Source organism: Aythya ferina (assembly GCF_964211825.1).
Source record: "Aythya ferina genome assembly, chromosome: Z".
In the NCBI taxonomy this organism is placed as follows: Eukaryota; Metazoa; Chordata; class Aves; order Anseriformes; family Anatidae; genus Aythya; species Aythya ferina.
Window position 1 is genome coordinate 62,750,336 of NC_140299.1, and position 72,089 is coordinate 62,822,424.

The 72,089-nt window shown below is 39.5% G+C and overlaps 1 protein-coding gene across 4 annotated transcripts; it reads right to left on the minus strand.

Annotated features, from left to right (window-relative positions):
- Nucleotides 1-2,203: 2,203 nt before the first annotated feature.
- Nucleotides 2,204-42,769, minus strand: GRAMD2B (GRAM domain containing 2B). Of its 4 annotated transcripts, none has more exons than XM_084503576.1 (14): nucleotides 42,512-42,769; nucleotides 20,663-20,785; nucleotides 18,248-18,335; nucleotides 17,887-17,953; nucleotides 16,806-16,909; nucleotides 12,843-12,938; nucleotides 11,760-11,831; nucleotides 11,557-11,637; nucleotides 10,771-10,882; nucleotides 8,957-9,079; nucleotides 8,732-8,819; nucleotides 8,160-8,261; nucleotides 6,125-6,218; nucleotides 2,204-2,460 (listed from the first exon to the last, which is right to left on the minus strand). In XM_084503576.1, the coding sequence occupies exons 1-14, from the start codon at nucleotides 42,637-42,639 to the stop codon at nucleotides 2,419-2,421; spliced, it is 1,320 nt and encodes a 439-aa protein (XP_084359702.1). In that variant the 5' UTR covers nucleotides 42,640-42,769; the 3' UTR covers nucleotides 2,204-2,418. The 4 variants fall into 4 exon arrangements, with proteins under 4 accessions (XP_084359702.1, XP_084359701.1, XP_084359704.1 ...); XM_084503575.1 differs by having other exon boundaries at nucleotides 8,732-8,822; nucleotides 42,512-42,758; XM_084503578.1 differs by lacking the exon at nucleotides 42,512-42,769 and adding an exon at nucleotides 32,617-32,782.
- Nucleotides 42,770-72,089: the final 29,320 nt, after the last annotated feature.

The following is a 72,089-nucleotide window of genomic DNA, read 5'->3' on the forward strand; positions in this document are numbered from 1 at the left end:
CTCCCTGGAGCGCAGTTGCCTTCTCCCTCATGTGAGGCACTGCCACACCTCTGTCCAGGCTCACCTCCCCTGGCACGCTGCCACGCAGGCTAAAGGGCACTCGTCCACCTCTGACTGGTTACTCATTCGCTCCTATAATTATTCTGTTCGCTCATGGCTAGCGATAAGCCTGCCCAAGGGCTTAGCCGGCCTGCTTTTCATAAGGTAAATGTCAAATATTACCTGTCTCCCTGATGTTTTCCTAGAGCAAGGCACATCCTTGCTGATGTAATGGAGTAAAAGGCTAATTCAGCTCAGCTGATGGATGTGATCAAGTTTCCGTGAAGTTCCTTTGACAAGGTGACTCGTGGCTTCGTTTTAAAGCCCCATAAATGGAGCTACAGCCTTGTTACTCAAACTGACTTTACAGGTAAGTAAGCAGAGAAGGGAAAGAGGTAAGAGTCCAAGATATTGCATAAGCTGCAGAACTGTGGAGAAGAGGAGGGGGCAGGGAAAAAGGAGGAGAAGAAAAGAAAATAAAACTGAAAAATAAAACCCTTTTACAACAGTTCCCTCATGAAAACAAGTTTTACAATAAGCCCACGTTGACTAAGGAAGGAAAGGCAGAGGTTGCAACAGGCAGAACAGTCAAATCTCACAGATTTCTGACCAAGCATACTCAGATGTAAACTTGAGCCAGGCAGGCACAATTACAGATTACATAACACTGTCAGCTGCCTCCGCATTACATTATTCATCTGTCATCCCTCAACAAGGAACCACTTGAGAAAATTATTAATGTTTCCTTACAAGAGGTAACTGAAATGTGAGAGGTTCCATTTGAACAACAGAAGTTCTTTACTGCTCAGGTGACAGCACCAGTATAGGCTGCCCACAGATGTTGTGGTCTTCCTCCTTGGAGATATTTAAAAGCCACCTGGACGTGGTCCTGGGCAACCTGCTTGAGCATGGAGATGACCTCCAGAGGTCCATGCCAACCACTCTATGCTACTGCAATTCCTACACATGCTGGGGGGGCAATTTTCTTCTACTTGTTTTGTCTTCCCACACGGGGAAGACCTTCGGTAAGACTGAGTAAGTGGAAGCACACAGGCAGGATACAATTCCTTGGTACTTGGTACTACATTCTGCATGAACTTTGTGTGGTGAGGTATGAGCCTACTCAGATCATAAGCCTCGTGTTTGACTAAAACTGATGGATGGAATTGGGATGATCCAAATTATAGTACTGAGGCGTTTGTTTTTTTAAAAATTTATTTAAACAAAGTAAGGTACATTTCACAGAAATGGTCATAAAATGCATAGCATATATAAACAATACTGTTACTTTACATATACTAGTTGTTATTATTTTAAGTATTGCTTTTTTAAAACCAACCAGCCTGCTTGATGAATCAGAAAGCTAAAAAAAGTTATCCCCACTTCAGGACACTGGATAAAATAATGATATGACAAAGCAGATGTTCACTTCTTCATTCAGTCTACTGGAATTATTTTTATTGCTGCTTTACTAATTTGTCAGTTTCTGTTATGTGGAAACATGGCATCCCTGGAGTCACATACCAAGACAAGACTTCTGTCAACTGGAAGATGAATTGCACTTGCTCAGACAACCAAGACTCCATGCAACCACAAGGAAAGGTGACTGAGGTCTTCACGTTGATTAACTTAATGGACAGAGACTTTATGTGTGGACAGAAAAATCATCATTTTTTCGAAGTTGTGCAGACTTGTCACACCCATACTGCTGTTCATAAGCAACTTGATTGTAAGTTGGCAAGTCCATACATATTTCAAGCTTTACTTTGATGTAAAATTAATGCCCGGTAGAAACAGACCTTACCCTCAGCATTAATGCAATGTGGAATTGAGCCTATTTACAGCACCTTAGAGCCTGAGCACACATAAAACATTCAGAACTTCATAAAATCAAATCCAGAGGTGTCTGTTTTTTGATCTTTGGGATGCAAGGGCAGAAAAAAAAACAGCACTGATTCATTACACAGCTGCATGTCAGATACCAACTCATTCACACAACACTTCAGAATATGAATTATAACTGAAATTCTTCCCATTCATACTTACATGACAATAGACAGAAAATAAATGCTGAGGTAACAGGAGTTGCACCGGGTTTGCACTGGTATAAGGAAGTCTAAAATCAAACAAGCTGTAAAATTCATTAATTGCTTCACACAGAATAGAGAAGGAAAAAACCTCTTATTTTCAAAACATACAGATACATGTATTTGCTCAAGAATAGAACGACTTTCTGTATTGTGACATAAGCTTTACAGTAGTTTAACCTTGGCTTGGACTGAAAACAAAGAAGTTTGAACTCTGGCCAGCGGAGCTCCTTTAGAACTGTTTGTCAAGTGAAACAAATGAAGGCTCAGGCAGTCCAAGAACATCAACATTTTATTCACCGTCTTCAAGTAGTTTTTGTAAGTTGTTCTGTATCTAAAAAAGACAAAAATTAACTGGGCAACAAGAAGTGTTATACTGCATTTTTAATAAAAATCTAGACATTCTTCAATATACTTTCTGTGTGCCTGTTAATTCTGCCACAGCTATTTATACCACTGGTATTCATGTTAAGTGTTTCTGCACTAGTCAGAGGAACATCTAGATATGATCAGCCAGCAGCAAACCTAGCTGACCAACTGAAATCAGGCTGATAAAACTATCTCCTCCTCCCATGGATTCTCTTCTTCATTAGGTCTGAGAAAACAACAGAACAAAACCAGAGCTAGAAAGAATGGACAAGAAATGCAATTATTTTGAACTTGATCAAAATCTACTAAAAGCCTCAGACTTACAAGTCGCAGCTTCTAGGTTTCAGTGGGTAATTGAAAGAGCTTTATAACAGCTTCAGCTATATAGACTGCTGATGTGCACAGAAAAATAAAGTTTTCCAAACAAAAGCAGTCATGTCCCATGTTCCAGATTTAGTGTACTGATTGTGGGATACATTCTGTCAATTACACTGAAGGCAATTCAAGTCAGTCACATCCTCAAGATTACTTATGCAGATCAATTTTACACAGCCTATTTATCTACCTTCCATCTCACTGTCTTTAAAAGCAGCAAAGGGGGAATACACTGGGACACACCCTATCCACACACGTCCTATACATCTTAGTAGTCACCGGCCAGATTTAGTCACAGCTACTTTCAGACTTCAATTTGAGGATCAGTTTGAGGAGACATTGTACTTCCTGTTCTAGATACCACTTCTTAATCCTACCTCGTGATCTTCTGGCCCAGAAGCACACCTTTTCCAAGAACAGTAAGAAGCAGGTAGTTTTATAAGAGCCTTACACATGAATTTCCATTCATCAAGCTACATTAGAATAAGGGAACGAGTAACATCAGGACGCATTTTCCCTTCCCTTCTATCCTAACAGACATGGTGCATTTTTTAACAACTTGTTAAAAACATTAAAAAACAAAACAAAACAAAAAACAAAGCAAACTTCCACTAGGCCATGGAAATTTTGTGACTCCAAGTATGAAGTGGAACTGGTAAAAATCACAGGGTTGCATTGAAAAAGTCATTGCAACATACTTTTGTGCTTAACATTTGCTAACTGAAGAGTAATTTTTAGATTTTAACCTAGTTTCTGCAATGTATCTTACAATGCTGCAGTCCCACAGGAAGGGAGGGGAAGAGATGAGAATTTGCACAGAAATTTTTATGCTAGTTTTGCTTCTGAAGCCAGCTGCAGTCAATTACTAGCACTTTTCACCAAGACATAAAACAAACAAGCGAACAAACAAACCCCAGTTGAACAGCTACAGAAACTTTGCTAGGAGGACATGGAGCTATTAGACTTCCACCAGTTTTGCAGTACATGAGTAGGGTCAAACACTGTTCTAACAACTGCTGATCTGGGTTAGGGACGTGGTGATATGCAGCTGCAGGCAACGCTCAGCTTGTATGAGAAGCAAGTAATAGTGTCTTGAGTATTTTGCAAAGACAAAGTAAAGCTTCAATTCTGCAGGCACTAACTGAAAAAAGCACATGACTTAAGACTCTAATTCAGGACAGAGGGTCACTTCTCCGGGAATAGCTGAATGCTCTGACCACCCGGCTGCCTTTTACCATGGCTCCTAGCTCAGACTATATAAGGGACTGTGAAAGTGCCTAGGCCTGCTACAAAAGACTGGCTGGCTTCCCACTGAAATGAAATGAGGTCTCCCATGAACCATCTCGCCAGCTGAAAGCCTGCCCCGGACAGCTGGAAGGCAGTAACCTCTAAAATGGCCTAATATGGCTAAAGATTGTAACTAGTAATCATCTGGTAAGCATTTTTCTCTTGTATTCATAATGCCATCATCCAGAGCATACAAAGGGGTTATGCTGGTATTACTCTAGATTTCTACAGACAAGGGGGTGGCCGTGTATGGGGGAAAATCTGATTTTGGCAGAGGCTCTATGAATCCTATGCCACACAGGTAACAGTGATATTATATAAACGTAGCTTTAAGCTATTTGGGAAACCTACTTTGGGGATAAAAAGGCACTGAAAGACTTTGGCAAACACCCAGTTTTAGAACAGAGGCAAAAGTATTCCATGTGACTTAAGCATGTAGGAATTTCAGAAAGTTTTGTTTTCACTAATCATTTTTTTCTGTGTTCGGTGAGTGATACTGACTTCTTCCCAATATACATGTTTCATATGCTTATACTAGGCATAGGTGTCAAGATTTTGGTGGTGGTAGTGTGTACTGCAGGGTGACCTCTGTGAAGAGAGGCTGCGGCTGTCCCACGTTAAATGCAGCCATTCCAGCTGACTCCAGTGGACCCACCTCAGGACACTGCTGAGCCGAGCCCAGCAGAAAAGTTGTTTGCACCTCTGGGCAAGTACATTTAATACATGGCAAAGGCACCAGACAGAGAGAGTAGGAAAGAAAGAGTCCGAAACAACACAGGGAACATCAAGGCTGGAGGAGGGGGTGGAGGAGGGAAAGGAGAAGAGGAAGGGTGGAGGTGCCCCAGTGGCAGAGCAGATATCCACACTGCAGCTCGTGGAGAGCCCATGGCAGAGCAAGTAGGTATTTCCTGAAGGTACTGCTGCCCTTGGACGAGCCTACTCTGGAGCAGGGGGAAAATGAAACAAAGGAGTGGCAGAGACAAAACTGCCTATGCACCAACTGTAACCCCCCACTGATCCCCAAGAACAGCTCGGGGCAGGGAGGGAGGAGTCAGGACTGAAGATGAGCCTGGGATAGAGGGGTTAAAAAGTGATGTTCTAGCATTTGTCTTGGTTTCTTGCTACCCAAATCTATTTTAAACAGCAATAACTTACTCTGATTTTCCACAAGTTGAGTCTTTTTTGCCTGCAGTAGTAGTCTGTTTCGCGATTTCCCTGTCTTTATTTTGACCCACAGACTTTCTCATCCTATTTTCTTCCCCAGTCCTGCTGAGGAGGGGGAGTGAGAGAGCAGCTGAAATGAGGGGTCTGACTGCTGCCCAAAGTTAACCCACCACAACACCTAAAGTGGAAATAAGGCCTCCCCACCCACTCTTGTTTTGCATAGGATTCCAATTTCAGCAAGGGCATTTAGTCTTGCAATTAGAGAATGGTAAAGTGTAAAGGTCATGTACAGGGAATTACACAGCTGGTGAAGCAGCATTTGTGTTACTGAAGAGAAACAGGCAGATTCTAGCCATTCTGTATAAGGAGGATGACTATTTGTGAATGCCAGCATGTTTTTTGTTTGTTTTTTTAAATCAAAAATACAAAAATGCAAACAAAAGCTACAGAAAAGGATCTCCTATTAAAGAAATTGCCTGCTAATTTTGAACAAATCCTTAGCCCCAGTGGACAAAGGAAAAAAAAATCAAGATCCATATATGTAATAATCACCTCCTGAAGTGTCTGGTTTACTAGTGTTCTTTATCGTGGGTCTCAACTCTAGACAAAACACTTTATATATACTAACGCATGTACTTGGGCTAACTTATGATAGAGAAAACCTCAGACTTTTGTCTACTAAACATGCCAGTTCTGTGTACCAAACCTGGGAGTGACTTGACATTTTGAAAATAACAGACTATAGAAATTCAGCAAGAACCTGATTAATATATCAGCATTTGCATCACATCGTATGAATTTACCTTTTCCAACTTTATAAGATTGGCAGTTAATTCATCACAGAGGGCATCAGCATTGATTTGCAGATGAGATCCCAAACCTTGGCGCACTGGATGGCTGTCAAACAGAATGAAGAATTCAGTATAATGGAAGTGAAAAAGTAGAAAACAGAACTGAAAGACACATAGATAGAAATACTTTGAATGGTAACATTGTGAACTGTACTTGTTTACAGAAGCAAAGGCCTAAGCCACTTTTGTACTCTTGACTGCATTCTTTGTATTGTCTCATTCCTCAGAAGCTTGGATGAAAACTTTACAGCTATTTCCACTAGAAGTTAGAGTTGCATAAGTTCTGTGCCTTGTGACTTAGAGGAAACCAAAAAGCCCAGCCTATTGACATGGTTGAAGTGCACATTAGGTCATCCTGTATCTTGTACTGTTTTATATCAGAATGACAGAAAACAGGACCTTCCTGTTTAAGAGTGCTTCTGAAGAGGGGAAAGTATCCTGCTAATCAAAATGTGCCAGAAGTGGGAAAATGTTTTTTAACATTGCCTACTATTTGGTAAATTTACCCTTCTCCTTGTATTATTGGTGAAATACAGATTCACAGCCTTTTTATAGGATAAAGCCTTTTTAATACAGCCAAATACAGCCTTTTTAAGATAAAGAACCACTTCCTTTATATTCCTTTTTTTCAAGGACATAAATCAATCTTCTAGCACAAGCATGCCTGTCATGGTGTTTTCCACAGAACACACATGAAAGCAGCTGGATCCTAAGCATAAGCGTCATCGTTCAGCATGACCAAGATTGCATTGTCAGTGACATATTTGTCATGGAGGGGTTGTCAAAGAAAGCTGAGTTAACAAGCAACCACACTCAAGGATTTGCTACAAGTCTGAAACACTTTGCAGACAGTTCCATCCAGCCTGGTACAGCTGTCTTGAATTTTATTTTCTTCTGTTTTTCAGGTGGTGCTTCTCTAGTTGTCAGCGTTCCTAACTGTGTGTCACTGCAGGCTTTGCAGTGAGATTTACAAATGACTTTAAGTCATGTTTCTCAGAGAAGCTCAGAAAAAAAAATCCATTGTAAGCAGGGGAGAAGTTAATGCAAAATAAGCTCATAGCATTCTTAGCGTACAGCTGAACTGCCTTCTGTCCTAAGAGAAGAATCGGAAACTACAATGACATACTGCCATGGTGCATGCCCCTGAACTGCCTGTCCATTTGTTGTTTACAGATTTCCTGTGCATGCAACATGGATAAAAAAATAACATCAGGGGTAGATCACATTCATGACTTTGGTTCTTCCATAGCTATGGAATAAAATTACTGAAGAATTGCTAGGAGAATTCTAATAAAAGATCAGCAGTCCTGCACTAGTCCTTCCCTAAACTTATCATGCAATAACAGCACGTTTTCTATTTTTATATAGTTTGAGTATTTTTTACATGCTACCAGGAAACATGATTTGATGACTATCTTTCTACTTTATATAGAGAGCAGTCCTTGAACCCTTTTCCTATGGCATATCTTTTTGCCATTCCTCTTCAAATAAACAAAGAATGCTTCCTGGTTGCAGTTTTTACTATTATTACTATTATTTATTTTAGCAGGACAGGACATCAGTTTCTAAAGAGGATCTGGGCAGCCCAAAGCTTTGGAAAACATCCTACAAACAAATCAGATGTATTAGTCCAAACACTATGAAATACCTTCTGTCATCTTAGGCTAATACTATGACATTAAGACTGAAGTCATAGCTTTTTAAGAGAATCATCAATCCGGAAAGAATTTCTCTTTAGCCGTTTACACTTAAGTTACTCACAGCTATCTGAAACATGCTGAAAGTAATATTACTTAATGCAAGTGTAATATGTCATGATAACCCTTGAACAGAAACCTGTGAGATGAGGTTTGTGCAGATACAAGAACTACAGTACACAAAGAATCCCAAGGGCACTGCAATATCACAGGAGTTTCAGAAGAAAACAGATTGAAGCACTGGAAAAAAAATATTTTTTAAATTAAAGTAGCTACAGAGTGTATCTTACTCTTTAACATGTGAATCAAAGGATGTGATGGAAATAAGACGTTCCTCCAGGACGTTGATTTTGTATCTCATGTAGAAGGTAGAAAATATTAAAACACAGACACTGTAAGAGAGAAAAATAAGGTACATTAGTTAAGTTTGTATGAACATGGAAACTTCAGAAGTACCTGAAAAAATTAATATTAAAAGGCAATTAAATCATTATTTGTACATGTTGAATAATAATGGCATCTTTTAAAAATCTTTTAAGTTTCTAAAACTCAGGAATACCCAACCAATGGCACTCAGACAGATCTGAAAGTCTATTCCTTTAGTATGGCTTTGATAAATGCCCCATAAAATGAACTTGCAAGTTGTTAAACTCCAGCGTTTCCTGAACCAAAACATCCTTTACTTTTATAAGTAAAAGGCACATTAAATAGGTCTGCCCTGGCATTTCTATTTCTGAGAAAGATAAAGGCCAAAATTCACAACAATTTCCTCCTTTTCAAGCAAAGCTTAGAAGATACTAATCTATGTATGCATAAGAAAATCCAAGTATTTTGACAATCTTTATATTAATTGTTTACGTACAGAACTGCATAAAATATAAGTATGTGGTTCAGCGATAAGAGCTTCTGGGACTTCATTTTGTGGAAGAATCTGAAAGCTTCAGAGTGACCTGCTAGGAAAAGAACAAAGCATTATTTTGATCAAAACACAGCAGGGTACACAAATGGTGTTCTGAAGCATGCAACAGACAATATAAGTTACATAACTTAACTAACTCCAACTGAAGATCTGCCCTTAATTCCTTACCATTTCGAAGGCTGTTTCTGGCTTTTCCATCAGGTACGTGTTTACTGTGTGCATCTGAACGGGCAGACTTTGCTTCGGTCTTTGAAACTTTCAAGTGAGTCTGTGTCTCGACGACATGATAATCTGTCAAAAGCAATATTTTGAATAAAGCCAAAATATGAAGTCAAAGGAAACTATTAGTATCTTAGGTTTATCAAGAAACAGGAGGATTTTAACAAGCATTTCTGGACATGGATAGAAAGCAGCAGTTGGTTTACTGTCCTTAAAACAGTTTGCATAATAATTAACATAATGACAAAACAGAAAGAAGCAACTGGACAGGAAGAAGATTGTATATGGTAAATTTACATTTCCAGATCCTTTGAGAGATCGCAGCCCATGCAAGCTCCACAGATGATCAATGAATTTCCAGTCAGAAGATTAAACAGACCCAGAAGTAATCTCTCAAAAGGACTGAATATACTGTAGTGATGATTCCAAATTACTTTAATAGCAATTTCAAATGGAGATAAAACATTGTTACTTTAAAAGGGAAGACTATAGCTCCCTTTCCTGCCTTTTTTTTTTTTTTTTTTTTTTTTTTCTCTAATTGCAGATGATATCTTGAGTGAGATAGGACAGAAAAATCATGTCTCACACAGATTTGCTCATGTTTTAATTGTACATTCTGGACTGATCTAATGATACCAAGAAACAGAATCACAAGGGCCCCTCAAACGATTTTCCTTTAATTCCTGGTGATTCTTTAACTGGATATTGCTTTTTTTCTGCTGTGTAAAAGAAAATTGAAAGGTTTGAAGTAGTTATCAGCTTTAAGGAAGAAAGACAGCAAGTTAGATCATTATTCAGAATCATTCACACTGCAAGTAATGACACTAAAATTTCTGCTCCACAAACACCAAATAATTAAAAATACACACACACTAAATACGAAAGCAAATAACCTCAAATTGTACTACTGAACAAAACTGACATCGGAAGAAAGAAAAGTTAAATAAAACTAACCCAACTGAAAACTGCTATTAAAAATATGTATTTATAATGTTTCATTTCAAAGTAAAGGTAAAAATTTCTAATTATACAAATTCACTGAAGTCCAGATGGAACCAGGAATAAAAATTGAACAAAACCACATTAATATGTGGTTATAATATGTGGATATAATATTAATTACTATTAATATAGTAATTGCATAGCAGACTAATACCCTAGATTTTGCTGTTAATAACATGCAGCATGTGCCACATTAAATGAATTCTGCAATATTTATGAACTTATGTTCATAAAACTATAAAACTAGGGTTTAAAAAAAAGGAAAACTATTTCAAAAATAATTTTTTTTTTGTTGACCAAAAGCCTGTGAATGACAGAGCACATAATCTTTATTCGTATAATTATACACGTAAGACATTACTGTGTAACCTGAACAACTTCAAAATAGTTCACTAAAAAAAAAAAAGAAAAAAAAGAAGAAAAAAACAACAAAAGAGAAGAATAAAGGACAAACATCTCCCAAGTTGTAGGTCTGGTAGCATAACTGATAGGGGGTATAGGGAGTAGACAATGCATGCAACTGGAGGCAGTAGTGATAAATCAAGTCTGATGCTTACAAAGTCATTTCTTAACTCATGGGATGACAACAGGATATAATAATGGAAACCCAGTTATTGTGACTTGGAGGAAGACCTTAGATAAAAAGGACTCCACAGGACTGTGAAGAACATAGATACACCTCCACATGGGAAGGGGATTGCAGAAGCAAAACTGAGAGCTAAGCTCTATCCATTTTCTTGGGGCCCCACAATCCCACTCACCTTGAAAGCACTCAAGCTCTGGGGTCTGTGAGCCTGTGCTACTGGACTCCTCCATCTCTTGTCTTCGTTGCTGCACTATTCTATCCAGATCAGAATAGTCCTCATTGAAATCCTGATGGAAAAAGAATCACAGCAACATTCAGCCCTGTTCTAAGTCTAATTGGTCTTACTTCCTCTGACCTCCCTTTAGAAACCGAATAAGCAATTACAGACTTAAAACTGTCTGACCAGGAACAATTTTTGATACCAAGATGTTAAGATCAATGTCAGCAAAATAAGCCCCTTATCACCAGAATTTAAGCCTCATTTCCTGCCTTTGTTTAAGTGAAGTGATTAAGCCTGTCAGCAAAAGAAATGCTATTAGACAAATACTGAAGTCTAGAACAGGCATTACTAGTTAGAATCTGGTCATCGCATGTGGCTAACACAAACCTTTCAGTTGTCTGAGCTGGTTCAACAAAGGAAGAATTGCAACAAGAAACACTTCAAAAATAGTTAATGGCAGAGGGAGTGGCAACTCTACGTTAGTACTGAGAGTTGTGAAATCTGTCAGCTAGAGAGAAATATATAGGGCATATGCACCTAATCAGATCAAACTGCACCTTTGCTAATCATTTCCATCACTTCTTAATGTTAAATTAAGAATGTTAAATAATGTTTCTGAAGCTTAGAAGCCTCAGAAACAGATGTCACAAATTCCTTTGGTTTCCTTCCCTCAGAATTTATAAGTAGGACTTGCAGTGAACAGTGCCATGCAACAAAAGAACAAACACTGAAGCTGTTTACCAGGGTCAGAGTTGTAGGACGATCAGCCCTGAAGCTGTTTTCAGCAGAAGATGGATTGGAACTGTTGCCCATACTTGTATCCTGAAAAAAAAGCAGCAGTTTTAACAAGGAACACATTTAGCAACTGCCTAGCATTTAAAAGCAGTAAAGCAGTAATAATGAACACAAAGCTACATACTGTTTTCATTCCCATTAGTACTTACCCCAAGATGTCTACAGATAGATTTTAATAGCTTGTAGGTGGTATCTCTGGAGAGTAAGGACACAAACATGTACTGAAAAACAAAATTTCCAAAACTGTTTGAGAAAAGACACACAGTACAAGCTTCCTTTCATCTAACTAAAAATGGTAGGTGGTTTTGTTGATCACATAACTATTTTAAAGAACCTTCATATAGCAGGGAAAATGTCTGCACTTTCTAAACCTATGAACTGAGGTTAATCACATCGAACACAGAACAGGCACAGAAAATTCACCATGTTCTGCTGCAGGAACCAGAGTATAGCCCAGATCTATTATTCAAAACAAATTTTCTTCTTTGTTTTAAAGACTTTGCATACTGTGTTATCCCTAAATAAAAAAAAAAAAAAAAAGAGAAAAAAAAAGCTCATTCTTTGTACATTCTCCCCTGATGTCCACAAAACTATTCTGTGGTGAAAATGGGTCATTTCTAAAGCTGCTGATAGGACGGATAATCACATTTTCTACTGATTGATGCAATTACTACAGAGAATTACTGGGAGAAACTGTATTTTGTTGCAGCTAGGGTGTTGCTGATCAGATGAGTCACCCTAATAAATGTAGGAATACTGTAAAGAGCTGCCAACAAGGTAGATAACCCTCCCTGCATGCACATTCTGACCCAATTGTTTTAGTTCCCCCAGTGCCACTACAGAGCAGTCTCAGAGAATGAGGAATGACAGATTACAAGCAACAAGTTGCAACTAGAGATTCCCTTTCTCTTCTCCTCATCAAGCTAAATATAACTTTGTTTGCTGCAGGTCCAAAGAAAAAAGACAGGAAGTTAGCAGGAGGGAAAAGATTGTCTTTGCCTGTCAACAGAGAGGAGGCAGAAGCTCAAATTATCCCCTAAGAAACCAGATCCTCCAGGGTCAAAACTCTAAATGATGACAGTTTACCAATTCTTCTAGCTGTTTAAATGACCTGGCACCTTCAAGAATCCCTCATGGTATTACTGCCTGTAAATAGTGAGGGCAAGAAAGCAAGAAAAACATGAAAAGGAAAGCAGTGGGGTATGAGAGTGTTGTTCTCTACCAGTACTTACTCTATCTGTGACTGTTGCTATGATCAGAGCATTTGGCACAAGAAGGGCAGTTTTGGTTTTCTTCAGAAGTGTCACTGAGAGCACAGGTATGCTAATCTGAAACAAGACCATTGTAGTGTTAGTCCCAATACATGCACACAAATCTGCATACACAAGGAGACAGTCTACCAATTGCAATAAATCAGATCTTCAGTGCTCTACACATAAAGATTTATCTGCTACATCCCTGATTATTAACAACTCATTTGGGCAGGTATGGTTTCAGAACAACGCTATTTCTTAACTATTTCTATTTTGATCAGATGCTAGTCCAGGCTTTTGCTCCTGTTTTCTTTTTCTTATTCCTTCCAGCTCTTAAAAGACTACAGGTTTAGTTCACTGTAGATCTGCAGAACAAACTAGTCTTAAAGTTAGTCTTCCTGTTTAGGAAAAAAACCAAACAAACACATTTCAGAACACATCAAACAAGAGCCTTGTTGAAGAATGAACCTATAACTCTTCACCACTTACTTTACAGACCCCTTAATTTGCAACAAGCAACTGAGTAAACAGCTTGTCCTTCGGTATCACTGAAAAATTCAATACCCACATACCTACTGTCTCATTTAAATTGATTCTTGTGTGTACCATCCGAACTTCAACGTTTATGTTGAACAGTTCTCAATTTTGCCTCATTTGCATTTATATCCAACTGCATTAGTGATATGCCTGCTAAGTTTCAGAGTATTTCGATTCGGATATTCTTTATGGGGTCTTGTAAACCTCATGTAACACAGGACTGAATAACTGGTTTGAATTGCTGTTGAAAAGCCTAGAGTTTAGGGAGTTAGACAAATATACCAATCCAGGATACACAAGAATAGACTACTCTTTCTGTTAAGAATTCCTTTCCTTCAACTACCTGAGAAATTCAGAATTAAAATTGTCCAAAGATTGATTAAGGAGTGATCAGAACACCAAAATGAAAACATCAGTTCAGGAGAATTAAGTTAACTCTGTGCAGTTTCATAAAACCTTGTTAGCTTTTTTTCAGAATAACAAATGCAAAGCAACATCAAGTCGTGAAATGAAAAATTATCATTTGTTTCAGATAAAAAAAATGCCCTTGTGTACATTTATCTGGATGCAAGATTTCCAGACAGTGTTTAAGCACAGCTAATCACTTCCATGATTGTCATCTAACGGCCAGAAGGTCACTCAATTACTCAGTAATTTAGTTTCATTTAAAAAATCTGTGCTAGAGGGGAAGGGGTAAGGGGGTAAGACTACCAAAACAAAACCCAATTTCTGTAATTTCATATTTTTAGGCCTAGGCCCATAAGTCTGGACACCATTTTTCTATCAGTTCTTGATATGTCAAGTCTATTTGCCCTGCTTCAGAGGTCAAGTCTTTTGAAAAGCAGTTATTAAGCAGGTACTCCACTATACTCTTTCTTGAAGTGGATATTTTCTTGTTCCACAAAGTTTTTGTAACACTTTCATTCCAAAAACTCTTTTTCTGGGTGGAAAGAAGGGAGTAGCTATGATGCGTGTTTGACTGGAAAAAAAACAACTGCCACGTAGTCAGAAAAGAATTTGCATCACTTTTAAAAAGCAAACAAAGCCAAACTAAACAAAATCCAAAAACAATACAGATTTTCCAGCAGTAATTCTGCTAACAGTAATAATAAAAAAAATGCGTTTTAGAAGTTTTTGAATTGGTTCAGTCCACCTCAAAGATCTTTAAATAAGAGATGTTAATGGCATTCTGCTGCATGCAATTTTGATGGATAATGTTACTGTAATCAAGACTAAAGAGTACTTAAGTGGGATTAAGTACTTGCTTACTGCACTCTTACTTCAGCATTAGATTAAAATGGGAAAATCACTGCAAAGTATTTTATTTCTGTCTGGAGCAATAATTCTTTCATGAAACAAAGTTTTCCTGCAGGCATCTTGGAAAGCAACTAAAACACTATGATGATGCTTAGCTCCAGGAAAGACCGCAGGCCCATACATATAGGCAAAACAGAATGACGTGGAAAGAGCGAAGTCTTTCAATGCCTATTAAGTCCTGCGGAAGGAATCTGTTTTTCAAACATGCGAAGTGTTTGTATTGCAGATTCAAGTCTCCTGACCTGCATAGCTATTTTACCCACCAAAGATTTTAACAAAGATTCTGTAGGTAGAAAACTCATGTTGAAAAATTAAATAGAACATGTAGACCTGCTACTTCTCAAAACAGATGGGTTCTGAATAAGTTTAGATGGTTCCAAGCAATAGAGATCTTGCATCTTGGCAACTGTGTCAGTATGTGTGACTGCTATGAAGGTGGTTCTTCCTGTCAGGCTTGATTTCCTCCTCCCTTTTTTACATTATTCTTCATTATATCCCTGATTTCCCTGTTGTTTTGTTGGTGGTATTACTAAAAGTCAGTGCATGCTCTACGTGACTGAACCTAGCTTTAAAGTGTGTGTGTTGCGGGGGCTGAGGAAGACAGACGGAAGTGAATGATCAGGCCCATCTCTTTCACTCTTCATTTTTTCCCCTCAATATTTTCTAAAAAATATTCTACAAACATTATTTTCTAGTACTACATGATTATCATTTTGCACCTTTTTAAAGGTCTTCCAATTCTACCTGGCAGACTCTTACTAGGTTTTAGTCATATACATTTAGCTTAGCTTGAATTTTAGAAAGCTGTCCCTCAGCTTGGAATAGACCCATGCACATTTCATTTGTGCTGAGCAGGAGATTACTTACACAGTGACTTTAATTTTAATGACAGGACAGGTGCTACTAACTATGAATGAAAAGAGTAAATGATGAGCTAGTGCCCAACCCTTTGTTAATTTTGATTTCCTTGTAGTGCTACACAGCTTTCACTAACATGCACACTATCCACATTAACATACTACCTATAACTAATACATCAACTAGGGAACAACCATAGCTCAGTTCTTGGGCCAAGCAGTAATATGCAATAAGCCATGAAGTCACTCTCAGCAGTGTGTTGTTAATCATTTTAATCATTTTGTAAACCTATTCTACCGTCATAAAAGCCATTTCAAAGACATACTGTGTTCCATCACAACATTTGACAGAAGAGAAATAAGATATTGCAACTACTAAACTGGTTTCAGCACCTAAATTCACTGAGAAGGGGCTGGATCTGAACAGGAAATCATTCAAGGAAGTACTTGAGAAAGAAGGAAGCAAAAATCAAGCTGTTTCCCAATAAAAGCTCAAAGACAGAGCAGAGATTACATAAACAAAGAAAAAGACCCCCAAACCTCCAAACCAATAAAAACAGAACACACTTCCTCTTGGACACAGTTTTTGATCTGTATAAATAACATTTGCCACAGGGGCCATCCTAAAACCTTATGTGGGTCATATCTATATCGAGGAAGGAGTAAATAATGAACTAGTAAATTAGGATCTTCCCAATTGTTCATGTCCTATTTCTGTTCTTCACATTAGACTCACAAGTAAAAACCTTGCAGGCTGTTTTTTCTTTCCTACTCGTCTGTTCATGCAAAACCAGAAGGATCAGCTAGAAGAGCCCCTTTGCCACTCCACTCTGAAGACAGGTTTAGTTTCTTCTTTAATTGTCTGTTATTGAGCATGCTTGATCCTTCCCTTCATTTCCCCAATGTAGTCCTTAAACTTTTCAACCTTGCCTCCTCCTCCTCTTTTTCAAGTGTTTTCAAACCCAAAAGACACATTTTTATACAGTTTTTGTTAAGTCAGCTTGGCATCATTACATTTCATATCCTTTCCTTTCTTCTTTTTTTTTTTTTTTTTTCTGTACAGGAAATACTTGACAGACACTCATTGCTAGAGTGATTTTTGGGCTTAGATTCTGAACAGTCCATGTATCCAGTCTGTGTTTTCTAGCCTTACATAATAGATTGAATTTCTAGTGATGACCAAATTCCTAAGGAACAGCATTACTATTTCATACATAATGATTTTACAAACCTTAGTGTCTTTACCAAAAACCTTGGAATGGAAGCAAATCCAGTTTTCAGAAAGGAATAGCTTTCCTTGGTACAGAATTTCTTTCTGCAGAGCACAGGTAAAACCTAAAACACAAAGATATTCTATAACATTTAAGGTAGCCACAACCCACACTAAAACTCTGGCATCTTTTTTTTTCTCTCTTTTTTTTTTTTTTCAAGCCATAATTTGTTTGGCTATATGTCTTTTGATAAACATTGTCAAACCCTGAAATATTCAAAAAGTTTTAAGAATATAAAGAAGCTCAGAAGATTTCACAAACCTAAATTTAATTCAAAACATCTGAAAGAAGACTGAAATGCGTAACTTGGCTCCCATAAGCCAAGAATCTTTTCTGAAAGAGTACCAGCTAGGCTCCTACAAAATTTTAGACTAGCTTTCTGTAACTGTATTATGTAAATATAAAAAGCATAAATTAAATGTTTTAACTTTAAAATCTTGTAGGTCGTCAGCAGTTGTCTGGACCAGATGACCAACAGAGGTAGAACACATGAAAATAATCCTGCTTTTACTTCACAGCCACTGAGCAAAGCAATTCTCATTCATGAACTGCTATCCTTGTATTCCTTTCAAGAAACATTTGCTCTTCATCTCTATGTAGAATTCTCTTGTTAAAACTATCACAGGAAACAGCAGAATCTTTTAAGTCTTCCTCCTAACAGTGCTTTTAAATTTCAGAGCACCATCAACGAGAAAGGCCCAAGCACCTGACTGGTGCTGTCTCAATTAGGCAGTGCCTTTAGTGAGGGAGCTTCAGTACTAAAAAATGTTGCACTAGGTTACTCTGTGAAGAAGTGCAAAGTAAACTACAACTCCAAAACATGCCCAACACCTGAAGAATAAAGAAATTATGTTTTGCAAACACCCACTGCATTATGTTTTGGAAACGCCCACTGCATGCAGGTGAAGGCCTCGAAGCTACAGGCAGCTGTAGTTTAAGGATTTTAAAATGTAGGTAGTGCCTTTTATATGCTGCCACAGTTGGCAGGTAACAAGAGTATTTTGGTCCACAGCCGGCAGTGACAAGGGTCTTAATACTTACTTTGTTTCAGTGGCTCATCAATGGGAACATCCAGAAACAGCTTATGAAAGTGTGCATTTGCCTTCAGCTAAAAAACAAAAAGCCCCACCACCAAAGATACATGCCTTATTAGATATTCTTATGATCAAGTGACCCATTCCACTGCATATTCTCCCAGTACCTTCTCATTTTGCCCATTTGCTTTTAGTAAATCCTCACTTTCGCTATGTGGTTATAAAATCATTACCCTACACAGATGAATAAAGGAAGCTGTATTCTTATACAACTGTGAACTATAATACTAGTAAACAAGGGTGCTCTTGTGGCAGTTATGCATTTATTCTTACTAGTCATAAACAAAGAAGTCCATCCTCTGCCCTACCTGATTTGAGGCACGTTTTTTCCTTTCAATCTTGGAATCATTCTTGATATCTGTTGTCAGGACTGGACTATCCGAACTGCTTTTTGTCCTGAAAAAAAAAAGAAGGCATGTGAGATACTTGATTTCATTTCATGTGTCTTTGTAAGTTATCAACAGGACATGCTTGTCTACAAAACACATTAATCCTCCAGTAACAATTATCCAATTCTTCAAGGACTGTACAGCAATGAAGAGGAGTCTGTCTTAGTCTTAAACCATGACAGTCCTCACTGAAGGTCTTTTTTTAATTTGGAAGGAATATTCTAAATTACTAACTGTAACAAAAAAAAAAAAAAGAAAAAGGCATTTTTACAAACTTAATCAGAGTGTATAGCTCCACATTTGTTTGTTTCTGGTCAACACATAAAATACTAAGCATGTTACTTAGTAATGTAAGAAAAATAAGGCAAAACATAGTAGTAGAGCATGCAAGGCTAGAACTGAGGTCTCCAATAAATGGAGTTATGATTGACAGTTGGATACAAAATTGTTCCTGTACACCTTTAGCCACCCACACTGGAAAAAGAGAAAACAACTATTTCTGAGTTGTTGGGTTTTTAGAATGAATATAGAGGAAAATCTCCGAGGATGAATGTGAAAATACGTTCTGTTTGTTTTAAACAGGAGAAATTAATTACATGAACCGTTTAGAAAAACAAAACTAGAGGTGGGATAACACTGCAGAAATGAGAAAGAGAACATTATCCCTGAGCTACACTGCATGCAGAAGTGCATAAACAGGCTATAAAAGAAGTTAGATCTTTTTAGAGGCCTTCAGATGCAGACTGGTGAAGATCAGCAGGAAGGATAAAACACAATACAGCAACTTTGCTGAATGACTGGAAGAATGTGTTGTGCTGAGCAATGCTAATACCATCGGGAAAAAAAGGTGCTACAAGTTTCCACTACTGCACTGCATCTTGCATGGTAAATCTTCCATCTTCACTATTTCCTAAACCTGTGAGGTTCAGGGTTTCCAGTCAAAACTGTAAGGCTTTCTCCTGAAAAGGAGAGAATCCCCATAGGTACTAGAGGTATAGCTAGGTTTAGGAAAGATTACACAGCAGGACTGATTTAGTCAGCAGGAAAACTGGCTGCATTTATCAGCTGGTCCCTTACAGCAGAAACCTCCAACACACACGGATAGCCCCATACATGTTTCCATGCAATGTACCAGCCAAACTGAACAGCCAGCCTTACCCAAAAGCTGTGCCAGCCCCTCTGCAGCACACAGTTAAACTGAATGAGAGAGAGAAAACTAAGGAAGGTTTACATAACCAAGTAATCGTTAATTTCTTTGTAGGACTTCATATACCTTCTCCTTAAAGATGCTTGAGGAAATTAAGTGATGCTTTGTAACTATCTGACTTGTGACCAGAACCACAGTGTCAGCTTGATTGCTGGCTTTTGCACTGGCTGCTCAGTTGAGAGTGAAAGGGATGCAAAATCTGTATTTAAGTCCACCGTGTGGTGGACTTCTGCTTGTCAAACTGACTGTGAAAGTGATGTAACCAGCAGAGGCACTGAAGAATGCAATGTATTTGTTGTGGTTTAACCCGGCCGGCAGCTAAACACCACACAGCCATTCGCTCACCATCCCCCCTCGCTCTCTGGGATGGGGGAGAGAAATTGGAAAGTGAAGCCCGTGAATTGAGGTGAAGACAGTTTATTAAGACAGAAAAAAATAATAATAATAACAATAATAACAATAAAGATGATAATAGTACTACTTCTAATAATGTGTACAAACAAGTGATGCACAATGCAATTGCTCACCACCCATTGACTGATGCCCAGTCTAACACCGAGCAGTCCGGCCCTCCCACCCTGGCTATCCACCCCTATATATTGTTCATCATGACCCCATAAGGTATGGAATACTCCTTTGGCCAGTTTGGGTCAGCTGTCCAGGGTCTGTCCCCTCCCAGCTCCTGCTGCACCCCCAGCCTGCCCGTTGGCAGGACAGAGCAAGAAGCTGAAACGTCCTTGGCTTGGTGTAAGCACTGCTCTGCAACACTTAAAACATTGGGGTGTTATCAGCACTCTTCTCATCCTAAGCCAAAACGTAGCACTCTACCAGCTACTAGGAAGAAAGTTAACTCTGTCCTAACTGAAACCAGGACAGTATTTTTCCCTAGAACAGGAAAACTGAGACACAGCCCAAAAGTTCATATTCCCACTCTTCTGGCTGCTTCTGGGGAATGACGTATCAGACCCTGGACGTAGGCTCTGATCCCTGTTTACTCACGTCGTGTGCAAGGTAACCCACAACCGAGATGTCTGATGAATCTCGCCGTTCAGTTTAGCTTCTTGAATAGATGGTAAACATTCCGATTATCTCACTAGCAGAAACCTGACAATGCTCCTGACCATTACCTAGCAACATCAACTTTCTTCCGGTCATCAAAATGCTCCACTTCACCAGTAGGAGTCTGAAGCAACAGAGTAGGTGATTTTCCTGGCTTTCTTCTTTCATCTGTTCCATTTTCTCCATCTGAACTGCAGAGGGGGAAAAAAAAAGAAAGCAATGTGTTTTGCAGGATTCATAACAATGTCAAATGCCACTTCAACATGTTGACATTATTGCATATACTAAAGAACAAAATTATGACATATTTTGCACTGAGGTCCTGGAAAGTGTTCATCTACTGACTTGACAGTATTATACATCTGAACAGGTATGAGCTCCCGTACTGGAATTTCAGCAATGAGTAGAGACTCAAAAAACTGAAATACTGCCAAGGATATTTCAGTGCTTATAACATTTGCAGCTCTAGCTTCCTTTCCAAAGATAACGTGCCGTTTTGGAAAAATGCATTCCATGTTCAGTACTTAGAGTCAATGACTAATGGAAATTGATTTGATTGGCACTTTGGGAGAAAAACATCCTGCATAACAATACGCAGTGCTTAACAGAGAATTGGTGGTTCCATGTTCCAAGAGGAAGCTGGATCCTATTTTGCCTCTTTACCTTTTCCATGAGAATTGACTGGCATGGTTTTCACAAATGAAGGGTCCTCTCAAAGTGTCAAAAGCACTGACTTTACCAAGGCAAAACTTCTGTCACAGTGTGCTGTCCTTTCAGGGCACATGGCACTGCCTCACAAACACAGACTAAGCAACGAGAGTAAGTGCTAACAGATGTGTCATCAAAACACATCAAAGCACTTTCTCAGAATCCCCTTTTAATCATTTTCAAATACAATTTTTCCTCTAGATTTTCTTGAAATAAACATCATTAATAGCAGAGTATGAAGAACGGCAATACTTTAAAATAAGACATCACATGTATGGACATACAGACACACACACCCTCTTTTGGCAGATGAATGCCTCAGCAAGATTATAGGATGATATCCACATTAAAGACAGACAAACTATGTTGCCCATTAACTAAATGCCTGGTCTGAATGAGCCCATTTACAGAAGTCTTCCATTGCAGTTTTTAATTTCTGCAATTTTACAGCAACAACACAGCCACTGCCATTAAGGGACAATATCGTGACAACAAACAATTTATTCTTCCTACTAAGACAAAAGTTTTGCTGACACAGGTTTCCAGAGTAATTTAATTTGCTTTTAATAAGGGCATAATAAAATCCATTGCTTAGATTATACTTTGGTAAAAAAAAAAAAGATCAGAAGACACTCCTCGCATGGTCTTAGTGGAGATCTAGTGAGTTCAGTAGTATCTTACTTCACAGCTACACTGGGGTTAAAGCAACAGGACCAAAGCCAGGCAAATTTTGCCTTGCTGGTCCCGGGATTTGTTCTCAAGGGGTCTTAAACTTACATACAGCAATTATTCCCCTTCCTAATCCTTCCCCACCACTTACCCCTCCCCACAACAGGGGCACTGAATTGACACACACTAAGTCACATTTTTATATACTTGAAAAGGTTACAGCACTAATAAAAATCTATGAGGAAAAAAAGAAATAGTTTCCCTGTTGCTTCACTCCTGGATTGGCCCTGCCTGATCACCAGGCACCAGCTTTAGTCTCAGCCAATATAAACTAGAATTAAATGGGGTGATTTTAAGTGGAATGCAGTCTTTGGCCTGAAAAACCCAAATAAAGAGATTTTACATCATTTGAGATTTTAAATGGATGGACCTGTCAAGCCTACACAGCAAAAACTTGCAAATCCTACAAAATGTCTTAGCTAAGGTCTCGCTATCTGTTATTTTTCTGTTCCCCAAATTTGTAGGATTCAAGGAAGGCCAGAGAATACCAGTCATTAGTGCTACGAGGAACAAGGTGAGGCAAATTTGTCGGGTTCAATCCCACCTGTGTTTGAGAAGAGCAGTGCAGCATGGAAAATCCCATGTGAATAAGGCTATGACACAGTGATATTCTTAAGAGGTAGCTGCTTGAGCCTAGAGCCTGACCAGCATCCTTCATCACTGCCAAGGACAGCTGGCCTTTCTGACCTGGCAATGCTCCTGGCAGGTCAGAGCAGCCTGTGTCACACCCACAGTTGCCTCCAAAACATCTCGAAGGTGAGGAGACTCAACCTCCTAAACACATGTGGCTGGTAGTAGCAATTGGGTACATTCCTACCAGCCGACAGTCTTGCTGTATCAATCCTTCACCCCTCTCCCGTGTGCCCACTTCAAAAACTACGTAAGGATTTGTCCTCATATTTCTGATATTTGTAGCTCCACAAAGCAGCTGATTCCCTAATAGCTATTTTTAAAAGATCAGAAGAATCTTATTTTAGTTGACCTTCTGGAGAAGGCAAGATCATAGGTATGACCTAAAAACCAGCACACTATCTTTCGTCAAGTCACAAGCAAATTAAAGCACTCCTTACATTTTTCACGTCTAAGTCTGGATTCATAAATGCTCGCTGAAAAGACCATGGAAGTCAGCAATCCGTGCAAAAATGAAGATCAAGGGCACTTAAGAAATCATATGGTGCTTAATACAACTGTTGTTGTAAATGAATACATGCAAATATCAGAGCAAAGCATGTAAACTTTGAAACCCTGGACTTTGCTGATATGAAAATAAACATTTTTCAAATTGAACTTGTATCGTAGACTTGATACTACTACTAAACCTATTTAAAATAACAGCCGAAAGAAAAAAGTTGTCTCCAGCGTAAAGGAAGTTTGTCACAGGGAGTATTTTCAAACCCCAGGGCTTGTGCTTACTATGGGATCATAACTTTGCTTAGATATGAGGATAAAATAAACACTAGTTATAAGCAGTGTAGTTAAACTCCTTGTAAAAATGTCTCTTTTAAAAACATACACCAGTAACTGACATAGGTAGTTTAAGATTAAATCACATAAAAGGGAAAACGGGAAGAAATAAATTAACCAAGGCAAACAAAGTTTCATTCTACTGAAGCGCTCAGAGGTACGCTATCAGTCACTGTATTTCAAAAGTCAGAGGAACTTCACCTCGTCTGCTTTGAATTGTTTCTGTGAAACAAAAGCTTTCTGACAGACTGGTGTATCAAGCTCTTGGCACTACAGGAAGCTTTCTGAACTTCAAGTGCTTTTCTTGCTTGGAGCTAATCTTCCACAGCACCTGGAAAATTCAGAACTCCTACGAAAATGTGCTGTGTCCCATTAATTCAGTGGGAATTTTTCAAGAAATCAAGAATTAAAGATAGAATGTATTTTTTTCCCTGTTCTTTTCAAAACTCGTTAGAACAAGAAACACTCAACAGAGTAATATAAGAGATGTGGTAATAGGCCACAGTTTGGAAAGCAAGCCTTAAGGAATAACCCAGAACAATTGCTGTTTTTAAAAGCCAGATACAGTCTTACCAAACACTCCTCAGACATATGTAAAAGACCTCAAAAACTTGAGGACTGTTTAGTGGTTACTGTCTTCCAAATGCCCACATCCACACACACGTGTGCACAAAGCTTCCTCAGATCTGTCACAAAGACAACCCTGGGCTACTTGGTCTGTGTGATAACAGGTCTCAAAGAAGTTTGAAAGCCATGGAAAGTTATTACAAACCAGTCCCTCAGTCCACAGGTTACGCAGCAGCTATGGAAAAGAAAAAGGCCTCTTGAATACCCGGGGGTTGCAATTTCGATTGTCTGCAAAACCACAGACAAAACAGTATTTTCCTAGGGTTTAAGAGGAGTCAGTCAGCATTGCTCAACCTTGCCTCTGTGGACGAGGCATACATATTGGATTGTCATGTCACCCTGTTACCCTTCTCCATCTCTTTTATATGAAAAGGGTTAATTTTGTAGCAGCAGCTAGACTGCTGCATTGTTGCAAAAGGTCGACCAAAAGAGCATGGAGCAACTTCACCTCTATTGTCCGTGGCCAGGCTTGGTACAACATACGTGGAAATATTTACCATGAATACAAAGATATTCTGTATATTTCAGCTCATTTAGGTAGCTACTGGATTTACTGGGTAGATGTTAACAGATCAAAGGGACTTGGGACTTGTCAAAGAAATTGAAGCTGTGCAAAAGGCCAAAATAATAACAGTAGTGTTACCTAAGCCATTCTTACTGGCAGACATGAGTCTGTTCAGACAAAGGAACTGCTTATTCTTTCCGAAACTAAAAATTAAAGGGAGAGGCTAAAAATGTCCCAGCAACCTGCTTCAAGCAGAGGTGACTGCAAGTGGGCATGACAAAGCATGCTGATGTCTGGAAGGACACTGCTAAGCACGTCGCAGGCTGCCACCACTGCCTCAGCACAGACATCCCCGAAGGAGCAATCATCGCAGCCTTCCCTTCACCAGGCCTAACCATGCTGGGGTCTTAAATCTTCCTTCAGAAGCTATGTTCACTAAACATCTTTTCTACCCCAAGCAAGCCTGAACAAACCTTTTTTGGTCATGTAATCAGACGCTGGAGTGCTTCATCTGGTAAGTCTGCATTCACACCTTTTATAGTTGAATTATTTCACCCCTGGACAGAAGAAAATACCTTTTTTTTTTCTTTCTTTCTTTGTAAACTCTCCTGTTGTCCTCTTCATAGAACAGTACTGCACAAACCAACAGAGCTCAAGTCAAGGATTTTAGAGCCATTTATTCCTACAAAATTTGGTTGCTCAGAGCCGAAACACCTGCGTAGCCTGCAGTGGCTGTGCAGCCGTGCTCCAGCTCTACATGGCACGAGGCACTGTTAATGGGGGAAAGTACATCTCCTGGAGAAATATGGCTCACAGTAATAAGTTTTAACCTCTTTCTAAGACAAAGTATCACTTTTACTGTGCAACTAGAAAGCCAAACATTGTCACAGATCATCAAAATGGGAAGAAAATGAGCTACAGTTACCTTACTCACAAAGGAATAGCAATCTGCTTTAACAGTGCTGTAATAGATGTTAAGGATAGCCATAACGTATCCCAGCAGAGTATCTTTGGTATTTGTGTAATTTGACATCCTACTTAGTATATAGCCTGTACTCAAGGCTGAAAAGTAAATGGGTAAAGCAGCTGTATGGAGCTTCTTACTCAAGTATTTTTATGACAGATATACAGCCAGCAGAGGTATTTGCACCCAAGATGGAAAAGAGCAGGAAAGCATTAATGAAGAAGCAGAGGTGTGAAATCCTGCACAAGGGAAAGGGTCAATTTATTAATACAAATAAGCATGAACCAGGCTGAGATTCAGTTGCTTCAGGTTGTTTGAGGTGCAGGCTAATTCTCTTCTCATTAGATCATGGTCAAATACAGCATAATGGAGGCAAAATCATACAACAGCATGTTAGCCAAATATCATACACAAGTGGATGGAAGCACAGACCTATATACCACGTCCATGTGCTCCTCCATGCATTTATTTGATGAAACTGGTCTGTGAACACAGGTGGAATCTTGACATCAGCTAGCATTGCCTCTCAGTGGCTAACAGCTTTTTAATTATTATTGTCTTATTTTTATATAAGTTCTGAATTTCAGAATTATTGTTTCAGAACAATTTACTGTGTTCTATTTCACACTTACCTCTAAGAACAGAATTACCTGTGAGTGTTACAAGTGACTGTGAAACTATATTAAAAGGATGAATGAAATTTTTGAGTTAATACTGAGCAATAAAGCTTCCAACACTGTGAAGGATAGAGGAAGTATTTTTTTTTTTCCCCTCCACTGACCAGACATTTCACATAATAACCAGATCAGGTTTCACACCACCTTACCACTTGGACATCAGCAAGATCACTGTGACACCACAGACGTCATTAGCAAGTATGTAAATTCTCTGCTCTAAATACCATCTATTATTAACTGGCTGTATTCCCTGTCTAATCAAAACCAGACTGCTATCAAGTTCCCCAGAAAGAAAAAAAAAAAAAAGAAAAAGAATTCCCTGTGCTCTGAAACGTGATACACTATAACAAGATATTTTATTAGGTTAACACTAGCACAGGAACATAAGCCATTTAGCTCTCTTGTCTTGTCAGGAGTTTCCGTTTCAGATATCCACTTCAAAAAGCAAAAGCCTGCTCACACACATCTTCGCTCAACCCCACCAGATCCCCATGATGCAGTTTTTGTGGGAGTCTCAGCAGGGTGCCCAACAAATATTCATCTGAATGTAGGCAAAGACAAGTCAAACACAAGACACAAATCTTAATAGACACATTTCTGGGAAAAAAAAAAAAAAGGGGGTAAAAGGTCTCTGGGGAAGATACTCCTTCATTTCTACTTTGGACAGGAGCATGTGCTCTCTTCATTCTCCAGCTGACTGGCAGCCTTTAGGTGGGAAGTTTTTTTCTACTTCCTATCTCTAGCCTACCTTATCTTCTAACCCAGAAGAAGATAAAATGCAAAACCATAATTCCTATTGAAGTAGTGTGCAGCCTTTTATTAAACCACATTTTTGTCTTTAGCTGCCACAAGTGACAGGAAAAAGGGAAGAGAAAGAAGAAAAAATTCCTGATCTATGGTTTGTTCAGGGTGCAGAAAAAAAAAAAAAAAAGAGCAAAAGAGCACAAAGGCACTTACGCGCCTGGGCTACCAACTGTTCTACACCACATTAAATTAAAATAAATACTGCAACTGTACACAATCCTTGTGTTCAATATGACCGCACAGGGCTATATCAACTACATCTGCTACGTAACTCAGGCAAAGGTGATACAGATCTCTCTCTGTACCTGCACAATTGAGGCACAATCACCAGAGCATACACACAAAGGTTTGGCCTCACTACTTGAAGCTACATTTCTGTTTTGGAGTAAGAACTCCAGAGCAACATGCCTCCACATGATAAAAGACTTGGCTGACAGCAATAACTGTGTTTCTGAAAAAAAATAAGAATTAAGTAGTTATATCAGACTGCATTAGGATTAAAAAAAGAAAAAAAAAAAAAGCAGCACACACCAGCTACTGCAATTAACAATGCAGAACAATTAGAGATCACAGGAGGGGTTTGGGAGCATTCCTACTGACACCTTTGTGTTTCCTAAGTGGCAGGGGATGGAATAAAGCCATAAATCAGGAATCACTTGATCAGAACATTGTTTCATGGCTCTTTTAGAAATATTGACTCAATATCCTGCATACAAGCTATTTGAATCAATGTAAGGTGATAAAAAAAATCATTTTCTTTCTTTAATCAGGGTTGATCACGTAGCAGTTTCTTTCATACCTGGCACTGACAACAATAATCCACAATCATCAGTGAGATTTCTCTGTGAAAAAGGTAACACTATATTAGCACAGAAAGTGTAAAAAAGTTATTTCATGGGATGCCCATCTACAACTCGTTCCTCTAGGATTCCCAGCAAGAACCATACACAACAAAGCTTAGTGCCTAACTGAGATGAAAATGGTTATCTAATTGTGTCCATCTATCCTGTTTCATTACACTTTGATCAGTTTCCACCCTTGATGGAAGATGAAATAACTACTGGAGGCTCCCTGCTCGCCAAGGGTCTCGCAATGCTGAATTTCCCATAATTATCTCTGCAATCTATGATGATGATCATCATCATTATGATTTTTTACTTGGGTATATCTCTTCCTCTACTTTGTGGAGCACTTCCACAGTCCATACGCTATCCTCCACCACCATGCATTTGCTGGCCTTTGGCAAATTTACATGGATTCTAAAATTCCCCACAGATGAATGGACTTGTAATACAAAAGTCCAGTGTATAATGAAATTATAATATTCCTTCTTGTCCAGAAAAATGTTGAACAAACCTAAATGGTTCTTCTTGAACTACTGTAACATAAATGGTAACTGCAAAACTACTATCAAGATTGTAGGTGGTCTATCTTTAGAAATAGCCTAAACTAGAAGGAAAACAAAACAAAACAAAAACACACCACCTACCAGTAAGGAGAAAGGGTGTATTAGGAAACCTAGCAAGGGGGAGGGAAGCAGAAGGTAGATAGCCACTAGACAGTCTGATGGGACACACATTAATAGTCTGCAGGTTTACCTTTTAAAGGGAGTTAAAATCACCCTTTAACAAAGAAAAAAAAAAAAAAGCCAAAGTTAATGCAGCTCATTTTTCTGGGAGAAGACTTCATCATTTTACCAGGGTATCTAACTGCAGCATTTCATCTGCCAGTATCTCCCCAGCACTCAAACTTAGAGATTCTTCTATGGCAAGATTCCCAGAGGGCTAAATCAATGAAGTGGCCACAAGAACAGATCTTTGTAATGGACACACCTAGATAGGATTGATTCCTGGGGGGCATCAGGAACTGCTGTTTCATAGTAAAGTGTGCATGGAAGGCTTCCCCCATCCATGCACAGAGGAAGAAGGCTTCAGACTGCCTCTACCTCCTCTGTCCTGCTGAGTTTCTCTGCTGCCTATCTGCAACTTGCACATTTTTTCCTGCCACTATTTCAGGAAAGTTTATTAACATTTCTCACCTTGGTGTGATTATTTTTCAAGGATGTAGGCAGAAGCCTGTCAGTGCCAGGTAGAGGACTGAGTTAAAGGAAGCGAGTATTTTGGGGTAGAACTGACGGTCAGTTGCCGGGTAATTAAGAAGAGGAAAACGTGTTCTCTTCGTACATACACTACAGTCCTGGTTCTCCCTTTTATTCAGGTGTCCCACCTACCTGCACTTAATTCCATTACTGTAACAGGCAGCATGCTACACCGTTTTACAAAGAAGAGGCAAGGGCTCTGTGCAGAGGGCTGTGTGGGAACAGCTGCCCATGTCCTCCTGCAGTCTCCCACTGACCCTCCTTCCACTGTCAGGAAGGAAAAACAGATGTTTTAAATATTTGTTTGCAATTTTCTGGCAAGAAAACATAAAAATGTCTCTAATTTTGGGTAACTTGGAGATGATCTAGAAAAAGCAAGATATTTATTTCCAAATAAAAATGGAGGAACAGGAACGAACAGGTTGTCCTACTCTCCTGTTATGTTCAGAGAAGGAACTTTCTGTGTGATGACAGTTTTTGAAGAGACTGCTGCTAAGCATCCTAGCTGGATCCACACCTTCCTATCAATTTTGGTTAGAATAAAGAATATCTAAAGAATATCACCATGTGTCTCAGATGTAACAGTAACACAAGTCTAAAAAGGTATGCGAGGTACATACAAACAGCAGCAATAACAAAAACAGCAGAAATTTAGCTGCTGGAAAAAGGTTGATCTGTATCAGATGTTACAGCTTTTAATGAGTAATAAATAACCTACATTTACCTCTGTGCATATTCTATTTCTCTCAAGTAATATCGTTAAGGACAAAAGTTAGTGTGCTGTGATTACATGCAGGTCAGCCAAACAATTATCTTTTAACTTAACTCATAATTATTTGTCAACTGATATTACAGCATAACAAAAAGAAAAGAATGATAAAAATTGCATTCTGCCTTTTACCAGAAGTACATAATTTGCTTGTAAGCATTTTCTACTGCTTTCAGTAGCACATTTTCCCCAGGATCTACAACCTTTTTTAGCTCAAAAAAAAAAAAAGATTCTACTCCTTTCAAAGCCTCAGCCTGTCATTTCTTTGCTATACTCAGTAACTGGACATTACCTTGTGCCTGCAACTGTAAGAGGACAGAACACGCCACTTAATGTTAGCAATATCTTACCATTCAGTCACTCAGTGCCCTCACACAGACAGACTTAATGGTCTCAGGACAAATCCTGCCTGTAGTGGAAAACAGAAAATGCTACCCTAACTCAACAGAAACAAGTATGTGTGAGAGGAGAAGCATGCTGACGTTGAATACGAAGTGCTCTTTATTATATCTCTGCCACTTCTCTTTAATACGCAGCATTTTGTTTTCAGAGATACAACTTCTTTTCCACCAGCAGTCCCTGCAGTAGGGTTAACAGCTCCTTAGACAGGTTGAGCACCACCATAAATGTTCCAAATAACACACCACAAGTCAGAGAAATAAATGTCTTCTGAAGACAACACAATGGTTAAATCCCTTTTGGTGCCAGGCCATCCTCGTTGTCATTGAAGACCACTTGGAAAGTGCTATCTGACCAGGAACTTTTGGCTCACTTGGGAGGAACTCCATTTAATGATGAACTTTCCGCACACCACTATTTTGGATGTGGATAATGACAGCACACATCTTCCGTTCAGTGATACCTCTGGGATTGCTCAAGCCCCTGAGATGAACTGCAGGCTTTGCAAAGAAGACATGCCTGTCACCAAATATGCTAGAGAAGTCCATTTTCTAAATCTATACAAATGTATTTAACTCCATGTAAAGTTTCCTGAATCACTAGCAGATAATCTCCTCAGATTTAACCTTGAAATAAATTAAATAAATAAATAAATAAATAAATGGATACTTGTACAGCTTCAATCCGTCACAGGCACCTATCCCCCGAGGAACTGTTGTGCTGGCAGAAGGTTATGGAGCCATAAAGTCCATCTCTAAACTGAACATTTTAGGCATTCCTTCAGGAAGTACAGATTAGCATACACATAAATCTCTCTCCCCTGTGCAATGGAAAATGCTAAAAGATTCCATGAGCCTCTACAACTCTGCAAGGATTTTTTTTTTCCAAGCAGAAGATAGCACGAGCCCTGTTGGTTGCACACTGTTTCCAGAAAGTACATGGAGGGAAAGAACACCCCGTCCTCCCACCCTGAAATGCACACGCTTATTTAAGATATTAAAAAAAAAAAACAACAAAAAAACACACACACAAAAATTTCAATGATTCAACTTTTTGCTAGCTCAGCTCTGAGTGTATCAAAACCAAGTCACGGCCCTTGTTCTTCAGCTGAACAATCCCGCCTGCAGATTCACTTCAGCCAAACCGAAGTTACTTAGCCTCTGACGTTAAGTCACGGTCAAATAAGCACAATGCTTCTTCAGGGATCCACTTCTCGGTTAAGGCAGGATTGGCAAATAACTTCTAGCTTTGTTTCCAGCTATGAAATGTGTAAGTGATTCTCTAGCTTATGACAAAGCATTTCACAACATCTTCCGCTGTGTTCCGCAACACCCAGTCTTTTTACCCTCCTGCTGCCCAGGTTAGGATTGCTGAAAACTTTGTAGCCAAAGACCACCACGCTGCCCCCCACACGACACCTACCTTCCCCTGTGCAGCAAAAACTGAGGGCTAGGAAAAGGGCTGTAATTAAGGAGACTTTTCCATTTGTCACACTGGTTAGGACTAACCTCACTCCTGAAAGCACACTAGATCCAACTCTGAAGGATTAAACGCTCGGGGACAAAAGAGAGCATCGTGTAAAATCTCTCTGGTGATAAATTTTATCATCAGGCTCCCGGCCCCATTCTTAAGCATGCAATCAGATATGGATCTTGCATACCTGAAAAGCTTCGTTAGGTTCATCGGCACAGTTCTGTGGGGGGGATCAGGACCCAAGGCTGGAAGTCAGAGGGTTGTTTTTGGGGAGTTTAGGGAGCTACACCTCCCTTGTTTCGTGAACTCTCTGATGTGACTACATCAGATGGGACGAAGGACGTTTAGAAGAAACCTGGGTTATTGCTGTTCTCCAACCAGAAAGTTATTTCTGGCAACAGATTTCATCGTGATACTTATTTTGGGGATACAGCTGCTTGGGGATCAGGGCTACAAAAGAAAAAATAATGACCACAGACCCTCACAGACTTTCTTTACAGAAAAGGCGCCAGTGGCTGGTAAGTTGCTCTCCTGGAGCCTGCTTCAGATTAAATCTTTGTGCAGAGTTTTCCTCCGGGGAGGAAAGCCCCCGAAGAGAGGCAGAAAGCGACTCTCGGGGAAAAGCTGCGGGTTTTCCAGCGCCGTCCTTCCCCGGCGCCAAACTCCTCGCACATCGACGGCCACCACGGCGGGGTGGCAAATGGCCAGGGGCACTCGCCACCTCCCTCCCCGGCTAGCCAGGGACCCGACCCCCTTCCCCGACCTCTCCCGTCCCGAGCTGAGGCCGGGGCTCCCCGCTACTCACAGCCGCAGGGCGCCCCGGCATTCCCGCCTGCCGCCGGCCCGCCCAGCCTTCGGCTCCTCCGCCTCGCAGCGCTGCTCTGTCATGAGCACCATGGGCAAGGCGCTGCCTCACGGCCACCACACACCGCCGGGTGCCCGGGACAGGCCGGGCAGGGCCGGGCCGTGCTGCCCCCGCCCCGGGGCGGGCGGTGGGGAGGCGGATCCGGAGCTATGGAGGCTGAACGAGCAAATGGCCTCCGAGCGGCTTCGTAGGAGTGTGGAGGCGCTGAGGGGAGGTGCAGAGGGGCAGCCCCCCACATACACATCTCCGTCTCCCCCCCCCCCCGCCTGGATATTCCTTCCACCTGCCAGCTCCCCCCAGGATTTTCGTTTTCCTTTCTTTTCGGGCTGGTTTGTCAGCCCCGGTAAATCACAGAGTGTTGTGTAAAATCAGACAAAAAGTAACAGCCTCCCCCCCCCCCCCCCCCCCCCACGGTGCTCGTCAGGTCGAGGGGGCATTTGCTCGCAGCCCGGCAGAGTTTGGCGCAAGCCATCCTACCTGGCACGAAATGTGAGCACACACATATGGAGGAAAATGCTCTCCTTATCTGGTTAACACCTGACAAATAGTTCAGTTTGGGGAACTAGTGTTTTCACGAAGCACCGTAACACAGAAGGACAGAGTCTGTGGCTTTAGGGACGCAATCTAAAAAAGGCCAACCTTGGGATGAAAGTTCAAAATGAAGTCTCTAGGAAAAGGTCGATTTTCATGGCTTAATGCATTAGAATATATCAATGAAATTAATAGTAGTTTTATCACATTTTCTTCATCTACACTCATCTCAGCCACCAGACTCACGGGAGGTAAGGGGAAAACACATAGAAAACTCTTTGTGGATACCAGAGTAGGATATAGATGCTAATGTATCTTCCAGTGGCATTGATAAGATTCAGAGATGCTTGACACTTGCACAGTATCTTGAAAAGTGAAAGAACTAAGCATTAGGTAATGTTGCAATATATTCAGGAAATGGCTAAAGAGAAACAAGTGTCAAAGGTTAAAAGGATCAGGACTGCCAAAACTGGTTGGACATCCTGCAGAAAATGTGAGATTAATTTCTGGTCTTAACTAGACCGGATGGGTTTTGCTAGCTCCAGACCTATAAAATGTAAACTCCATGCACCAAGCTGGGTGGGAAGTAAGAATTTTTAAATAGCTGTACTTCTGGGAGAAACCATTAACTAATGTTTATGTATAAGAATGTGAAAACCAAGGCAAGCGCAGAAAAACAAATGAGCTGTAGTTTTAGGAAACATTACCCTAACCTGTTAGGTCCTGTATCTGTGAGACTTTGCTGCCTTATCCTCCCCTGTGCAGCACCTGAGCTGGTTTGGCATTCCCTCCATCACCACTGTATGCCAGACACAACCAGTGGCTGTACAGTGGTGTCCTGATTATGGAAAGGAAAACAGAATAGGCCCCACTTCAGGTGTATGGGCTGTGAGTAGAGCTGGAGCTGAAAGGCAGTGCTGTCTTCCTGTGTCTCTTAGGATCCAGGACCCTTGGCTAGGATGCAGCAACCTGTGTGAGGTTTTGGGTTCCCTGGGAGTTATTCTCACTGACAGTGTGCACTACCATGGCATGCACAGTATGTCTAGAACCAGCAGAAAAAGTAAAAGGCTTCCCTTTGTTCTGTTTTTGAAGGCCTTTCATTACTGGGATGCACTGAAAATGTATCAGTTACTATTTTAGTTTTCTTGTGTAGCGCTGCTCCCTCCAGCAGAATAATGCTGGTGAGAGTCTAGCATTTAGATATTTGAACAGATAAAATCATTTGCCTTTTGAACACTTTGGCTTTCAAGCTCTGACAGATCTAGCTACAGCAGAGAAATGCTACTGCTGTCTGTTTTGCTCACTCCTCTCCAGAGATTTCTGCCTCGACCACAGTGGTGAAAAAACTGGGAAGAAGCTGCTTGGCCCCTGGAGCTTAGTCTCTGCAGCTGTAGTTTCAGCCAGCTCCATTCTCAAGGTATGCAAAACATTCTGCACTGAATAGTCAAGGTATTTGCTGTAAAAAGAAAGTGACATTCAAATAAATTGATTCCTGCAGCATAGACACTAAAAGTGAATCCTTACTAGATACTTTATCCCATATCATGGTATCTTAACCCTTGTCAGAGACTTGGTTCTGGCAAGTTTTCGATAGTGATTCTTCCAAATTTTGTTATTTTCCTTTAATATCAGTGGAAGTAATAAGCCATGGCTCCAGCTTGTTGTTTTTGGAGGATTTGAAAAAGAAACTCTGTGGACAACCTTTGTCAAAATGTGCACAGTGCAGCAGCTCCAGAGCAAACGACAGATTCCAGAGTGATAAAAACTGTGAATGCCAGAATTCACAGTAGTAAAGAGAGAGAGAGTAGTAGTACAAGAGGTGTTATATTAAACTATCAAATGTACAGCTGGTCATGTGGGTGGAATATTCTCAAAAGCTTTATGCTTTTATTTTTATATGCTACAGCAAGTCTTAAATATGCAAAAAATCACAAAGGAGCCTTTACTGTACAGGTATAATTGCTGGTGTATAATAGATATGGTAAAGAGAATATGTCAAGATGAAGCCATCAACAACAGAGAGAGACCTGTTGTGTGAAAATCTGAACTGTATTTTTCTAGCTGGTGAAGTTCAGACTGGGGAGAGAAAAATAAATTAGTGTGTTAAAATTTCAGATTACTATTTAATACCTGCAGTACTAGTGATGCCAGGTAGGCAAAAATTGACATGCTTTCACTCTGAAGAGTCTCACCTAAAGGGTCAAAATTTCAAAGGAGGTTAGGAATACCTTTTTCAATAAGTAGGACCTTAAAATTATGTATAACACAGTGAATGAAGAAAAACTAGAGCTGAAATACTATGAAAAGCTTTTTTTTTTTTTTTTTTTTTTTTTAAAAAAAAAAAAAAAGATACATATGAAAACAGTAAAATTGAACAGGGAGAGACTCACCAAGTCATCAAGTTCATTCCCTATCCCTATTCCAGTGTTTGCTATCATCATCCAGGGGGAGTCCTTAATCTCCACTTGTCTTGAATAACATGAGGAAGGGAAGGGTAAAGGGGCCCAATGAGACACACCTAGAAGGTCAGTATAAAACAGCAGTAGGACTACCACTCATGCCTAGGGATTCTTGGATATAATATGGCCAATGAAAGATAAAAAAAAAAAAAAAGGCAATCTAGCTGGAAATAAACTGGGTCAGAAGAGATTGTGATAATCAGCATTATTTAACTTGTATTTTTATTTCAGTACAGTAATTAAGGATATTCATAAAGTATTTCTCAGTTTATATGGTGGATATCAGCATGCCTAATGTGAGCAAACTTCCTTGGGACAGAACAAAGCAGGAAGTGACTACAGTGACATACAGGGTTATATATACATGACTACAGTATATATTGAGCACATATCTATCTACTCAGTAGAGAATTATTCTGTAATTGTTTGTGCCATTCCTTCTCCTAAGTCCACAAGTTTTGCTCTGAAAGTAAAAGCCAGAAGTACTCTTCCATCTGTTCCTTTCAGTGTTACAGTTGATTTCCATGTTAAGAAAATTTTGAGTTTAAGACTGCGTAAAACAACTTTCTAGGAGATGGATGTCCCTATGTTGAAGATGAATTTGAGTACCTAAAGCTTGGTCTGGTGTCTTCTGCATAATTAATGAAGTCTGCTATCTGAAAGACCGTACTTTAATGTTTCATTTGCAATACTAGATGCAGAACAAAAGCTTTTCTACTTTAAACTGAAAGCAAATCTGATCTAAAAGAGAAGCCTCTACTACAGTAAGTGATGATTAAAATAAAGTCATTGAGTTTTATCTCTCACAGCATATATTATTCTTTCACATCCTTTGTCTGTTACAAATTTCAGTACAAAGTCAAATAGTAGAGAACTTGTAGGTAAATTTGGCTATTATATTCAGTACAATGAATTTCTAAACCATAGTGTTACAGTCTAAATGCTTTCCATGAATGAGGTGATTTTTATCAGAAATGTCAATTGGAACAGTTTCTCAAAAATGACAAAATCAGGTGCAATCAAAAAAAAAAAAAAAAACCAAAAAAAAAACAAAGATACAAAAAGATACAGCCTTTATAGTGCCTCAATACTATTACTTTTGAATGGCAGACCACATCTCAAGTTATATCTTTTCTTCAGTTTCCTATATGATATTCTGCATTGTTAGGATTCTGTAAAAGATACTCAAATGTCTTGGGAGCCATTAAGTGATGAAAGAACCATTAAATAAATCCTTATATTGCTCTGTGGAAATACAATAGGAAAGCAGATGTATGATAAATAGCATATGACTGGGAGCTGTGATAGTACCAGACACAAGTTAGACGCATTTGAGAAGATGTAAGTAAGTAAGAAAAATTAATTTCCAGAATGTATGTAAAGCACCCACAGGTCACAGTGAAATGACTTACAGCTTGGGAGGTGCAGACTGCAAAAGAGAAAAAAAAATATATGCTAAAAGAGTGGTGCAGCACTGTAGAAGGTTACCCAGAGAGTCTGTAGACTGTATCTTTGGAGGTTTCAAGTCTCAGCTATATAAAACCACACCTGACCTGATTTAGTGTTGGTGATACTCCTATCTCAAGCAGGAATGCTCAGAAACATCTGCAAATCACTCAGCATACTTGAAGTGTGCTCAAAACGAATGGAATAAATCAACATTGTAAACAGTCAGTAGAAGATAATTAGTGCCAGAACGCAGTGAGAGTTTTGTAAAGGCTAAAAGGCAGTTTTGGTTAGCTGATCCCCATTCCCTGCCTGGATTAATATTTTCATAATTTATTCCTTTCTAAAAGCGTGTGATATAGAGACCTATGGCAAGTGATAGGTTTCATCTGATCATTTTGCTAGAAGTCCTATCAACTTATCCATCCCTGTTTTGGTTTAAAGGAGCCTAGATTACTGTGTTGGTTGTATGACCCTTCAGACAGGGAAGTGCCTGGGGCACATGAACTAGGTTGGCTTTACAGCTAGCTGGAGCATTTCTCACCATAGACAGTGAGGGATGCTGAGGCTGTACGTAGTGGCTGAATACTGAAGGAAGTGGATGCAGCAGACCACACTGAAAGTACGCATTGTAGCAGCCAGCAGGAAAAAGCAGAAACATTTTCACAGAAAACTTATGGGGTATTAGTAATATGGTGTCAGCCTCCCTCATGGTGAATGTATAATAACATTGCACATGCATTCCATCAGCACATTCACTGTCATTTCAATACCAATGCCCTTCACACAACTTACTGTGTAAAGTCGTTGAAGACACACTGCATACTTACACAATGCATCAAAAGAAAAATATGAAAAAGGGGGGCTGCAATATGCAGCCTCAGCAAAGCACAGTGGAAGTGGTGAGGCAAAGGAACATTCTTCTCTCCCCAAATCATTCATGGCAATTTTCTCATATTCTGAACACAGCAGCCTTGGTACATGTAGTAGTTCATTCTTGCTCTCTACAAGATAGCATTCAGCCAGCTGGCACTGCTGAAAAGCACAAGTCACTGTCTCCTCATATTTCATGAGGAAAAAAAGCAGTCATAGCATATTTCCCAAGCAATACATTGCCCTGGATGCTTCATGGATGGCACTGTTAGAATGCGGTGATGCCTAGATCTTGTCACTTATAATGAAAGTACCAAATCCCATGGCAGTAAAATTCATTTATTTTCTGCATTTATGACCATCATTTAATGCTTTGCCCAGCTAGGCAAAGCATTAAGCATAAGTAAAGCATAAGTAAAGCATAAGTAAAAATATTGCTTGTTCTGCTGTGGTGGATCAGCTTAGCTTGATTTGTTTGTAAATGTCCAAAGGAAATCCTGGGTGTCATGCACGTGTCACTTTTCTTTGTGTAGATTATGTGGACAAAATTTTCAATCCAGGTGCACCAGTATGTTACGGCATCAAACAGATTACATGTCTAATGAATAATGATGAATAATGTGCATGCATGTATGCAGTTTTTCGATCTGTGTGTGGTACAGGAGTGTATATATACATACACCTTCTTGGACCACATATACATGCATTTACACATTCATTGTACATCTAAATTTGGTGATCACGTTGTGAAGAGAATCATTCAGTCTCTGAGGAGCAGCAGTATATTAAGTATGTAAGAAAGTGAAAGCTAGCACAGCTTCCTTGAGGATACACTGAATCTTCCCAAAAAATATATATGTATATAAATAATTATATATATATAATAATATATCTATTGTCCAGACTTTCCGGGAGCTTAGAAAGGTATTGCTCTTATCCTGAGGACAGCAAGCTTAAAGTGATGGGCACAAGAGAACAAGATGACATGAAAAAATTCATGATGCTGTGGGTTCTCACAGTCTACGCTGGAGGTGGTTGTGAATGATAAGCTGGATTATAATAATTACTGGATGGACTTGTGAATTATAAACTGGATGGATTTACTGTTTCATCTCACTCAGAAGCAGGAGTTATATTATTCTGAGGAAAATATTACCTAGGTACATCCTGGATAGGAAGGCCATACAGCATGAGCACCAAACCCCAGATACAAACCACTGAACTGTGAAGTGTTTGCTGGTGTTTCAAGTACTTGTAATTAAGCTATAAAGGCAACGTAATATGCCTTTTGGAGTGTGGTAGGTATGTACTTATCTCTTTAACTTTACTGCTTGGACTTGTCTGAACTAAGCCTCAGCCTCACAACAGTACATTGAATATGTTTCTGAGGTCTGTAATTTTAACATACAAGACATTTTGTTAAAAAAAAGTTCACAATCCCATATAAAAATTTTCAGCAAGAAAGCCTAAGTGTATGAATCCTTTGTTGTACCCAAACAAAAATGCAACTGCAATAAAACAGTCATTACAATTTATGTTACAAATTGTGTTACAAATATGTATATATATTTCTCTTATTTTGCTGTAGGAAAAATATTAGTGGCAGATCAGAGATAGAAAAAAACTAGTATTTAATTAACTGTTTTTTGGTGCATCACATTGAAAAATCTCTGAAGATGACAAGTCAAGAAGACCCTTTTGACTTCCATTCCCATGACTATGCCTTTAGAAAACATAATTCTATAATTCATTCATATTATATATATATATATATATTTTTTTTCTTTCTTTCTTTCTGATTTTTTAATGTTACCTAGTATCAATGAGTGCCAATGGCCAATGCTGAACCCCTGCTTCCCCTTCCTGCCCCCTCCCTCCACGCCTTTTTTTTAAGGTATCTGATATACTTAGATCTTTTATGCCTGCAGTTGATTGCTGCTAAGGTTGATCTTAACATATTTAGAAGTATGACATTGACAGAGCTTCTGGTATAGATCTGATCTAGTCACTAGTTCTGAATCTAAATTGCTGAAAAAACATATTTCCTCGTGTTCAAAGTATTTTTTTTTTTTTCAGATTTGTTCTGGAGGTTGGTCAAAACCAGAAGGCTTGAAGTTTATCTAAAGTTTAGGAGATCTGGATGCAGGATATTGACTCACATTATAAAGATGAGTTCCAGTGGGGGAGTTGAAATCCTCATTTTCTGGCCAATATTTTGAGACTACTGGAAAATATTTCATTTTAATGTCAGAGTAACTCAATACATTCATACTGATAAAATGCTTAATATACATGTGTCCACATCTCTCTCTGATCTATTATGCATGGGTGACACCTCAGCTATAGCTTCAGAATCATAATTTGCTTCTGAAATCAGTTCTGCTCTGTGTCAGGAATAACATGCTGCCATGGTGATAAACTGTGAGCTCCCTAGTCTGAAATGTTAATAACCCCATGGATGCTGGAAAATTTGTGCTCATCTGCATGGTGCCAATTACAGTGAGGTGCAAACGGAAGTGTATAAAAACTTGGGTATATTGGCAGTTTTGGGCCTCAGGCATGAATAATTAGGATGAACAGGAGCAATCGTTAATATAGTTAAATTGTCTCTGTGGATACATCTTCATTAATGGGAAATATCCTTTCAGAAAATAGGATGGTATTGAAAACAGCATGTGAAACCGCAGAGTCTGCATTTCTTTTTCCCAAGAGTTGTTCCCTTGATTTTTCACGTGCCTCATTTTAGATAAGCATATCATGACTGCATCAAACACATGAAAAGCAAGTTCAGTGAAAACAAGCCCAGTCCAACTGCTAAGCTCACCGTGTGCAATCATGCATGCTTCTTATTAGATTGCCTTGTATTTACAGCCTGTTATTCTGTATTTTCTGCTGATGGAGGTATAGTTTCATGCAGAGCTTTATGATCATACGGTTCCTTCTTACTGGAGAAACAGTTGAATAAATTCTATTTCTGGAAGGCCTGCCCCCTGCCACTTGCTACTTGGCAGGGAGGTTGATTATTGAGAAACACAAGGCAAAGGACTCTGTTCTTTGTAAGGGTTGATCATGTTGCTATCAGAGTGTATATGGTAGCTTTTTGTGTACAGGTTATCTAGTGGTAAATAAAAAGTGGGTAAATCTGTCTGCTCAGAGTTCCAGGCTGGAGAGAGAAAAGAGGGCAAACTTCTTGTTGCCCAAATTACAAGTGGTTAAACATAACCTACTTGCGTTGAACCCTCTGTCCACCACTGTATTTACTCTGTACTTACTTGCCTAACTGGAAAAGATTAAGAGAAGCACAAAAATACATGTGTGGATGCTGTTTTAAAAAACAAGCTCTGACTAACTACTTCTAGGTAAAAGCCCCTGAGAGTTCTAATTAAAACTTTACATTTGTGGTTCCTTATTGTGTTCAGACTGTTGGACATTAACTCTCTGACATTTGAGTTGTAAGAAAATACATTATACAGGTATAGTATTAAAAAGCCCAAATAACATTTCACAAGGGGAAAAATGAGGCCAGCAGACTTATTTATACTCGTGACCCAATTAGTGATACAAGCCATCACCCAGCTACAAAGAAATTTAATTTAGTCACACAGAGAATAAATAGAGGTGCTCCCTGCAAATCAGTCTTCAAGGTGGACATGAGCAGATATGAAAGACAGAGCTTACTAACGAATTTTCATGTTGGTTAAGGAACAATAAATATTTAATGTTACTTTGAATAGCTTTTTAAAGATAATTTATTCATAATGGGTTGACATAGATAGTGGTGATGTTTACCTGTCCCTCTCCTGCAGTAGATGGGAAGGAATAAATGCGGAGTGCCAGCAACCCTCTGACTCTGCATTTCCTCATTTATCCATGCTGTCTAAAATGTGCACAATTTGTCCAGAACTCTTCCTTACAATGAATTCTACCTCATTATAACTTCACAACCCAACAAGTCCACACTTCTAAAGTAAGAAAAGAGATTTCACCTTGACAATCATTTGCAATTGCTCTATCAGAAAAGCCATTAAATATCTCAACTTGCATGAATACTCCTTTTTCTGATGGTAGAATTTCTCTTGAAACATAACTTAATAAGCATTGTAAAGTTTCCTATAGGCCAAAACATACATCAAAATATTTTGTCAAATTCCCTGTTCTATCCCAGTTTAAATTTGTTTTGTACAAAGATAGTAGATAGCATTTGATGACCTTGCAGAGGTCATTTAAAGACTTGAGTTTATATACTAGCATACACACTCAAAGACCTGCTTCAGTCTAAAAGTTACACGAAAAGAGAACAATGCCCTCCTGTCCCCCCTCCAACAAATTCCTCCTTTACACTCCCTTTCCCAGTGCAATCAGTAATGTAAGATAAATTATCAGCTCTGTGTGCATTGCCTTCAAAAATTAAGCTTCCCCATCAGGGTATTTCCACCATTGTGTTTGTACCGGTGCCCTCCTACATTGCTCCCCTGTCCCTCCCTGCATCAAGTATGTACAGAGCACCCAAACGCCCCTGAATTTACCTTATAAATACTGATCCGGAACTCTCTGTAGGGCTGACTGGAGGAGGGTCATTACTTGACTTTCTGAAGCTGCTCTGACTTTCAAAATGAAAAACCGAGTCTTCCAAGGAATTCCCTTTTCTCATCATGTTAATGGTGCTAACTGCAGAGTTAGGTAAGTTTGGGTCTGGAGCGATCCTTCAAGCGCGCAGCCTTTCACTGCTGTAGGAAATGCATTCTTGGTGTGACTCCAGCTCGGGCTGGTTTTAAAATCAGTTAATCAGTAACACATTGATGTGACATCACAAGTTTTTTTTTTTTTTTTTTTTCTTTTATACCTGCAGCACTTCATAGATACACTTTGAAACAAATTTCATCAAATTTATGTCTTTGGAAAGTTGGTACAAATAGCAATAAATTGTTTGGATGAATTTAAGAAAAAAAAAAGCCAAGAACTCTTAATTCAAATGACGTTGCATTGCCAGCCTTGTGCTGAAAGTAGTAACATGATCTGTCAGAAATTCTACTTTGTGAATTATCTGCTGGTCTCTAATTTTCCAAGTTTGAACAACATGAGTATATGTTTCAGAAGTGACTATATCCACCTGTTCTGACATGCCAAAGTCATTATATTGCATTTCTGCAGTAACATATTTGTGCACATGCATGCAGGTAGTTGCCATGAAATAAAGTCATCACAGTTCATCCTAACCATGGAAAATCTTTTTAAATCTCAGTGCACCAAACACCAACTGAACAAAGCCAGTTTGCCTAATCATTTTTATTTATTCATTTTCCATAGGAATTGGCAAACATTAACTACAAAATTGCTTGGTTTTCTGTTTGTTGAAGATGACTATAATGATTAGGTTAGTAAAAGAAATGTTAAGGAGCATTTCTTTAAATTGTGAACCCTCCTATAAAACTGAAGCAACACCCCAAGATCTCCAGAACTTCAGCTAATCTTCATTTAGGGTCTGCATGATAATAAGCCCTAGTCTGTGAGACTGAACAAACATGCGGAGTGTAGCTCTCTCTTTCTCTTGTCAGTATCTATAAATAGATTGTGAAACAATACAAATGCATTTGGACTGTTCTCATATTTTGCTGCTCAGCTGAATGAAATCTAATCAAACTATTCTGTCTTTCTGAATGTGTCATTCCCTGTTCAACCCTCCCTCCCCCCAAGTCACACCTTCCTAAATACTTAAAACCTGGTCTTTGCATTTTTAAAGATAAAATTCATTTTGCAGACAGTACTAGACAAACTGTAATGAACTCTGCAAATGACAGAAACAACAGGAAGAACAGTAACTATTAAAATACAGGATTAGCATAACAGTCAAGAAGTAAAGATGAAACAACCATTTTCTTGGAAGTGAAAATTCCAAATAGATGCGACTCTTTCTTTTCTTGAAAGGAAAAAAAAAAAAAAAAGAAGAAATACACACTCTTGATCCTCTTAGATATTCCCTGTGAAACAGAACAAATGAAACAATCTGTATTTAGGAGCAATGTTCAAGCTGCTCAAAATTTTCCTAAGTTAATTTTTCAGAATGAATGCATCTTTCAGTAGCTATGCTATACGTCTTTGGTTCCTGCCATCTGAGCCTTTCTGTTACTTTGGTTCTGCTTGGTTCTGTGTGATCATAGACTACAGACACAGGGATGGTAAGCTATGCAGTCTTTCTTTACTCTATTCCTATTCCATAAAACAAGTAATATAACCTTCAACACATACAACAAAGAAAAGCTGTCTTCTTCCTCTAGTCATAGGGAGAATTTGCCTTGGCTCTCTTGTTTTGTTGACATCTACCCACTTGTGATACTAAGTCCTTATTCTTTTTAAAGAAACAAATGTCCTTGTAACTGATGAGAAAACTTAAGTGACATAGGAGAGGCTGAGAGAACTGCGGTTACTTAGTCTGGAGAAGAAGAGACTCAGGGGAGACCTTATTGCTCTCTGCAACTACCTGAAAGGAAGGTGTGGGGAGCTGGGGGTCAGCTTCTTCTTGCAGATGACAACTGATAGGACCAGAGGGAATGGCCTCAAGTTGTTCTAGGGGAGGTTCAGGTTGGAAATTAAGAGGCATTTGTTCTCAGAAAGAGCAGTCAGGCACTGGGATGGGTTGCCCAGGGAGGTGATGGAGTCACTGTCCCTGGGGGTGTTCAAGGAAAGGTTAGACTTGGTGCTTAGGGACATGACTTAGTGGGTGGCATTGGTGGTAGGGGGGTGGTTGGACCAGATGATCTTGGAGGTCCTTATTGATTCTATGATTCTATGATACAGAGCTTGTAAATTATTAGTATGAAATATTTATCTTTGAAAACACAGTATTAGTATATCAAAAAGTAATGAAAACCTTTCATGACAACTCTATTCCCTCTGGACATTAAAGAGCAAGTATAAGAGAGAGAGCAGTTGAATTTTTTTCCTGAATGGGTAACAGCAGGAACTTTTTCAGCAAGGAGCAACTATTACATAGTTTCCTTCCTTAAAGTTTATGTATCCATGTGTTTGTCCACAAAACAGTTAAGTTCTCTTATTGAGCACCCTGACCCTCTCTAAATTACCATATTTTGTCATATGCTAACACATGTTAAGTGTATGCTTTCCAGCCTGCAATAACATGACCATGTTGAGTATGCTTATAGAACCACAGGATCATAGCATGGTTTGGGTTGGAAGGCACCTTAAAGACCACCCAGTTCCAACCCCCTGCCATGGGCAGGGACACCTCCCACCAGACCAGGCTGCCCCAAGCCCCATCCAGCCTGGCCTTGAACACCTCCAGGGATGGGGCATCCACAGCTTCTCTGGGCAGCCTGTGCCAGTGCCTCACCACCCTCTGAGTGAAGAATTTCTTCTTGTGCTTGTACTGAAGAGCTTCCAGGTTTCCCAATGTTGGTGCTAAACTAGCCAGATCATGTACTTGCCTAGTGAGTTAAATGCTCTTGTGGCTACAGAGCTGATATTATCTGACTATGTGAACTTTGTTGCAGCAACACTGGCATTATCCACAGCCATGAGAAACAAAACTAGAGAGTGGGATGGTGACCTCAAATGTGTTGCTGCTGCTTGTTAAGAATGCTCTCATTTGTTGGATGTTGACAGCACTAGCAGTAGCTGCCACTAGAAGGAAGGGAAGCAGGCCCTAAAGGATTTTTTTTCTGGTGGAAAGAATGAAGGTGCAGTGGTGGTACTGTTGTATGCCCAAGACATGGAGCTTTCCTCTCCTTACTATTAGTGTCAGACAAACTGAACTTATGATGGATTTTTAATGCCTCTGCACGACTGTGAGTGTGGTATGTTTTGCAGATTGTATTGGGGCTGGGAAAGAAGAAGATGGTAGTTTATAGTTAGGAGTCCACACAGCTGTATAAGAATCTTGAATGGCTTGAATTCATGCTGTTTTTACAGGAAGAGATTCTCAACAGTATGATCTGCCTGGGGATTGTCCTGTTCTGATGCATGTATGTGCAAGCATTTTAGTTTGTGATTAGTCTGCCAATTTTTAAGACAGACACTCTCTTTTGGATATTGGTATCCATAAAATTTTCTATGCTCAGATAAACTTCATCTATAGAGGCATGTGGCAGAGACAGTGCTTACTTTTCTCTCTGCTTGTTTCAGATCTCTTAGCAGTAGTTAAAAGAAACCATTTTTGTCAGTATATCTTTTCTCGTTCTGATGTGGTGGATCAGGTGTGGAGAGAAGCTGATACTCCTGATGGTGTAGCTATCTGCTGTACACTGACTTCTCCCCAGAGAATTGTTCACCATGTTCTGCAGAAATTGGTAGCTCAGTGATGTGTAAGCTTAAATGCATTTTTCTGACTGTTTCTCGGTGGCTGTTATGACAAAAACAGGTTTCCCCCTTTTACTTACTGTTTCTCTTCCTCTCTTCTATTTTTCTCCAACACCATATTCATATCTGGCTGCTTATTTTCCTCAGTTATTGAACTACACCCTTTAATTCTTACCTTTGGCCCTGACATTTTATCGCTCACCTGCTAGGCTATATCTTCTGGAGTCTAGCGCTGTTGCAACTGTTTCTGATAGGCAGGTAGAGGAAATTAAAGAAATGATTGGTGCCCTTGAACTTCATACAACTTTATTCTCAGGCACAGCCACCACTAAGAGGTTAGAATTTATTCTGAAAAAATTACAGTTCTCTCTCTCTCTTTTTTTCTTGTTTTGTTTTGTTTTGTTTTGTTTAGTTTTAATCCTCATGACTGCTGGGAATTTTTTTCAAAGCAAGTTACTCCAGTAAAAGAAATGGTGGTTTGTTTTCACTTTCTCCTGAAGAATTTGTTCTGGGGAAAGAGGTACCATGACATATATTAACAACACATGGAATTGTGTTGCATTTGTTTTAACTCACTGTATCCTGATGAAGTGATCCCATGTTATCAGATAAGAAGAAAAAAGTGGAAAATTCTGGGTATTAGAGTAAGATCTTTGGTTGCTGAGAAATCATTTGTGCCTTCCAATAGGTGGCTGATAAACTGCATAAAGATTGTAAGTTGAAGTGATGATAAAGAGAGACTACTAAAAAAAAAAAGTAAAGAGATGACTGGAAATACATTCTGAAGGAAACATTCATTCTTGTTACTCACCCAAGAATAAATCCAATCAACACTAAACCAGCTGTTGTACTCATGGCAGAATGTAATACTTATGATTTGAGATCATAGTGAGTATTTTTACATACAGCTTCAAAACAGTTTCCATCTTGTCTGGAATTTAGCCACAAAACCTTACAGATTTTATAAAAAAGAGGAGGGAGGTGCATGACTGAGTGTTTCATCAGTTTGTTCTGAGTCTAAAAAGTTACAGTCTTGTAAGATTATGGAATAAGCCTGCGCATAATTAGTATGTTATAAGCCCTAAAATAATGGGGAACGGGGACAGAGCAACACTTATCAAATAGCCTAAAGCACTGGGTTCTTGCTTTGTTGATTTGGCTCAAATCATTTTCATTTTCTGTGTTACCTAAAACAGCAGCTGCTCTGATTCAGATCTGACATTGTCCTTGATGGTTAGGGATGCCTTTATTTATTTATTTTTCTTTCACTGCCTTGTGCAAGCCTGTGCATTTTCTCTCCATTGTTTTCTGTTCATAAAGTGCACCTTTCTTGTCTTTCTGTGGTCACTGTGAGGATTACAGCCAAGGCCTGCAGTAAAATGTTGCTAAGAATGAGAATTGGCATTAGCTTACCATGCTGGTGATGTGAAAGGCAGTGTAAGTTCAGTAAGCAGCACTGTGATATGCTGAAAAATTTTGCTTACTTGTAGAATTATCATCATCTCTGAGGTGAGCTTGTGCTAGCTGTCTTCCATCTAGACTCTGCTGTATCAAACACTCCACTTTGTAAATGAGGTACTGGTTTCCACAGCGTGGAGTACCAACACTGGCTATGCATTGGCACCCCTTCTTGAGGGTAGTATGGCTGAAGACATTAGTGAATAAAAAAAGAAATTCCAGTAGCATTTATCTAGTGTAACAGTGCCAGAAAGACATGTGAGCCAATAATAACATGTGGGACATACAGCGAGATAACAGCTAGTAATGCAGTTATCAGAAAAATCAGCAACAAGGTCAAAATAGGAATAGTAGTCCAGCAAGGCCGGCTGTAATATGTCAGTACACTAAATCGTTAAACGGGATGAGCATTTAAGGTATTATGTAAAACACCACTGAAATGAATAAAAGCTTCATATACTTTGTCAGACTTACAGTGAGATCACTGTCAGACAACCCTGTACTGCAACACTGAACTTAATTTATAGATAAGAGTTATGGAAAAAACTCACTTGATAGAAGCTTGCCGACGGTAATCAAATCAACACTCTGAACAAATCATGGATGTGATTGCTCTGATTTTCTCTGAAAGTTGTTAGACTAGCCCATGAGGAATATAAACATGTCCAGGAAATGTAACCATATTTTCAAACCTGTTTTTCTGTTCTTTATCAGGAAGGTGGCAAATTACTGCTCTGATGCCTAGCAGTCCTGTCAGAATACAGGTTCAACAGTTACATTCCCATCCTACCTCCTATCATATATATTTTGCTGTGCTTAAAACAAACAATATGAGGAAGAATCAGACAGACTGATTTAATCTTATATGATTGTACAGGAGGTAGTTTCCTGAAAGCAAAATAAAGTACATTTAAAAAACAAAACAAACCTTTTCCTTTTGACTGCCTTTCCAGAAATAAACTGCAGCCCCTGCAAGTAAAAATCTATTTTAATCTGCTGTATTTCTCTGTGCAAGTATGTTAAAAGAAAAGCTTTATTTATTTATCTATTTATTTATTTTACCAGAGTAGGATAATTAGAAAGAGACATGTTGGGGCAAAAGAGAAACTAAAGTTCAGGTGTGGCTCTTTGTCCTTGAACATTACGTTATGTTTAGCTATGTACAGGATTTAAATTATATAAGCCTACAGTCCTTTTTTTTTTTTTTTTTTTTTTTTTTTTTTTTTTTTCCTTGAGGTGCAAAGGAGATAGGAATACCAGTACCAGTATTTATCACTTAAGAGAATTTGCCCCACTTTAGTTGCTAGTAAAGACAATGGAATTATGCAGTGATAGGTTATAACAACAGGGCCTCATTGGTCAAAAATACCTCTGTGGGTGTTCTAATGAGGAGGTTAAACCATTGTACAAACACCACCCTGAATAGCATTAGACCACTTTTTACAATGACATTACGTGAATCTTGAAGATATGAAGGTATTTGAGGAAGGCTAAGGGCTAAAGCTGAGGCTAAAGGCTGATTTTGATCTAGTCTCTGTTACCAATCAATGCTGAGTGAAATGTTACTTAAAGGAGATGATCCATGGTAATTCTGGTTTGTTTGTCTCTGTATAAATTCCTCCAGTGGCGGTGACTGGGGTCAATTTTTAAGCAACCTTTTTTACATATACATTTTAATGTTCTAGTAGCATTTTTTTTTTTTTTTTTGGATGAGACTAGACAAAGCATATGTATAAAAAATAACAAAGCTGGCAAGACTTGCAAGAAAAATGTTAGCATAAATCTTGATTAAATTAAAAAGATGTGTTTGAAAGTACAAGGAAAAGCTTCAAAAATCTTTGTACTAAGATCTGGCTTTATGCATCAAGCATTCTGTACTTTCCAGGGTTTACATAGGTTATAACTTAGAATTCTATGACTTAGAATTTCAGTACAGGCCATTATGCTGTGTGGAAAAATACCTTCTGTGGTGAACGAAACACATAAGAAACTATCTAGTAAGCTAATAGCAGACGAAGCACCATAAGAAGACTATATCCTTACAAACACTGTTCAAACTTACCATTTTATACATGGTTCTTTGGTGTGGTGGTAATTTTGCATGTGCAATAGCAGTTTTCATCAACATATTTCTTTCAGAATAACACAGGATTTGTTCTTTGCCCAATATATTTTCAACCTAACTTTTGGTTTCAGCCTTGTTTCTGAACTTTCTGTTTGGAACTAGGAAGGATAGATGGTAACGTGCTTCTTGCAATCACTGTCTTGAATTCTCCTCTAACTTTATGCAGGCCTTCAGCAACAAGGTGCCTATTTTCTGAACTCTATTGAAAGTAAAACTGGATAATTCTCCACTTTTTGTTGTTGTTGTTTTGTTATGACTTTTTTTCCTGCTTGTTTAATGGCTTAGTATTTTTCACACCTTTCTTCCCATCCCCTTTAGAAAAGTTTCCCTACAACTATATATGATACCCTTCATAATCTTTTAAAACTTTTTTCCTTAACAAAGTTATTAACTCATGTTGCTCAAGTCACACTTTTACACCATTTTTTTCTGAAAATTCTATCTTTTATTATAATTTACTCGTTTCTCCATATGGCCAGGACATCATTTGCCCCCTCTGATCAGTGAATTTATTTTCCTGGTATGCCCTCAGGAGGTATGGAAGGCCATAGACTATTACTTTGAAATGAAGACAAAATGAAATAGGTCATCTAGAAAAAAGAGTCTTTGTGTGCACTGAACGTGTGACATATACATATAAAACTGCAAAAAAATCAGGTTATATTACCTGCAATTTAATTTAAACTCTTTTTTTTTTTTTTTTTTTACTTACAAAGGAAATTTGTACTTTCCACATACATTATTTTCTAACGTTGACTATTTCTTTGAGTTAGTAAAGTAAGAAGACTCCCTCATGGTATAATTTAGGATTTGGTTGAATAATAGAAAACATCACTAGAGTAGTCTAAGTAATAAATTGTTGTAGACCACAACTGTTTAAAAAAATAGGAAAAAAGAAAACTTCCTAATAGCAGGGCAAATTGTAATTTTCTGATCCAACATTGCCTCAAGCAAAAGATGTGATATAGATACATTAAGAGAGGAAGCTGATAAAATATTCTTCCGGAGCTTTCTCCACTTTTCTCCTTAAAAAATAAACAAACAAATACCACCCCACAATTAAAAAAAAAAAAAAAGAAAAAAGAAAAAAAAAGAAAAAAGAAAAAAAAAAAAAAAGAAACCTACAGCACGCCCCCTAGTGAATATTTTCCTATTCTTGCTTTTTTGTTGAAACGCACAGTTCTTAAATCTGTGGGAGAACAGCTCCATCTGCTGGATCCTGGCACCGCGAGGGCTGGCAGGAGGCGTTTGCTCTCCTCCTCCACCTGAGCCATGGTCAAGGGCCACCGTGAACGGTAGCTAACAGCAGTGAGACAAAGTGTAGGTCCTGAAGTCAACATGGAACAGTACTGCAATTTTTTTTTTTTTTTTTCTTTTCTCCTTCCTCACAGACTGGGGGGCATTTAGCATATTCCATTTATCGTGCAAAAACTATTATCACATCATTTCAGTTAAAGAGCATCCCCTACAAATATTTCCTGCTTGACTAATCAATGGTCTAGGAACTTCTTGACTACCTCAGCAATGAACTTATTAAAAGTTAATCTAGCACTTCATCGGTAGCCTTTCTTCCAAAGTAAACTTTTTGCAGTATGATCCATCAGTCCTTCTGACTCATAAAATGATGTGCAAGGGATGTTTATTTTTGTAAGACGATAAATAAAAGCTACTTTAAGGGGTTGATTCAGGAATCATAGAACAAATGAGGAAGTTCTGTTCTGAAAGCAGCCAGATATCAAGACAAGTTCTTAGTAATTTTTTGTTGTATTTGCTATTTTTAATGGAAAATGATAGAAAGTAAGAATTTTTTTAATAGAAGAAAGTCATATATTTTCTCTATGAGAAAAAAAAAAGTTTTTTTTATGCTGTTTTTTACTCAACATTGTCTAGCCTCTGTGACAATATTGCATTTTATGCACCAGAGATTACCAAAGAACAGAGTAGAAGGTGTCCACCTGATATAAGCGAGTACCAGTGAGGTCCTGCTGCCTCATCTGTAGCTCGCTTGTGATATGGATGTTTGTAGTTTGTTAATTATAAGAGAAGCTATAAAAATTATGGTGAATAAATCAAGCATTGCAGAATGATTGTGATGAATGATAACTAGCTTTTGTGAATTAATATCTCAAGCCTTCAATAAAAGAAAAGGAAAAGAGGGTGCTATGTGTAGTTCTGAGAAGGCTAGTTAGCTGCAGAACTGCTGAGTCTGTTCTCTGCATTAGCTTTATCTGTTTAATATTGTTTGTTGTTGGATTTTATTTATTTATTTATTTATTTTTTGTTGTTGTTTTCTCCACTGACCTGCAGGTGGGAATTTCTCAGCATCTAATTTTTATGCAAGAGCTTTAAAATATCAGGTCTCAGGTATTTTAAATGATATATCTGAAATGAGTTATGGAGAGTGGCAAATACCAGATCCTAATTGATCTGACTGTCAAATGCAAACCTTGAATATATCCTGAAAATGATGGGGCAAAAGTATTATCCAAGGAGGTTTAGCTATGGAATCTAGATTTAGAAAGATGAATTGTTTTTGTGTTTGCTGGTAAATTTATGCTTAGTCAGAAACTGTTGTAGATACCTGTGTAATCCATAGTTTGTCTGCTCTCAGGAATACACTTGTTAAAATGATGAACACTAATCCAGACTGCCTATTGTACAATATAAGCTTGCAGATGCAGATAATGTAGTAATCTGACAGGGGATCAAAGCTGGTGTGAAAGCTGTTGCCAAGCTAGTGCTGGAGAGGTTGTGCTGATGACAGTGCTTCATTTGATAGGACAGGGCACAGAAATGTGAACAGGACATGATACTTCTGTAGCTGAGAGGTCTCTGGGAACAGTTCAGTGATCTTCTGACTTGTGCTGTTTTTTTTTTTTCCCTGTAGCAATATACCTATCTGTGTGAAGCTCTTCATCTGTTTCACATGGAATGTCCACCTCCTATGCCTTATCCTCAAACGCACTCGTTGTGGTTATTGCTTATTTCCTTCCTAGTTCCCCACACTGCTAAAAGATATAGGAGTGCCATGGTGGTAGAACATGCTCACAGACTGAATCTCTGGCTCTAGGCCTGGGTGGCAATCTTGTAACAATATTCTGATGGAAATATTGAGCTTCCTGGGATGAATTATAAGTGGTGGTATAGTCCTGAGCCTGATACAGAAGTGCATGCAGTGCTGGTTGGCCAATTCGTGAGGAGGGCTCACCACTGAAATTATTTGTGGACTTGAGCATTCATCTTCAGTTCTAAAAAAAAACCACAGTGGAAAGTAGAACTGGAATTATTATTATTATTATTATTATTATTTTGGGAAAAATGAGTCTTTGTGATTTGCTTGTTTGATATCTGTGGTTTTAAAACACAAACTCCCACCCCTGGAGAAAAGCAAAAAACAACCCAAATTTGTTTTTGTCACCTTTGTACAAAAAGGTCTCTGAAAAAAAACATTTTGTAGATTATACTCGCTAAAAGAAGATGGGTAGAAGATGAATCAGGAATATCAATTTTACCATGAAATGCGCTGACATATTTTAGCACACCTTTAGTTCATCTACATCTAACTATTTATGAATCTGAGGCTTTTGAAGACTTTTGCAGTGTCTGGTTTTCCTGACCTGGGAGACTGAATTTTTCTGCCCAGTTGTTAGTATCTCTGCCTGTTGCACACAGGTATCTGCACAGTTTGTGGGCAACGTTGTCTGTGGGCAATGGTCTAGGTAGCTAGAATTGCTAACCCCCTGTATCTGTTTTATTATTTTATATTATTACCCCCTGTATTTTTGATTTTAATTGCTACCCCCTTGTATTTAGTATTATATTTACATAAAACCTTTTATAGTTTTGCTCTTACTGCACAAGCTACACTATGTACTCAAGCTCTATTATATCATAAGCACGAAATTTCCTAGTTGGTTGCACAGATATGGGACCAAGCATCACTGTAGACACGTTATGTGTGTCCTGACATTATTTATTTGACTGCATCCACAGCAAGAGGCTTGTGAGTGCAGGCAACTTTGCTGAATATTTTCCTAATATATATTCCTATTCCATTAACACATTTTTTTCTCTTGGTTAAACTGAATCCTCATTCTTGTACGTTTATTTTTCTGAGGTGTTTGTTTTGTTTTGTTTTGTTTTGTTTTGCTTTCCCTTATGTTGTGTTGGAAAGCATAATGTGATGAGAGACCTGTACTTACGAATGTGCTTAAAGTATTGAGACAAGCAAGTACTGTGCTGATCAAGAAAACCATACATGTGTGTCAGTGAATTATAACAGCAATTTGAAAGAGTAAAAAGGAGAATTCTTCTGTCCTCAGCACATCCATATATAACTTCTGTGGAAGGTGAAGAAGCTCTAAAATCATTCTAAACTGCTTCTGTGGACATTTTTTTCTTTTAAACTATCTAGTTGATGAAATATTCTATCAGCCGGATACTCATCCTAGTTTGCTTTGGAAATTGACTTGGTCTTGAGTATTACATTAGAGATATAAGTAATGTGTTCTGTTTGTTAATGCACTAAAATGAATATCTGGAGTTCCTGGCTTGCACTTTGGCTAAGTTTTAATAACAAATTAATTTTCTGGTTGGATTACATTGAAAAAATTGTTTATTTAATAGCTTACCCCCTGAAAGCTTGTACAGCACTTAATTTGACAGCTGTTTGTTACAAGTGCCTGAGGAAAAAACAAACAAACCAAAAAAACAAGTGAAGAACAATTCAGGTGTTGTATCAAGTAAACTTAGACAGCTTTAATTGTTTTAATTCTTTAGGATTATGATTTATTTACTTATTGTCTTTCTGTCTGAGCTAGCTAAAACTACACAGGAACACTTTGAAAGCATGTTTTTAGCTTGCAGGAGCTTGTAATCTTTATACAATTGAAGAAGAGGGTATTTAGTGCCTTTTGATTATTTTCCTGAAGAACACAGTTCTTCAGATATTCCAGGTTGAGAATAACTTCTCATCCACTGCATCTTTTGTTGTTGTTATGGTAACAAGTGAATGAGCTGTTGCACACTAAGAAAGATCCAGGGGTGTTTTGATTTCATAGTATGCTTGATTTTATTGTACAAAGACTCTGTGTGCAGGAAAGCAGAAGGGTGTCAGCACACTCTGCAACAATCAACAACCCTGGCAAGAAGGGACTATTGATTTAGTAATGCTTCCCATGTTACTTATTGAACCGACTACATTCTAATAAATACAAAGCTCTTCCCTCAGTTGGTTATCAATCAAAGTGTAGGCATTTGTGTACTATTGGAAAATTAGCCTTTCATCTCATCCCAAACCATGGGAAGTAAATCTGAAGTGTGCATTTGGTGATATGTAATCTCCAAGGCCTGTTATAAAGCCACATAAAGCTGCTAGCTGAATATCTCTGTATGTATTTCTTCTCAGAGGAACTTCAGCTGGATATTAAATTTGTGATACCTTGTTTTCCTTCCAGGATTCAGACTACCTGGTTTATAAAAGGATAAAGAGGCTGTTGATGAAATGACAAAGAGTACAGCAACCCAAGAAAAGTCATCCTGACCTGCCCTGCTTTTACTGAGAGTATATGGTGGAAATTGTATTGGGTCCCATGTTGCCTTTAGGGACTACATCATCAGAACGCGTGCGTGCTCTGTGGGCCTTCAGCTTTTATGCTTAACATCTCATTCAGACTCTGCATAGCTGTTTCAGTTCCTTTTGAGAAAAAATCTTTTGCTCTTGTTGTATTTTTCAGAACAACTGTCTTTGCAGCTTCACATGAATAGCTTCAAATAACATCCCAATTATACATAAACCAATCAAACAAATTGGGAGCTATTTGGCACTTCTTTGACACAGGAGTGGAAAATGTCAAACAAAACAAAAGCTATCGCTGTGTAGATTAAAATTTAGGGCTGACGTGATCAGACAGTGATGGTATCAGGATTTAATGAATCGCTGCTTTTCATTGGTAATTGTTGATTTCTGAAATCAGCTCAGCCTCTAGTTGAAGTACCAGGAGCTCCCAAAATGCAGATCACTTGTGAACAGGTGTTAGGGCGTAGAGCAAGGGAATGGATGATTTGAGTACCTGGAACCTGACTGCAGCTAATGCTCATTGAAACAAAAACTAGAGGAGTAATGGCCCATGTGAAGCAAATTCTTGATTCTGCTCAAGAATTGTCTTACCCGACTCTTTTAGTGCTATAGCCTGAAAGCAGTAAGAACTCTTTTTTTTTTTTTTTTTTTTTTTTTTTTTTTTTTTTTTAACTGTGTAAATGTGGTCCATAATGAAAGACAGAAGCACTATGAATTAGTGGGCAGAAAGTGGGCTGTTCATCAGCTGGGGTTGTCTCTGTCCACCTTTCCTGCATCTTGCCCCAGTGTGCAGGTCCCAGGCTGAGAAGCTGGATGTTGATAATGGTATCTCCAGGACTTGGCTATGCATGCCATTTTTTCAGTGTATGCTGTTAAAGGATTTCAGCTATAGCATTGGTAATTAGTAGCTGTAGCTAAGATTATGTTTGTTTATTAAGTAGTTACATACTTCCAGTATTTGAAACTTTTGGGTTGGACTGTTGCTCTTTTCTGAACTTCTGACACTTTTTTTTTTTTTTTTTAAACCCATTTCCTTGCTGCAACTTTCTTCAGGATTATGATCCAATTGCACTGAAAACACTCATGTCTGTCAGTTTTAACTGTCTGACCTCCACTTATAACACTACTGTGAATTTAAGTAGACAGACTTATGAAAAATGAGTTGCCTGCTGAGGTAAACAAATTTTTCTTTTGAAAAGCAATTACTTTCTCATTCATTGTTAAAAGGTCACCTTCACTTTGAAGGGATACCTTAAGTCTGTTTATTTTTCTGAGAATGTCTGCTAGGCACCATACTACTGGTGTTCATTTGACTTCACATTGCAAGTCAGTAAAATTGGAAGGCTCTTCTTTTTGTAAAAGGAAAATGCATAATTCCTTTTTAATTTTGACATTTTGTTAAAGCCCTTTGCCATGAGGTAACCAGCAAATCTCTGTGAGGAACATAAGATTTTCATGGTCATTCCTCATCTCATTACAGAATATTGTGAAGGTTGTACTGTTTAAAGGTCTTGTTTTTAAAAAATGAACTACGTCAATGACATCTCGTAGCTCCTCTGGCTCCAGCTTCCTTGCTGCCATAGGTTGTCTATGGACAATGCAGTGAATGTGCATGCAGTAATGAGTGGTGTTAAACCTGGCAACACTGTAGGTCTCTTTTGATACCAGTTGACGTAGCTGCTTGAGCAGTGGTTATGCTGACAGAGTTTTGCCATAAAATATGAATATATATATATGTATACATATATGTTTTTATTAACAAAATCAGGCACTGTTAAGATGGAGAAATGATGATCTGGGATTCTAAAGGGGTTAGTGTGATCTGATAGAGATGCTGATATCCCTAGATGCTATGTCATGTTACAGGAGTTTGAGGATACCTTCCTTGTTCTTTTTTTACTTCTCAAAGCCTGCAGTACAATCCAGTGAATGAGAATCATTTGAACAAGTAATGCTGATATATGTTGGAGAGTTTGTTCTGCAGTCTATAAAGATCAAAGTACATTGCAAGACAACATGCTTCTTGAAACATTCTTATGTCCAAAGGAAAAAAGCACCAGGCAATTCAGTTTTCTTTAAGGTATTGGTGACTCCTGCTGGTAGGGAAGCTTAGTTTTACTGCTGCCTGTACTTCTGAAGTTGTTATATTATATTCTTTATGGCAATTTATTTATTTATTTTATTTATTTATTTTACAGCGAAATGTTTTAATATCCATTCATCACTTTGACATCATTATCTGAAAGGCACTGAGGGCTTTTACTGATAATTTAAAACAACTTCAGGTGAAATTTCTGAAGACCTATGATAGCTGAGATAGTAAAGGGAAAAATTCTGATATACACTTATTTATTATTATGACATTGATTCCTTAAAACAACAACAGAAAAACAAAGCAAAGGCAAAACTGTAGCATTTAAGTAAATCAACCTTACACAATCACAGAATAGGCGGGTTGGAAGGGACCTCTGAAGATCACGCAATCCAACCCCCTTGGTGAGGAGGATCACCTACAGCATGTTGCACAGGATGGCATCCAGGCGGGGTTTCAATATCTCCAGAGAAGGAGACTCCATAACCTCTCTGGGCAGCCTATCCCAGTGCTTTGTCACCTTCACAGTACTCAAGTACCCCCTCATATTGAGCCGGAACCTCCTGTGCTTCAGTTTCTGCCTGTTGCCACTCATCCTGTCACTGGATGCAACTGAAAAGAGACTGGCTCCATCCTCTTGACACTCTCCCCTCAGATATTTATACAGATTGATGAAGTCTCCCCTCAACCTTCTCTTTTCCAGGCTAAATAGGCCCAGCTCTCTCAGCCTGTCTTCGTACGACTGGTGCTCCAGGCCTCTCATTGTCTTTGTAGCCCTCCTCTGGACTTGCTCCAGTAGCTCTATGTCCCTCTTGTACTGGGGAGCCCAGAAAAGCACTCCAGGTGTGGCCTCACCAGGGCTGATCACCCTGGCCTGCTGGCAGCACTCTTCCTAATGCAGTCAGGATCTTGTTGGCCTTCGTGGCCACAAGGGCATAATGCTGGCTCATGGTCAGCCTGCTGTCCTCCAGGACTCCCAAGTCCCTCCCTGCAGAGCTGCTCTCCAGCAGGTCAGCCCCCAGTCTGTACTGGTGCTTGGGGTTATTCCTCCCTAGGTGCAGGACTCTGCATTTGCCTTTATTGAATTTCATGAGGTTGATCACGGCCCAACCCTCCAGCCTGTTGAGGTCCCTCTGAATGGCAGCATGGCCCTCTGTGGTATCAGCCACTCCTCCCAGCTTTGTGTCATCAGCAAACTTGCTAAGGGTGCTCTCTGTTCCATTATTCAGGTTGTTGAGTAAGTTAAATGCTGGACCCAGTACTGACCCCTGGGGGACACCACTAGCTACCAGCCTCCAACTAGACTTCACCACACTGAACTTACTATAAAACCTGCATGGAAAAAAAAATAAAAAATCTAAAGCAATGGTTAGTAACATTAATGATATCTATATATCTGCAGAAGAACACAATGAGTATCTTTTCTGAAAGTTTTGTAAAGTAAAATTGCAAGTAGTAAATTTAAACACTGAGTTCCAGTTTGGTTCTGGCTCCTGTTACAAAAAACTGGGGTTGGAACACAACTTTCTCCAACATGAAAACAGATGTATATTTTCCCTTACATTGTTTCTGCTTTTACAGTACATCAGTGAGCTTCATCCTTCCTCAGTTTTGAGGAAAATGTTAGATAGAGGCACTTATTTATTTATTTATGTATTTTAAATTAATCATTTAAGCAAAAGAGATTTTTGAGCAAAGTGGACCTAGAATTTCCAGTAGATCACAGTGTAATTATGCCATCTACTGCTGCGTTTCTGGTATCACATTTGAGTTGTCTGCCCAGGTAACAAATACCACAGTAGGCAATATATAATCTCACTAGACATGGTGGTTTGGTGTGAGAAAATGTTCTATGGTTTAAGTGATGAATACCTTTCAATGAGACACTGAATATCAATCAGTTGTTTTTTGTTTCTTTAATCCCATGAGGATTAATCCCATTTGCAAAGTTTACAGATGCTAATGTAGAATGAGATCATTACTTTCTACCTTTTCACGATTCAGCTCCTGAAATAATATCAGATTTGCAAATAATATGTATCATAAATTGACAATCTAGACAGATTTAAAGGCAATACAATGTGAAGTTTGGATGCAGTAGTCACTGATATTTGGAAGAAAAGTAAGGGGATACCTACTTGAAGTACAATATCCTTAATGTAATTCAAATAATTCAGAAGCATACCGTCTATAGGACAGTCACTCACCTCTATAGGACAGTCACTCACCTCTTTCCACAACTCCAGCCTTTTTTACTTGAATATTTGAATTCATCTTGAAGTTCATTAGAGATTTAAAACATTTAGTATGTTTCTACTGTCTGTCATAATGATTTGTCTAGCCTGATCTCAAAAGAGTAATGATAAGTGCTCTCTTCCTTTTCTAAAAGACCTGGATGCTAAGATTTTTTATTTTATTTTTATTTATTTATTTTTTCCATGGGATGTAGTGTAAAACTTTCAACCTTTAAGATCACTGAGGTTTACAGGGGACCTTAAGAATTTATTCCAATATATGTTTTTCAGATAACTCTTCCTCAATGGAAGATTTTTACCACATCCCTCAAGACTGAACAACCCTAGTTCTTTCAGCTCTTCCAGTTTTCCAAACCCCTGATTATTCTTACTGCTCTTTCCAGATTGCTCACATCTTTTTTTGAATGAGTGCCAAAAACCAGGCATAATATTCAAGCTGAGGGCAATTCCATTGCTTAAATGTGTGAAGAAATTCTCATGGGTGATAAAGCCTGTTCTATTATGCTTTTTCCCTTGTATCACAAACAACCCAGTTAACTCCTGGATCTCTTTCTACAGCACAGCTGCATGTGCAGTCATCTGTTACCCTCTGACTGTGCAACTGATTATCTCTAACCATGAAAATTTGCATTTGTTCTTACTGAGTACTGCCTAACCTCTGCTGTAGTGAGTTAGAATTCAGTTAATCGGGATTTTGATACTAATACATTCTTTCAGCTTGGTCTCTTCCAGGTTGGTATTGTCTATAAATTTACTAAACATACGTCTTATTTCTTTCATCCAAGCTAGCAATGAAGTACCAAATAGATCTGGACATGGGAAAGACTTCTACAAAAAGTCAGTCTGTATCCTGTTATAATTTGTCACTAAACTGCTGATAAATTTGCTGTTTAGCTTGTCTTACATGTTTATCTCTCTTGATATTGTATTTCTTACAAGAATGTAATCTGAAACAGCTTTGTAATCAAGGCTTAAAGATGAGAAGTTGAGCTACTAATGCTTCCTATGTCTCCCCTGTCTGGAAGGGTCTATACCCTGTTAGAAGAAGGGAGGAAGTGAGATTAATTTGGTACTGCTCTATGGGCTACTTTTGTGGTACAGAAATTTTCTTGTTCTACTGTTTTTTTTGTTTTTTTTTTTTTTTTTTTTTTTTTTATGAAGTGGAGGTAAGCTGACAGACAGACCTCTGACTCCCAAGTTCTTTTTCCGTTTTCAATGGCAGACACCATTATTGTTATTGTTGTTGTTGTACTATTCGCAGTTGTCTGGGCTCCTCCAGGTCATTTATGAATTGTGAGAGATAGCTGCTAACAGTTCTGGAGTTGCTTCCTTTGGCTCTTTGAAGGCACTGTCCTCTTCCCTGCTCAGACCTAGTGCACTGTTAGACTGTCTCCATTGTTCATGGGGACTCTCGTCTCAGTACATTCAAAGATGGATTTCAAAACACTGCCAGCTTGAAAACATCCAACATGCTCTTTAACCTGTGATAGCTGGAGATCTTACCTCTCTGTTACTAGGGCTGGTCACACAAACTGTCTGATGACATACTGGGTAAAGAAAGAGGCAAATTGATACTGAATGTGGCAGTCACTGAGGACTGCAAAGCAGCACTTCCTCTCCATTGTGTATCAAACCAACCTGTTTGGTGGTTGTCTTCTCATTAAGTTATTTACAAAATAACTTTACTTTCTCCTTAACTCTTCAAGAATTGGTCTTTCTAGACTTAGTTCTCCTGTGTGTTTAAATTACAAATGGCATTAAAAAATAATCTAACCTAATTTCTAAATATAAATTTCTTTTTGAATTCATGGAAAAACTGAATTAACCAAGTTGGTGTCTTCCAAGCCTTCCTTATCTTTTCATTGCGCTGTGAGAACTTGCACTTGTGCCCTTACCATTGTTCCCTTTAAAGGTTACAAGATCTTATTCCCTTCTCTTCTTTTAGACATTCATCCCATGAGACCTCTGTGACCACATCTGTAAGGTTATAAAAGTCTACTTTCCTGAAAGCTATTTATTTTTTCCTCACCCCCCCCCCCCTCAGTTTCCTTCCTAAGAACCAGGAGTGTTATTTTTTTATTGCTGTTCTCACCTCAGTTACTTTATGCCTTTACTTTCTATCACTTCCAAATTGTGCTGCTGTCTTGTATTTGTAATTAAATGATGCCACTATGTGTAAAAGAACTAGTTTTTATCCTGCTCTGTTTCAGTGTTAAACATGCCCATTATCATAAACTTCTGGTGCCTAGATGACCCTGGTACCTAGTGCCCCAGAAAAGGGACGTGCAGACTGATCTCGCCATCTGAATTTATGTTAGTTTTGTGCTCTGCCACCTTTCTTGTTTTTCTATTCTGTTATTTAGCAGTTTCCAGTTGCCTTATGCCTCCGTATAATTTGGATGTAACAGCAAGTATGTTTGAGACATTTTTTCTTAGTTGACTTTCTGCAACAGGATATATTGTTCTAGATTTCCTGTTAAACTTATACAAACTATTTTCCAGCAAGTAAGAAATCATAATTTAAATTATGAATAATATGCTCTATGTCACTGTGCTTCTTCCCCACTATTCTTGCAACATAACATTGTAAGTAGAGTTGCCCTTTAATTCTTTTAGGGCCTAACAGCAGATTTTTTTGTTAACAGTGATATATGAATGCGAACAAAAGTTGCACTGGAAAAGTGGAAATATATTACTGATTTTTTTCTTTGTGTTTGTTTGCAAAGAGTGTTACAAGTGTTGTCTGTCCTGTACTGACTAAACATATAGGAATGGTAGTGATCAGAAGGGCAGAAAAATAAATATTCATGTCCTTTGTAAATTCCACTGGAGAAGTAAGAAAGAAGTAATGGAATTTTCAACTCTTATACCTTCTTCATAGTTTAACTTAAGCTAATTATTTTAGAAAAGTAAGATTTATAGAAAGAATTTGGAAATCTTAATTCATTGCCAGAACAAAAATGAAGTAAACCAAGCTCTGTGGGTGCCAAAGTCACAACGAAGATACAGGGATGAAAAAAGTATTAAAACATTATAATTACACAAGATCTCTGATGGGCTGTCTAATAAATGGCAAACCAGTAGATATAAATCAAAGTCAATACTTTACAATGCAGTTGAGTTGTATACAGCTGTGGGTATAAGTGTATATATATAAATAAATACAGACCTATCTCAACTACATTAGAATATAGTATTGTATTTGTTATATATCAGCTGATTTTCCATATCTATGAAGGGCCTGGATTCAAAGAATAAGTGAATATCCACTCCTTTGCTCTACAGATACCAGTACAATCTTAAAAAGGAAACAAACAAACAAACAAAAGGTGTTACAAGCAGAAAGAATGTTTATTTCTTAGGAACACTTCCTCTTAAAGCTCTCCTATTTTGAAAATATTTTAATTTATTGAAAAATCCTAGGAGTATTTTTATATGGGAATACCGTTAGATAAATTGTACTAGAGCAAAGGAGTGGATATTCACTTGTGTAGCATGGCAGAAAAGGAAGAGTCAATCAATGAACACTGGAGCTTTACTTAAATATTATGTGTGAATGCGTTTGTGCATTATGTTTGTATGTATGTTAAATGCTTCTGTAGCTGCTGGGACCTGTCATCTCAGAATCCCTAAGACACAGGAAGAAATCTGAAGTCTTAAGAGTGGAGAGGTATGTTCTCATTTTAATATGTTAAATTCATATTAATTTTAACTGTAACTCCTGTAAATACATAACCGTAGAAAATCATCAAGACACATACACATAGGAAAAAAAATAAAAACATGGAAGAAAAAGTTTCTTTAAACTTTTGATCTAAGTTTTTCTGTAGCCTTGAATTGCTTTTTCCCCTTTCTCCTGAAATACTATGCTTTATTGTTGTTTCCACTGACAACCAGGATATGTATTGAAGTAGAGAAAATCTGGAAGAGGCTCATTTGAATGTATCTAATAAACTCTTAGTGGCTTTGGCAGATATGGAATTTATTATTACTATTATTATTATTCATGTAGGTAAAATAAAACTAGTACATTTTCTGTCCAACATAAAACAAACTTGGAAACCCACTGCATATGAAGACATGAGCATCTTTCTTCTAACTGGTGCTAGAAACTATTTTTTAAATGAGCCATTAAATTTTTATTTATTTATTTATTTATTTATTTATTTATTTAAGTAGAAAAGGTTTGGGCTGCTATTATAAAGAGCCACTTATTAGGGTTTATTTTAATTCTTGTTTATGTTTACCTAATTGTTAATTTCATTCCTTTTTAACGTGGTGAAGTTTGGATAATGTGAGCTTAGTTTCTTTTAACACTTACTCTACATGATGTTTAGTTCCTCAGTCTGTTCTCTCCTAACCACCTCCTTCATTTCAAAGAAATACATCAGAAAGTATATGATAGTACGCTTTCAAAATAGTGAAGAATGTACCTATTTCCCATGCCTCCTTTTCAAATGAATGTTTTTTGCCGAGGCGATCGGCTCCGGGGCAGACGCGTTCTGCAGCGGAGCGGGGGATCGGGCCAGGCAGGGCTAATTTTGTCCGGCATCGAGCCTACTTGAGGGAGCCGCCAGGACCCGGCAGCCCTCGTGAGGGAGGCTGACGAGGCGAAGGCGGAGCCAGCAGCGCCCCCTCCCCAGCCGTTCAAAAGCTGCCCCTAGGGAGCGCGAGCGACCAGGAGCGCGGCGAACAGGGCGGGCAAACAGGGCGTGGCGCGTCAGAAGGGAGTGGCGCGGCAGTTAGCGCGGCAGTGCACGCAGGAAGGGCAGAGCGCTCCCCCTACACACAAACAACACCTCGTTAACAACAGCCGTAACTAGGCGATAATGGTGGCCACCAGGCACGGCGCGCTCTCCAGAAAGTCGGTGCACACGCAGACCGACTACCCTTCCAAAAATGCCGCAGTTCAGGTCACCGGATGCAAGGAGTGTCTGAGCCTCTTGCTGCCATCGGCGGGAGGCAGAGAAACTGCGTGCGTGAGGTGCGAGCAGGTGGATGACCTGGTCCGCATGGTGGCGGAGCTCAAGGAGGAGGTGGAGAGGTTGAGGGCCATCAGGGAGTGTGAGCGGGAGATAGACTTCTGCAGGGCCTCAAGGGGAGGTGCCGAGGTGAGACTCCTCAAATGGGGGTGGACCCCCTGCCCTGTCCCCGTCAGGCAGAGGGAGGGGATCTGGGAGCTGAGGAGGAATGGAAACAGGTCCCTGCTCGACATCACAGGCGATGCCCTCCCCTTCCGGCCCCACCTTCCCAGGTGCCCTTACACAACAGGTTTGAGGCCCTAGAGATTGAGAGGCCGGTGTGTGAGGAAGAGGTAGCAAATGTTCCCAGGAGGATGCCTGGAGCGAGGAGGTCGACTCCGCGCCTCAGGACTGCCTCCACCAAGAAAGACAGGAGGGTTATTGTTGTTGGTGACTCGATTCTTAGGGGAACAGAGGGCCCTATTTGTCGGCCGGACCCTACCCGTAGGGAAGTCTGCAGCCTCCCTGGGGCCAGGGTCAGGGACGTTGCCAGGAAGCTTCCCAACCTGGTACGCCCCTCTGACTATTACCCCCTTTTGATAGTCCAGGCGGGCAGTGATAACATCGAAGAGAGAAGCCTCAAGGCTATCAAAAGGGACTTTAGGGGGCTGGGTCGGTTAGTGGATGGAGCGGGAGTGCAGGTGGTGTTTTCGTCCATCCCTATGGTGGCAGGGAGGAGTTCAGAAAGGACACGGAAAGCCCACCTGTTAAACACGTGGCTCCGGGGCTGGTGCCAACGCAGAAATCTTGGGTTTTTTGATCATGGGGCACTTTACTCAGCACCTGGCCTGATGGCCGCAGACGGGTCCCTATCTTTTAGGGGAAAAAGGATCCTGGGCCAGGAGCTGGCAGGGCTCATTGCGAGGGCTTTAAACTAGGTAGGAAGGGGGATGGGGCTGAGGCTAGGATTGTTGGGGCTGTGCCAGGAGGAACAATGGCAAGGCCGGAGGATAAGGCAATGGCCCAGCTGAAGTGCATCTACACCAATGCACGCAGCATGGGTAACAAACAGGAGGAGCTGGAAGCCATCGTGCAGCAGGCAGGCTACGACTTGGTTGCCATCACGGAGACGTGGTGGGACCAGTCTCATGACTGGAGTGCTGCAATGCCTGGCTATAAGCTCTATAGAAGGGACAGGCAGCATAGAAGGGGTGGTGGTGTGGCTCTCTATATTAGAGAGTCTTTCGAGGTTGTAGAACTCGAGGTTGGGAATGACAAGGTCGAGTCCCTTTGGGTTAGGATCGGCAGGGACAACAAGGCTAGTGTCCTGGTCGGGGTCTGCTATAGACCGCCGAACCAGGATGAGGAGACGGATGAGGAATTCTACAGGCAGCTGACAGAGGTTGCAAAATCATCAGCTCTTGTACTCGTGGGGGACTTCAACTTCCCTGACATATCCTGGAAGCACAACACAGCCCTGAGAAAGCAGTCTAGGAGGTTTCTGGAGAGCGTGGAAGATAGCTTCCTGACGCAGCTGGTTAGTGAGCCTACCAGGGGAGGTGCCCCGCTAGACCTTCTCTTCACAAACAGAGAAGGAATGGTGGAGGACGTGATCGTCGGGAGCTGTCTAGGGCAGAGTGACCACGCAATGGTGGAGTTCACTATTCTTGGCGAGGCCAGGAAGGGGACCAGTAAAACCGCTGTATTGGACTTTCGGAGGGCTGACTTTGAGCTGCTCAGGACACTGGTTGGTGGAGTCCCTTGGGAGGCGGTTCTGAAGGGCAGAGGAGTCCAGGAAGGCTGGGCGCTCTTCAAGAGGGAAGTCTTAATGGCGCAGGAACGGTCTGTTCCCACGTGCCCAAAGATGAGCTGGCGGGGAAGAAGACCGGCCTGGCTCAACAGAGAATTGTGGCTTGATCTTAGGAGGAAAAAGAGGGTTTATAAGCTTTGGAAAAGTGGGCAGGCCACTAAGGAGGACTTTAAAGAAGTAGCGAGGCTGTGCAGGGACAAAATTAGGAAGGCCAAAGCTCATCTGGAGCTCAATCTGGCTACTGCCGTTAAAGATAACAAAAAACGTTTCTATAAATACATCAACACAAAAAGGAGGACTAAGGAGAATCTCCATCCTTTACTGGATGCGGGGGGAAACTTAGTTACAAGAGATGAGGAAAAGGCGGAGGTGCTCAATGCCTTCTTTGCCTCAGTCTTTAGCGGCAATACCGGATGTTCTCTGGATACCCAGTACCCTGAGCTGGTGGAAGGGGATGGGGAGCAGGATGTGGCCCTCATTATCCATGAAGAACTGGTTGGTGACCTACTACGGCACTTAGATGTGCACAAGTCGATGGGGCCAGATGGGATCCACCCAAGGGTACTGAGGGAACTGGCAGAGGAGCTGGCCAAGCCACTGTCCATCATTTATCAACAGTCCTGGCTATCGGGGGAGGTCCCAATCGACTGGCGGCTAGCAAACGTGACGCCCATCTACAAGAAGGGCCAGAGGGCAGACCCAGGAAACTACAGGCCTGTCAGTTTGACCTCAGTGCCAGGAAAGCTCATGGAGCAGATCCTCCTGAGAGTCATCATGCAGCACTTGAAGGGGAAGCAGGCGATCAGGCCCAGTCAGCATGGCTTTATGAAAGGCAGGTCATGCCTGACGAACCTGATCTCCTTCTATGACAGAGTGACGCGCTGGGTGGATGAGGGAAAGGCTGTGGATGTGGTCTACCTTGACTTCAGCAAGGCTTTGGACACCGTCTCCCACAGCATTCTCCTCAAGAAACTGGCTGCTCTTGGCTTGGACTGGCGCACGCTTCGTTGGGTTAGAAACTGGCTGGATAGCCGGGCCCAAAGAGTCGTGGTGAATGGAGCCAAGTCCAGTTGGAGGCCAGTCACTAGTGGCGTCCCCCAGGGCTCGGTGCTGGGGCCGGTCCTCTTTAATATCTTCATCGATGATCTGGACGAGGGCATCGAGTGCACCCTCAGTAAGTTCGCAGATGACACCAAGTTAGGTGCGTGTGTCGATCTGCTTGAGGGTAGGAAAGCTCTGCAGGAGGATCTGGATAGGCTGGACCGATGGGCTGAGGTCAACTGCATGAAGTTTAACAAGGCCAAGTGCCGGGTCCTGCACCTGGGGCGCAATAACCCCAAGCAGAGCTACAGGCTGGGAGAGGAATGGTTGGAAAGCTGCCAGGCAGAGAAGGACCTGGGAGTGATGGTGGACAGTCGGCTGAATATGAGCCAGCAGTGTGCTCAGGTGGCCAAGAAGGCCAACGGCATCCTGGCTTGTATTAGGAACAGCGTGACCAGCAGGGCTAGGGAGGTGATCGTCCCCCTGTACTCAGCTCTGGTGAGGCCGCACCTCGAGTACTGTGTTCAGTTTTGGGCCCCTCGCTACAAGAAGGACATCGAGGTGCTTGAGCGGGTGCAGAGAAGGGCGACGAAGCTGGTGAGGGGCCTGGAGAACAAGTCCTACGAGGAGCGGCTGAGGGAGCTGGGCTTGTTCAGCCTGGAGAAGAGGAGGCTCAGGGGCGACCTTATCGCTCTTTTTAGGTACCTCAAGGGAGGCTGTAGCGAGGTGGGGGTTGGCCTGTTCTCCCACGTGCCTGGTGACAGGACGAGGGGGAATGGGTTTAAGTTGAGCCAGGGGAGTTTTAGGCTAGATGTTAGGAAGAACTTCTTCACTGAAAGGGTTGTGAGGCACTGGAACAGGCTGCCCAGGGAAGTGGTGGAGTCACCATCCTTGGAAGTCTTCAAAAGACGTTTAGATGTAGAGCTTAGGGATATGGTTTAGTGGAGGGCTGTTAGCGTTAGGTTGGAGGTTGGACTCGATGACCTTGAGGTCTCTTCCAACCTAGAAAATTCTGTGATTCTGTGATTCTGTATATATGTGTTTCTGGATGCAGCTTTCAGTGAGAATTGAAGTCTACAGTTTATAAAACGCTCCAGGCAGCTGCTGGTACTAGTAGTTACTACTAGTAGCTACTAGTACTGGATACAGTTAGTACCTACTAGTAGCTACTAGTACTGTTAATACTCAGATATAGAGAATCTATTGCTCTTGAATGGTTTTGATAAATACAGTCTGTGTTTCTCTTGCATGGGAGTTTAATTTGGTGTATCTAGCTAATCCTCTCATTATCTTCAGTTCAGTCCCATGCTAAAGAGACATTCTCTAAGAACACAAAGCAGTTACTAACTAGCTTTTATGAAGCAACTGACATATCATGAAGAGCAGGTCACTGACTTCAAGATACAAGATCAAGATACAAGAACTTCAATAAATACAGTAAGGTGGTAGGTGTGTGGTTGAAGACAATGTACTTTTCTTTTGTTTAAGCAATAGTTTCTTACACCATCAGCCTAGTGCTGGAAGGCTAGGAATTGAGAAATGCTTTGTCTGATCTGTTGGTCAAGCTGCCCTCCAATCATGTGGGAATTAATCTAGTTGGTCTATGAGCTGAAAACAGTTTACAAGTCCAAAGACAAGTGGTACTGTGATATAAACATTAAACCACTTAAAGATAAAGCTATTATTATTATTACTATTTATTTACTTATTTTTTATTATTTTTTTTATTTTTTGAGTTTCATATGTTAAGATTTTAAAATCCAACTTGTCACTTACCTATACGCAAATCTTTTCAGCTGCCCTCAGGAATTTTGGTGGGTCTTTGTTGATGCAGCAGGATTCACAGCAGCATGAACAGCCCTGGCTTAAAAGAAATTTTCAGAGCTGGTCTCCAGTAAGCTGTTTTGGGATCTGTTTCATGGGAAAGGTTGGTCTTGAAGGGAAAGGCACTATTTCTTTGCATTTTCAAAAAATTCAGATGAAATTTTGCTCTAGTTTACACTGTGCTGGAAACTTTGAAAGTAAAATAGTCATCCAGTTGTGTTTTGCATCTCTTGTTTATAACAAACTGCATCTTATTAGAAAGCAGGGAAGTGTCAGATATAAATGGCAGAAGACTGAGGTAGTAGGGTTGAGTGCTTTAAAGAACAGAGGTGGAGAACTTGTGTATAAGGAACAGGAGAGAATTAGAAACATTGATAAGGGTCTCCTGTGAACTGAGGGGCTGTACCTAGCCCACTCTGAGGGCAGTGACACTGTTCAGCACATTAGTGCTGCTTAAATTGAGCCAGTGGTTGTAGGTCATGGCAGAAGGGGAAAGAATCTAACTCACTGAGCCAGTACCTCCCCAAGGAGAAGACTACAAATGCAATTCTTGCATAGTTCTGTAATTAATTATCTACCATGTTAGAGCTTTCTTTTTCATGCTGATAGATATGGTTAAGCCAGTTGATTGTTGTTTGTGGGTGTTAGGGGAAATGTAGCTACAGACGACAGTAGCACACCTTGTTTTCTGGATGTTCAACTGACCTAATTATTTTATTCTTAGATGCTGGTTATTTTTATATCTGAGTCTGGCTTCTGTTGCTGACAGTCAAAGACTGACAGGATCAAATCCTGAGATATTAAGCCAAATGTTCTGTCAAAGCTGGTAGACTTCTGAGCAGGGTATGAGTGCTGTCCACTTACTGTCTGTTTACTTATCTGATCTGTCTCCAATTCAGTTAAAAAGCAGCTTAGCTGAACACCTGTATATCAGCTAGTTGTTCACATAATCTCTTCTGATCATGCCCGGAGATGAAACCAGGGTAGAGATGGAGAAAGTCATATGTATTAAAGGCACCATAATAACTAATTGAAGTTGACTGAGTTTAGAAGAAAGTACTCTTTTAATTAAAGTAATTGTACTGGCTTTTTTAAACAGTCAGTTTAAATAAAACTCCCCTTTTACATCCCGAATAGGGAAAAATAGAGTACGTCCTTTTGTTTGTTTTTATAAAGTATATTTATTTTTATAAAGTATGTTTATTTTATTTTATTATTTATTTATTTTATATTGTTTTATTTTATTTTATTTGTAGTATGAAAAAAGGAAATGAAATTCCACTGGTAGGAAAGTGAGATGTTGTTCTCCATATGGTAAAAGTGGCCAGAGCACAGAAAAACTTGGAAAAGAAATAAGGGAAAGAGGGCATGGCCATGCAAATTAGCTGCTATATTATTCTAAACTTATTTAAGCACTGTGGAGTATTAACAGACAATTTGCACTCCATCTAAAACAGCCTGATGACCTGTAATGACTAGGTTTTGAATCCTGTAATCTGAATTTACTTAACAAGGTAATTAAATATTTAAAGTCAGTTCATTTAGAGGCTAGAATGAATTATCTTTCCACATTTGCAAATTTCTGCCTTTCTATTAGTATGCATGGCTGTACATTCTCAAATTTTTTGTTATAGCTTTTCTTTCAAATCTGTATCTTAGCTTTTGCCATAGCAATTAGGACTGTGAAGAGCTTTTTGTTGTCCTAGGAATTGAGGGAAAAGAAATTACGAAATGCTGAATAAGACAAAATGGGTTTTGTCCTCCTTTTAGCATAGAAAAGCACTAAGGAAAGTTAATTAAGTTCAGGAAATAGACAGCAAGATAATTAAGATTAGGCCTAATTCTACACGGCAGGCATTCTGTGCTGTTTTTGAAGAGACTAAAGGGACATCATGTAGAGAAACTCCAGGCTTTCAGTCAGACTCTTGAAAGATCATTACAGCTGATGTTAAACAGTAAGACAGACTAATGTGATAGGGCATATGTTTTCTTTTACCTTTCTTTAAAAGCAAAATTGTGCCATAAATGTAAACAAGGACTAAATAGGCAGTTTATTATTACTGGCAGTGAGATATGTAAGCAAATCTGCTGCTGAAAAACAATAGGTGTTGCTATTTTTGCAACTTCTTCCACCAGACCACAGTGCCACGCTGTACTGCGGTTTATTATGTTCTAGAAAACCACTGAGAAGGATCTTTTGTTTAAATCAGGCATACGGTGTTTGTTTTCCTACTACTGGAGACCTCCAACATTCCTTGTATGCTACTATGCACTACCAATGTAGCTTCCTATAACTGTAAGAAAAAGAAAATCCACACAGAGGCTGACATGAAACCTAATTACACTCTTATCCACTTCAAATTTTTATTACTAGGTACATCTTGGAATTGAAAATGATAAATAAATTAAATGGAAATGTGGATTCTAGTTATTTGTTCTTTGAAATGCTTCAGCATTTGCAATGGCAAATCAGTCTCTATTCTTATTAAGCAAATTCAGGTACCAACACTTTATTCTGTATGCTTGTTTTCATACACCAAAACCATCAAAACTTTCTGGGCAATCAGTCCTAGGAAATATTCTATGCTTTCTTGAACATTTTTCAGTCACTATTATTTGATAGTTTTGATTTTATGCTTTCCTGTGT

Coding starts and splice junctions, on each gene's coding strand:
- GRAMD2B (XM_084503575.1), bottom strand. CDS start 42,639: ATGATGAGAAAAGGGAATTCCTTGGAAGACTCGGTTTTTCATTTTGAA. Junction 12,939..16,805: donor TTTTTGGTAAAGACACTAAG/GTTTGTAAAATC, acceptor GTCTTGTTTCAG/ATTAGCATACCTGTGCTCTC. Junction 6,219..8,159: donor TTTGATTCACATGTTAAAGA/GTAAGATACACT, acceptor TCTGTTTGACAG/CCATCCAGTGCGCCAAGGTT.